Source organism: Typopeltis vanoorti, chromosome 16 (genome assembly GCF_054136105.1).
Source record: "Typopeltis vanoorti isolate ZY-2024b chromosome 16, IOZ_Tvanoo_1.0, whole genome shotgun sequence".
Taxonomy (NCBI): domain Eukaryota; kingdom Metazoa; phylum Arthropoda; class Arachnida; order Uropygi; family Thelyphonidae; genus Typopeltis; species Typopeltis vanoorti.
Window position 1 is genome coordinate 5,772,943 of NC_143564.1, and position 72,089 is coordinate 5,845,031.

Sequence of the window (72,089 nt, forward strand, 5' to 3'; positions counted from 1 at the left end):
TGTAACGTGTTTTTATATTATTCCATTCTGTTTCTAAGACTTCGCTTTTTTTTTCTTTCTATCTAAGCATCGGTTAATTCTTTGCTCGTATAGCCACTGTGTACAAATAGTATCGTTTAATAATCTTCTTTTATTATAGGATGGTTCATATTTTCGTTGCCACTTCATTAATTTTAGTATTTATTTGGAGATCTCAATTTTACCTTAAGAAGTAATCAGTCGCTCTCTCATATCGTCCATAATATCTAAAGAAACTTCGATGTCATTCCGTATTAAAGTTATTTATTTATTTTATTTATTTACGTTTTCCATATACTCCAATATTAATTTTTATTTCAATTCTTGATTTCTATCTTCTATGAAAATTAAATGCTACCTAAATATGGGACCAACTGCATTTAAAGAGGCAAACTGGATAAATTCTCTCTTCTTCATACTATTATGTGTACATTAACATTTAAGGAATCTTTGCAGATTTCGAGATCTCTCTATCTCTCTCTCTCTCTCTGCATACTCTTGCGCGCACAGTTTTACTGGATTCAGAATAATATAGGTAATACGCTATATTATTCTGATTAATCTATATTATTCTGCTATGGATGGAAATAACAGATCGGAATGTATTCGAGCATTCCTGCAGAAAAGGTACACAAAAATAATTTTCCCATATTCAAAAGTGTGTGTCAGTAATCATACAGAAAAGAGATTATCTTAAAATGTAGGAAGAAGGTGTGTGTATATGTGTGTGTGTGTGTGTGTGTGTGTGTGTGTGTGTGTGTGTGTGTGTGTGTGTGTGTGTGTGTGTGTGTGTGTGTGTGTGTGTGTGTGTGTGTGTGTGTGTGACATAAGCGAGATTTATGGGTAGCTGTGGAGTGAATCTTATTAATCGAGGATTCGTTCGCGGTTAGCTGTTTCTCGGAGATTTTCCGATGTTTTTCGAAAAAAAAAATTGCGAAAGCACGGGATTTGTAATTAGATAGTACAAGTTATCTCTTTTTTGAATACGCAAGTACGAACTAACTTCCAGGACACAGACCCGATGGAGATGGAGGGGAACAGTGATAAGCGTTAGCTGGTGAAGCATTGATTCAAGTAAAAAACATCTCAATGGAACCAGTTTTATAGCGAAAGGTTCCAAATTATAAAGATAATAATGCCAGGAATAAATCAAATTAGAGAGGAATTGTCAGGATTTATTTTGGTTATGTAAGTTCTTCTAGGGCTTTATAGTATTCGACTTATGATTTTCTGGTTCCCCGCTGATGGATATTAAGAGGAAGGAACAAGTCGAGATAATTATTTGGGCATCAGTATTCAAATTGGGCATTTAAGCAACGGGGTGCTTGACATACTCTTTATTAGGTCATAATATATTGAGTATTTTCGAGAATTCTCTGTGGTCATCAATCCATGTACAACTGTTGAACGCACTGCTGTGGTTTGCACCCAAAGCAGACACTACCAGTTTGTGCTTAATGACTTCTGTGGGTCAGAGATCACGAGGTGTACTCCAAAAACCTTGACTAATGATAAGCAGTTTTAGTAAATCCATAAATTCTGATTATTTGTTAACCTAATTTAAATCATTTTTTTTTAACTTTATGCATTAGTGTAAAGAAAAATGTTAAATCCCTCAAATCACATATTTTGCTGTTTTGTCTTATGTTTTCCTGACTAGACTCTGACATCTCTCTCTCTCTCACACACACACACACACACACACACACACACACACACACACACACACACACACACACACACACACACACACACACACACACACACACACACACACACACACACACGCACACACACACACACACACACACACACACACAGAGAGAGAGAGAGAGAGAGAGAGAGCGGAATGTGAAAGATAACCTAAAATAAGTTACAAACACACTTAGGAGAAATCAGCTGATCAACTAGTTTAGAAAAGAAATAAAGCCTGCTTTGCAGTGAAATATTTCGAGAATTGAAAAATGATCCAGGGTTAGCAAAATTCCCAAAATCCTTTGCATCCATTATAAATAGTGGAATTTATTAAAATAATATTTGAACTATAATCATGGCTGTCGAAACCCACTAAGCATCTAATCACAATTCCCCTGTGAGGCAAATTCGGAGGGAGGCAAAAATGGAGAAATTCTTCCCCAAAAATATTTTGTGTGTTTAATAGTAGACGCTTGAATGAATTTAAGGGCGGAAAAATAGTGCTCACCTCGCCTGATATTAAAATTTCTCAATAAACGGACGAAGTTCTTTTGAGAAATTTGTTGCCTTACAATTTAAATCTATTTACTAATTATCTTATAAAGCCACATTTGCTGCTTATAAATATATTACGCATGCAGTCAGCCAACTTGAGTTTAATAAGGGAATGCTATAATAATCGGTTCCATGAAAATTCATCGAAAAGGCAATTCACCGAAATTTTTAAATTTTCGAAAATGGTATGATAAAAGCGATTCATTTAGAACAAAAACTGAACCGTGCAGACAGCTTCTTGCACCGACAACGTCTACTAATTCCGATAGGTCAGAGAGTTATTGTAATAATTTCGGCACCTTATTTCTTTGTTGCCCTGAATATAGCCGAACTGAAAACTGGAAAGGTTCGACATTTTCTTGTAAAAGTTTCAAATAGCGAATCTGAGTAAAATTCATCAAATAATAATTGCTGTATTGAAGTCGCATATTACTACTAGCAACAATAATAATAATAATGGAGCCTGCGTAGTTTAGTCGGTATAAACGAAGCCGTTTAGTTAGAAAGACCAGAGTAGTTGGAATCCCTTTTACGACTCGCATAATTTCTATCAGTCCTGTTCAACTAAAGGTAAGTTAGCAGGCATAATACGGAGATGGCTGGGCTTTTCCTCCCGGAAACAGGCAAATCAGTCCCATGAATAGACATGAAACTATTATCGGACAAGAAAGAGTATAAGAAACCATATTGTTCTATAATTTGTTTCCTTATAAAATAGCATTGCTATCTCCCTATACACTGTTCGGTTTTTGTTCTAAATGGATCAATTTTTCATAACATTTTCGAAAATTTAAAATTTTCGGTGAATTGTTTTTTCGATGAATTGCATTTTCGATGAATTGTTCAGTCGAGGAATTGCCTTTTCGATGAACTCTCCGATACCATAATAATCCATTCGACAACAGTTACTCCGTACGTTGATGGGATTTCTTTCTTCTTGCATTCAAATATTTAATACCACCCGTCATCCTTAAGAAGCTAAGACTTACTTTCATAAAAATATCAGAAAAAGAAACCCCTGAATAACTTGCAAAATGACATATGCTGGTTGTTCTGGGGAAGGCAAAATACGCTCAGTATGTTAATTTACCTTACGGTGGTACATTGACATGCAAAATGGGTTCTATTTATATTCGCAGAAAATGGATGTTCTAAGCTTACTGAAAAGACTTACTAAGCTAACTATTAAAAAGCTTACTAAGAATTTCTAAATGTTTACATATTCTGCTATCTCCCGCTGTCCATTGTTGAAAGCAAATAAACCAAAGCAGTCATTTTGTGATATCATTCGTCAGCATGACGCATGTTAAATAAATATTTAATAAATAAATAAAACAATTCTTAGTCAAGAATTGTTTTATATATATATATATATATATATATATATTTTTTTTTTTATTCTACCACAAAGAAATAAAAAGGAATTCTTTCAAAGCTTGAACTTTTGTTTTCTGTTACCTTCATATGAAAATATTCTTGAACCAGAAGTTTTACGTTACTTTTACCTATATCTGGATTTTGTAGTGATATTTTAAAAATAATTTTATTTTAAATAAATATCAAGTTTACTAATCAAGAAAACGTCTAAACCAGTCACGAAACAGCCAAGTAAGTATATAATAAGAGAGAATTATATATAAAAAGCCGAACTTTAAGTAATACTTTCCCTGATTTCTGCTACGTGCAGATTGACACTGTTTAAGCATAGCAGATAAACACCTAAAGCAGTAGAAAAGTGGATCCTTTATCTATGAAAAATGATCAAAGGAATTGCAATGAACGTATCTGACTCGGGGAAACGCATGCGATAAACATTAATAATACACTTCCCTCGTAAGTCTTAGTTGCCTTCATTTCGTTTACTTACGAAGATGAAGAACTATTTTCAACTTCTACGAATGCAGGCTCCGTGGACTCAATGAGTGGTCTACCGGAAACCTTCATATCCATTTATTTTTACTTGGACAAACAGAGCGTTTCGTAATTACTAAAAAATATGCGATACGAGAAAGGTTTTGTTTGAGTGAACAGACGGAAGTAGAAGATGGTTTGCAAAGCCTCCCAGAGATAGTCTATACCATTTAATTTGGGGAAATCACAGGATAAATCTACATCGAGGAAACGGTGATATGAGTCAAGAATTTGCGACAAACCGATCTTTCATGGTACGACATCCGAATGAATTCCAGTTTGCACAAGATATTTAAGAATTATTGGACATTCCCTGAGTGAAACTTTCCGACGACAGACAAACAAAGAAAATTTCGACAACACGTAAACTCAGTTCTAACTAATGAAATAAGCACTGGGCATTGAATGAATCCATTTCTGATGCGCAAGACCAGGGTATATTCAAAACCTGGCGCAATCACTTAACTGATTTCATTAATTTTCATTATTTAAAAAAAAAAATTCTCAGTTTGTTGGCTTTACTCTTTTCGCACACGAGAAATTATGTCTAAGATAGTTGGAAAAGTATCAAAATTATCTGAAACGTATGCATTTTTAGGGAATATTTTTGCTTGTCAGATAACAAATCGGAGTTCAGAATAGAACATCGTCAGCTAATGGAAAATGTATCATCGCTGAAAGACAAGGTTGCAATGCGACTGGTCCTGAATGCGTTTCAATTATTCCGTGTTGAATGCAGTAAAATAAATTTTTACAGACATTTCATTATCGCACCTTAACTTTCACAAAATGGCGATTACTTACGAGTACTTTCTTCTGTTCCCAAAGCGTTCATCCGCTATGAATTCTCTCACATTCCACTAGGTTTAATGCGGTTGCTAATATCTTAATCGACAGTGATTTGTTCGTAATTCTCCCGCCCCACTAAGAAAATAAAATCATATAAATAGGTATGAGTCAGAAAAAAGGGACAGAAAACAACATCTTCGGGTGGGGAAGGGGATAACGGATAGGAGGACTGAACTATAGAAGCATTCACAGACAAAACTAGTGACCGAGAAAACAAATTTAAAGTTGACTTACATATAAAATTTTACTGTTTTTCTTTACATTTATTAAAGCAGATGGTTATTGTTTCCTTTTTATGCTTTCTTTGTTCATTCTTTATTATTTTGTGACATCTTCAAGGAGTCGTCTTATTGAATATTTCTAGTAGTAATGGAATATATCTGTAGTTCCTCCCCTCTGCCATCTGATGCAATTATTTGAAGTCTGAACTTTTAGGATATAAACACTGAAAATCCTTTTGCTTTTAACGATGGTTATGTTGGTGTCGTATTCCTAAGTGTTCGCAATTCAACTCTTGTGATGAATCATTGGATGAAACGTAATATGAGCAGAAGAAAGAGACATCCATCTCGGGCAACGTGTTTCTCATTATTGCTGGTTTGGAATCATCCGTTGTGCATTGTTCTCGAAATTGATCGCGCGAGTTCCACAGAAAGTCCCATTCACAGCAAATGATAAACGTAGCAGATTTATTGAAGATCAGCTTCAGTCTAATTTATATCCTGAGAGAAGTTTGTCTTTGCTAATTATATCTCATTAATAACTCTTTCGTCTGTCTGCTCCGAACATCCATAATGCAATATTCTCTTAACTTATAACGAAAGCCACGCGATGAGTCAACTGAAAAGCGACAAGCCATAAGCAAAGCGAAGAGCATTTATTCATTCATGCAAGTTGGTTATTTTATGATTATCCGCCATTAAGGCAAAAAGGTCCACTTAATAAAAATTCTACTCTTTAAGCAAAACATTGCATGACGGTTAATATTACGATTTTAAAATTATCTGGTTATAAGATTTTTCCTCTGCATCCGCTATGTCACTGTAATCACGATAGCACTTCTTTGACACTCCCAGTAATAGAATGTTGCTCCATTACTGGGAGTGTCAGTACTGATACTGTCAACACTTTTGCAGAGTCAATTTTTCACTAATAACTGAAATCAAGTAATCTTAGTTTGTTCCTTTTACCTGCTGAGAAGTTTCGTATAACTAAAATAAAAAATAATAATTTTCTTGAAAATTAATTGAAATGAATTCAAACATTGGGCATAAATTTGGTGCAAAAATCTTGAAAAATATAAAAATTCGTTTAATCAATTCAATAAGCACCCGAGCACAAACTGTTTATCTCAAGTATGTGTGAACATGCTTGACGTCATTCCGTTTTATAAAAATTAAATGACCATCGTCCAAATGAATTGGAGTCAGCCGATCTGATGTGGAGATTGCAGTGTTTTTCTCCCGCATACGGGCAAATCGCGAAGAGAACATACGCAGTCGCGAGAAACAAAAATGCTATTCGGGAGAAGTATTTGGCGGTGCAGTATGAGAATGGTGGACGATCTGTATCGATGGAGTTAACACTTTAGACGGTGAGTTGTGTGAAGTAGAGTGCTATCCTGTGATAAATCCATGTAATACTAATGTACACGATAATATGAGTACTAGGTTGTATTCTCTGAACGCAACTGAACCTGGGGTAACGTAAATTTCACTGAATGCGTCACTGTATACTAAATGGCCTTACAGATTGTTATCTCCTGGTGAATTATAATACGTTTTATAAATCGGCAGTACTTACATTTTCATCCTCTTAAAGCATGAATATTCTTTTGTCTACCATCTCTAGACAGTTGAAGTGTTATTGACAATTATGGTTTTCCATAAATTTCCGCAACACACTTTACCTGAGGTTGGTTTGGAAGAGCATTTTTCGGAACTGATTGAAATTTATTAGCTTTTCTCGGTATCTAATAAATAAAAGTTGCCTATTATTAATCTCAGGCGGCGAGTTCAGGTTTCTGTTCACCTCCGTATCTTTCTTGCTGGAAGTAGAAGAACGGTGAACTTTTTTTTCTTTTGCGCAAATCCATCATTACGGAGATGAGACCGTATAAATATTAATAAAAGGTCGCCACCCTCAGGATTATCTGAGGCTGCTCAGGTTCGCGGCTGTTATGTATGACAAGTTTATAATTCCGAAGTCAACCGCCATTTGTTATCTTTCGGGTGTACACAAAACGAACGATGCAAAATTCGTTGGGGGGGGGGCATATTTTATCGAAATATCGTTTCTCTAAACATATTTCAGTGTTCAAGGAATTCAAAGTATGCACCGTGTTTGGTTAATGTCTCATATTTCATAGAGCTTTTCATTAGAGTTGGAAAGATTTACAGGATCGAAAAACACAAAATTCTAGGATTGTTTCATGTAGGAAATAAATTACCTCCTGGGCGTGTTTCTATTGGGAGGAAAACGCAAAAACACTCCAACACACAATATGTCAACCTGTTTGCCAGTGCTCATATTGGTTTGAAGGATGCCTTCTGGCCAATATGAGCAGTTGCATTAGAAATTAATTTAAAGGTGAATACCTACAGGTGTCCTTACATTTCTATTGCATCAGCTCCGTTTTCTATTTGCAATTCAAATAGTTCTGTGGATCTGCTTACGTATTACTATTTGTAGAGCGTTCATTCTATTCAGAACATTGGCAGCAGAAGTAACCCCTCGGATTTTATGATTCGTCATGGATAAGCGCCTCCGTAGCGCAATTGGAAGAACGACGGTACATTGCGCCCTTCGATTGGAATAGGCTTAAGTTCGATTCTCGTCGCGACGGGAGGAATCTTTATTTGGACGATTTCAATCGAAGGTGAGTTAGCCAATCTCATACGGAGGTAGCAGGGTTTTTTCTCCCGGAAACTCGGGTTTTTCATCCCGCATACAGACAAATCGGCCCTTCAGAACACACGCAATTTACAGACAAAAAATACTAGTTGTGGTGGGCGGTAGATGGCGTTGATGGAGATGATTCGTAGTAGAGGTTCGGTGTAGTGGTTGAGAAAGTTGTAGGTATCCTCCCGCGATGAGTCTTTGGACTCCTTGGAGGTATCAGGAATAATAATAATAATAATAATAATAATAATAATAATCCGTTGTTCAAAGTTGATGATTTCTGTATTGACAACTGACTTGTCTGATTAAGCACCAATGATGAGAGCTTCGCTAATGAAATGCGAATTTTATTTAGAGAGCAGAGACTCTCGTAAGGACCCTCTTTTTTATGTGGTTTCCACTCACGAAAGATTAGTAGTAAACCTATAATAAATTTGTTCCGTGGATGGGCTATGGAATTTTTCCCCAAGCCACTTCAGGCCTCCAATAAGTTGGGCGATGGTCTCTCACCGGGCGAGAAAGTTCATCTCCCACTTAAAGCAAATCACTAGAATCCATGCTTACGCCGACATTTGAACCTACGACCTGTTGGTTGGAGAGCGGGCACACTATTCACTCTGCCAACCAGACCGTCAATATTGAGTTTATAACCCGGAAAATCCTCTAAAACCTTTTTATTCTACAAGGAGAACAGCATTGATTTAGTCCTACAAATCTGAAGGCAGCCAATCTCTGCCTTTCAACTTCACTGGACCTCAGAGCAACTTTGCCACTAACATTGGGATGAAGACAATGCTCTTAATCCTAACTACTATTTCTACGTGAATATTCGTGCACGTCTGGTCTACAGTCGAGGTAGCCTTTCAGAAGAAAGTAACTCCAAAGTCACCTGTAAGACTTTCTTCTGAAAGGCTACGATATGCACCATTTACAATCAGTTGAGTATAACAGAAGATCGAGTGCCGGTTCAATCGACAATGTTTTCAATAAACGTGTAGCAAGGCTGACGTATCATATACCTCACTCATTATCCGGTATTTTCTACTTATATTTATAAACGTTAGTTTTTGATTTCATATGCTGGTTAATCCCAGAAGGCGTTTTGTAAAATAAATCGATTGAATAAACCATAATTTACACAAAAATCAACGCGTCCTGGTGGCTCTTCATACATTTTTATTCAGCGTTCTGAATAGACTAAGGAAATCTTATATCGGTTAAGAAAACTTGGTATGTACAAAACCAAAGTAACTGAAGAGTTTAGCAATGCTACTATGACTAGAAATTTAAATGTTTTCTCGGAGGTTTGTTTTATAGAAGAAAATACGACGATAAATTGTCTTATCACAACGACTATCCTTAACACGAAAGTTTGTGATGAATGGTCTTTCTAACCGAAGGTCAAATGTTGCACGGTGTTCAGGACGCGTGGGAAGCAATTATTAAGTTGTTAATCACATTAGTTTTTGATATTCTCTATTATTCTTGAGTTGGAACTTCATTCTCTAATCACTGACACAATAATCATCATTAAAAATGTGGCTTATGTCAGTTATTCATTCTGTTCATTCATGTAAGAGTTAAAAGAGTACTTTAAAGATAGCCGAGGAATTTAAATGACGAAGTTCTTTCATATAATCCGGTTCACAACTCATAAGTGAAATTGGAGACTTGCATAATTTGCGTTCATAGTGAAAGAAGAAAAAAAAAAGGATTTCGATCCCATCATTGTTCTCTACCTCGCGCATGTTTTTCCCCTTGTTCGAGGTAAACACTACTGGAATAAAAAGAGGGGGTACAAAAGTTTAGTCGTGTAGCTTGTGTGAGGATCCTATTCAGGCATGACTACCTCGATCCCCTAATCCAAATTCCAGACATCAACAACCCGGGGAAGATAAGATGTTAATTACTGCTTGCACGTTTTTGTCCACAAGATAATTAAGAACTTTTATAGCGAAGAAGATAATTTACATTTTGGCACTTTTCATTAATTTTAAGGTTCGCTGCCACAGAATTAAAGTTCTCCGAGCGCTCTTGGTTCACAACGAGCAAAAACTATCTGCCATCGAAACCTGTTTCCCCTATTCGCATGGCCCTCAGGTTATTTCTTTTAAATGGGCTTGGGGATCAGTTTCAAAGCCGAACGTGCTATCGCTGGAAAATGTGAGAAATGTTCGAATTATATTACTGCGATGTTGTCAGCGCCAGGGAAGATCTCGCTCCCGTGAGTACGGGGACTTTAGTAGATTCCATACGTGGGGAAAACAATGCTCTTCTGGTACGCTATGAGTGCTTAATAATTTTGCACATTATGTTATGCCTTTCTCACCTAATTTTATTATATTCTGATTACATTAAGTGTGAGAAAGTGGGAGTTTGTCATATCAACAATTTTAAGATATTAATTACAAAAGTTAATTGAAGTGTGAAGGAAAGCATGAACACAAGTTCATTTAACTTTTAGTTAAATGAATTTGAATTAAAGGATAGCACAACAGGATTTTACTATTAGTTTCGCTCTACAGAAACACATCCGAGACAAAATGATTTATTTGCTTAAAATTTAAAGATTATTAATTAAAATATATCAGATTGGAGAATATGAAGTCGAATGCTAATGGTGAAAGTTCAATTTTAATACAAAAGTAAAACTCCACCGTAATAACAAACGTAAACTGATTTAGATTTGATTCGCGAAGAAAATCAATGAACATGCCGAACCCGTTTTCCTTTGCTATTCGTTGCAAACATTCGCTCATGAAACCTTTAACTCCCTGCACTTCGGTAGCATGGTGGGTGCTTCCTGCCAACGAGAGATCTGAATGTGAAAAGAGATTTTGACATTCAGATCTCTCGTTAGCATAAAGTTACTCCAGATGATGTGACTCAAAAATATCTCTTCAATATTTAAATTTAATTTTTTTTTCATTACAAACATTCATACTATGAAGGGACAAACTCAAAATTTTAATGACAAAGTAATCCATTATGAACGGAGTAACAGAATTGAAAAAAAAAAAAAAACCTCAGAAGCGATAATCTTTCCGTACACAAATGGAGATCAATCAAAAAGTTGTTAGGGATATTTCTTTTTTGCTATTGTTTTTTCACGTGGGTCAGCTCAAGTTTTCTTCATGTGGTACAGCTCCAACCATTTGATCTTTCAAGGGATGATTTCACAGGGCGATGGTTGCCATTTTTGTAAAAACTACTTTCTCAAAGTACAAACTACAAGTAAATTTAGCAATACAGAAATTGTGATACGTTAAAGCAAATATTCTTCTATGTAATATTTATTTCTGAATAAAGCAAAAAAAATTAAAAAGGAAATGTTTGATCAACCGTCCTTGTTGAGTAAGTCGAACTGCGGACCATGATGTTCTTATTATCCGATTTTTTAGGACGAGAGAAATATCGCAGTGCAATGCATAGTCATTTCAGGCAAACGCCTACATAATAAGGATTAAGAACATTTTTTTAAAATTTTAATCCCAGCTATGACAAGTTGAAAAGCTTTAGTACATTAATATCAGATTGAGAAGACTCATATAAATCATCAACCCCTCTCATGAAATTACAACAGAATTTTTTTGCTATTCACATCTCTAACAGACATGCAATTATTTATTTAGCGTACAGTCAGTTTTAAAGGTACATGGACACAACAGCTGAAGTAAAACAAGACAATTACACTTTCAATGAACAAAACACTTATAAGTTAAAAACTCCAGGAGGTAGAAATCATCTACTACATACAATTAAACTACTTTTAGTTTTGAACATTTTAACCTCATTAATTGTCCAAGGGAATAAAGTTTCCCACTTTCCCCACCCTCGCGCTCTAGGACTTTACTAGCATAAAACAAACTTCCAAAGATAACCCTGCACGTCCAAAATTCTCCAGATTTCAAGTACGTGTTTTGGAACGGTCCTTAAGTTGCTACTATGAGGGCAAATAAAACGACCTTGATGGTTATAATGAAGCTGATGTTCGCATAATTACTTCACAGGTCCTCAGGATGGAGCGAACCGAACACTAAACGGTAGATCCTCTTTCTCCACACCTTACTTCCAAGCTGACAGCCACGTTACGAAGGTGCAAGTAAACAAAACCTTAATTAAGCGATGCAAGAAAGTAATTTCTTCACGCCACATTTTCATTGTGGCTTTAATTAAGTAATGTCTCATGCAACAGCAGAGCGTTATTTCTACTCCATAAAGAGACCAATGACAGATGGTGTGTCAACAGCGCGGTTTATCAATTAACTGCGGTCTTTTCTCTCAACGAGATTAATTCTTGCAATAATAAATGAACTCAGTCAGCGGGATGCAACCGAGTGTGGCAAAGATTTTCCCTCATTCCAGTTAAAAACTCCCATTCATGACTTTACACCCTAGATTCTGCTCATTGAATAGCTCGGAGTTACAATTCGCTCTGTTTAAACCCGATATAGAAAATAAAATTGGTGGTCGGTTGAAAGTGAGTGTAAGACCATCCATATCGATGAAATTTCGTAAAGGAAATCATCTTGAACTTGATATCGTCAGAAATTAGGAGTGTGAGCGCAGGTAATTAGTTTAATCTCGTAAACAGACTCGAGGGGGGGGGGAAGGTTAGCTAAACAAGTCCTTTTGACAAGATGACAGGGAAATGACCCAATGCAAGATGAAGGTGCAGCGATACAGAAATAAGAGCCGTGTAAGATCTGTAATAGGGGGGGTCCTGACTGATTGATTTGGAGGAAAATCGTTGACAGGGATTAATGATATAACTTTTCACGTCGTACTATAATAATATCCTATTATTATAGGATATTATTATACAGGAAAACTGATGAATTACTCGAATACTAAGATTGTCTTCTTCGATTGCCAAACCTTTTTTTAAATACCGATCCTGTTATTTAAAGAATTAAGCTATTTTGAAATTTTGTTACATCAACAGTCGTTATCCTTACGATCTACCGGAAATTATCGATTTTATTTATTGCACGGTTCAACCTTGAGTGGCCTTCTTCGGTAATTCGGTTGTGCTCAGATGTATCTAAAATGCCCGGGATCGATTTGTCTTTCTTCCTCTCCTTTCGCAGATCTTCCCAATGGAAGAGGTGATTTTTGCGAATACCAAAAACCGGTGCATTCTTGCATAAGCCCCTCCCTTTCGTGATTTGCCCTAAGAAGATGTGTTCTTCCGAAATCGTACTCTGATAACTGAAAGGGGAGATGACGAAGCGTGAGTCTACGAGGAAGGAATGTTTTAGTTGTATCGGAAATCGAATTTTTTTCCGTCTTACTAATACAGACAGTCGATTTCCAGCAACAAAATAGAACGAATTTTGCAATCTACTGACAATGGGTTTTCCATAGCTAATCGTTTCACTGTTCCTTATGGTTACCTGACAATATCAGCAAGGTGTTTGTTGAACCAGGCCACACCTCAGCCTGCAAGCAATTTCATATTTTGCCATCATGTTTGCATCTAATTCACTTGACCGTGTAAAGTAAGTAGGAAAACCGCATTTTTTTTACTTTCCAACACTGTTTGATAAAATCTGAAACAAAAACAAACTTTTGAATTGGCTTTGCCATAGCTTGAACGGAGTTATTATGAAGGTAACGGAAATGACTGAAGACAAGAGAACGCTTTTGATGGAATTAAGATTAAAAATGCAAAATACTTAAACTCTTCTGTTATTTGGGGGGGGGAGGTGAAGGTTAAAAAGCTATTTCCGAAAGTAGCATCAGAATAATATAAGAAACTATTTTATTTGGAAATGAAAATCGCTATTAAATCTTTGAAAATCTAAGAATTGAACTTTCAACGATATTTTTCAACTCAAAAAAAGAAAGTGAGAGGTGGATAAAAAGACGCTTACTTGGTTTATAAAATGGAATTCATTTGGGATTTTCTAAGAACACTGTCAACACAATGGGATCAGGCATACCAAGAAAGAAACGGAGCAATGTTGCGCGTATTCGTTTGAAAATCGAAATCCCATTCAATTGTTATCAATATTTCTAAGTTCACACGCAAAGTTCCGATCATTTTTGGCCCTACCTCCAAATTAGTGCAAATAATCTTTCGAACAAATGTTCAGTTATTTAAATTTCAATTTAGACAATGTCATTATGGGAAGAATATTTGCAGATATTTCAAATTAAATCTTCTACTAATTGCGTTGATGTTATAACAGGCATACGTAATTCGTTTTGGTGTAATTAACATTCCAACAGAAACAAACTGGCCCTTCCCTTCGTATGCCTCGAGAACTATTAATTGCGTAATTATTAGTCTGGCGTGTAGGCATTCTAAATTAATTCTGATCTCGGTACTTTAATTGGCTTCTTTCCAAATGAATGGCTCACGATAGCCATTGGTAATAACAGTTGCCTCTACTTTTATCCAACCTGATTAATTTCTATTAATAATTTAGCAATATCTGTCCTTCAAAGACAGACGAAATATTGCAATTGTGGTACTGGTTATGCTGCCTGTGGAATCAGAACTCAGGGGATTAACTGAATATTTCAACTGTTTCTATGACTACACATCATTGAAGGCTTGTTTAGAGAAGGGACACCCCCTCTTCGTTATGCAAAAAGATCGTAAGAGGTCTTATATCAGTGATAACATTGCCGTCAATAAATCAAAAAGTTTTGATCTAGCTAATCGATATATCGGCCGAGCTGAAACTCTCTTAACAGCATATTAAAGGGTAAGCTTCTTGTATTCTATTGCAGATTCATTCATTTGAAGAAAATGTAATGCCTTCACATTTATCGAATGTCATTGTAACTAAATTACCGATGCAGTGTGGAATACGGAATGCTAAAACTTCAATCAAGAAGCCAGACAAATGTGAATGGTTCAGGACAGGTAGTAACATAAATCGGCACGCTCTAATTTCAGAAGAGAAATAAAGCTTTCAAGAGATTTCATTACTATAAAAATAAAAATAAACTGTATTGGTAATTTATTTCTCCAATATAATACAGAAGTTAGATACGTTCGTGTACATTACTTTTTAAGGGTGGGGATCTAAAATTCCTACTGACTATTCGTACGCACATATCTGCACAAGTATTTGGGAAGATTCCATCGTTTTTTGTGTTTATGCACAGTGGCTAGAAGCGGTTTCCAATAACTAATCTTGATATCATCTACGTCCAACAACTGGCGAATTAAGTTGTGCAAAAATGTGATTGACATCTGATGTTTTAAATAATTTACTGTGAAACTGGTGTCTTATTAGAGATGATCTTTCGTTATTTTTCCTAATAATTTAGTAGTGTCATTAAGCAAAAGAACTGAATTATTGGCTACTGGGAAGTAAGGTAATGAATTGTACTTTTTATGCAAGAGCAGTTTCCAATTTTCATTTATAAGAAACTTAAATTGTTGGTGACGTCAACTTTTAACGTTGAGATGTTCGTAAAGTGTTTTTTTTCATTAAAATGCGTAATGATTTTTGTGCAGGCATCTCGTGGGATTCAACTATCTGCTGGTGACTAGTGGAAAGTTTTCTTCGTGATCGTTACAGTTTGCGAAATTAAGCTGGTTTCAGATGAGCATCTGTAAACAACAACAACATTTATTTCAGGATCTCGTAGATCTTGACTCAAGAAAGAAAACAGCTGCATATAATAGCTCTTGCATGCTCACGATCTGCTAATCCATTATATGCACGTGATAAATGCGTCTTCATAACTAAGACTAATCGGTCTTCTTTGTTCACCTGATACCCCGTGATGTTTGCTACATCTATTGTAATATAGCCAGCAATGCTGTAACTGACTTGTTTGTGTGCAAAAATAAATGGCCTTCCCGGAAAGTCTAGTGAGTGTGTGAAGAGCTGGTTAAGAAGCTACTACATTCTCCAGTAGGCAAAGGATTCGCCTCAGTGAAAATCCTAATTCATTCTCCTTTCTGAAACACCAATCGATGAAAAATAATACCTCGATATCGAGCTCTCCTTTCATGCTTAGAGATCTGTAAAAGCAAGCTTCCTAATATTTTCCAAGCATAAACATTCCTCTGTTTTGAAGTAAAACTTTTGGACGGTGCCTATTTTTTTTAATAAGTCGCAGAATAGAAGTGAAAAGAAGAAGAATAAAAAGTTCGAAATTGCCAATATTTTTAAGTACGCGTTATTACGCATTGTATATTGTTTTTATAATTGTTATATATTTTATAGCCCGGATCAGCTTATGCTTTGGGTTATACACATTTGTCATTGTTAAATTGTACACAATGTTATTGAGTATTGCATTGTATTGAATGAGGACCCCCCCCCCCCTTAAGACATATATATATATATATATATATATATATATTTCATATTTCATATTTAGACTATCATGTCTAGGTGAACTATTTTCTCTGATTGCTTATGCAATGATAATACGATGAAGTAATTATTAATGTCAACAGCAAATTCCAAAAACATTTTTATAAAATTGGAGGGAAGGAGAATTAATAGCGGATATATCAAAGGAATACGTGTGTGTGTAAGAGATAAAAAGTGACAGCAGAAGGGAAGAGTTTCACTAATTATGACCTTCCAAGATTAAAAAAAAGAGTCTCAAAAATAATGAATTAAAAAAAAGCCAGTAAGTCATTGGTGTGCTTCTCACAAGAACTGCAGAATCTTTTAAACTTAAATTTATTGTGCACTTAGTGAACAAAAAACGTCGCAGGAAGAGATTACTTTTTCAACTTGATGAAATCGTCTGACACAAAAGTAAATCAGCTTTGAAAAAAGGTTCTTTTAACTCTCTCTCCCTATTTCTTTAGGAGACATACGTAGAGAGGATTTATTGGTAATGGCAGAGAGACTCTTCAAAAATTTTAAATTAATTTTTTTCAATGATTATTAAAGCAATATATATTACCATAAAGATAAAATGCCCATCAATATACCAAGAAATAAACTCAGAAGAGTTGGATGTGCAACAAAAAAATGACGGTTTCTCCGTCTATTCCTCGAAGGGAAATATTTCAAGAATCCATTTAAGGCAAGGAGGAAAGATTATCAACTTTCCTTCTTTCCTTTGATACAATAAAACGATTTGTGCTCGAATATTCAGATTGAGATGAATTAGTTAGTGAATACATGATTGTAACAGGTAATATTCTGTACTATCGCCTTTATTTCTAAATAACAATAACCACAATTGCATGCCTTCCTCTATTTTAAAATCAGAACGTGGAAATCAAACATCAGAAATAATACAAATAATTTGTGTTTTGCTTTACAAGACGAAGAATGATCCGTCTTGAAAAGAGGAAAGAAATTTAGACTTTATACGAAGGTCATCTGAAAGGTTCTCGGCCTAACAATGAAAAAACTAATTTATAATTTCTAAATTATTTTTAGTTTTCAACATAATCCCCCTTAAGCTAATACATTTATTCCATCGCCATTACCCCGTTCCTGTTGTGGTTCTCAGTAAGATCTGCAAAATACCCTCTACAGCTGAAGTCACCTCTTGATTCGAAGGAAACGCTGACCAGCGAGGAAGAGTTTAATTTTGGAAAGAGACAAAAGTCAGAGGGAGCCAAATCTAGGGAATCGGGTGGATGTTCCAACAATTCATAGTGCAGATCCCTTAATTTTCCCATTGACAAAACACCTTTGTGGGCAAGGCGCATTGTCCTGATGAAAGACGATTATTTTCTTCTTCACACCGGGTCTTTTCTCACGAATTTTTTCTTCTAGTCTGGTTAAAAGATCGGAACAATATTCCCCGGTTACTGTTTTACCCTTTTCAAGATAATTAATAAACGAAATGGCTTTAGCATCCCAAAACACCGATGCCATGACCTTTCCTGCTGATGGAAAGACTTTCTTCTTTGGCGCTGAACAACCGGCTTTTGTCTACTGTTTGTATTCTGGTGTGTAATGGTGAATCCACGTCTCATCCATAGTAATAAATCAACGCACAAAATCAGATTTATTCTTGTTAAAACGCTTCAAGCACTGTTCAGAGATTTTCATGCGAGTGCGTTTTGGATCTGCTGTGAGCAAGCGCGGCACCCATCATGCGCTAATCTTTTTCATTTGCAATTCTTTATACAAATTATATCCTACATGTTCTTTTGAAATTCCTATAGTCTCAGCAAGTTCACGCACTTTGACTCGCCGGTCATCCAATACCATATCGTGCACTTGATCAATGATATCTGGTGTTGTTACACTTTTTGGACCTCCTTCAAATCGATCATTTTCAAGGCTGGTACGTCCACGTTGAAACTCGGCAGCCCATTTCTTAATGGTCAAAAACGAAGCAGAAGTGTGCCCATGAACTTCGAATGAATTTCTCTTGCCGGTAAACCTTCTTTTACAAAGAATTCTATAACTGCACGATACTCAATTTTATCCATTTCAAGGGATACAGACAACACTTTTGCTTCAGACAGCTCTATCAAACAAACTAACTGATAGAATTACTTGCGCAATTTCACATGGATGCTTATGAGAGATGTAGCAACTTAAAAAAAAAAATCGTGCCGATAGTGTTGCCATCTATGGTCGAGGCCGAGAACTTTTCAGACCACACTCGTATTGCTCCACCTATAAAGGGTTGTAAACCTATAGAACATTATTCCATTGGTGTGCTAAGATGCGTCTTTTATTCACTCAGTCTAGAAAAATACCTCTAGAAACCAAACGTGCAACTTTTAAAACACTTCACGCCTCCTAAATAAACAGGGCGAAGTTTTCATGTTTCACGTGTGCAATCGAGAAATTCACTACAAGTATTCGCGAGGATTCGTTTTCTTTCTTTTTTTTTATTTCAAAATTAATCTACGCCTAAAGACAAACTTCAACACCTACTGCTGGATTCGAACCCACAGCAGGAGAGGGTACGCTAATCTTTCGAACTACGCTGCCATTTCTTGAATACGAAAGCCAACACAAAGAGACACTTCACCAGAACAAAGCATCTTTAAAGGATCAGTGTAAGTTGTATTGTATGTTTTCCCAATGATCGTATCCCACTAATATCCAACAGTGTTCGTTATTTCAGTGGTATCCTCAACCCATGAAAGAAAAAAAAACTGAGATACTGACATAGTTAAACAAAATAAGGTAATCTATTCTCACCACATCACTAAGATTTAGATATGAATAACAGTTTAAGTTCCGCGCTCATAAAAGAAGACGAATGCCAATATTGGTGGAGATAAACCTAAAAACCACTGAAGAAGAAAACGCAGATTATTATGACAATGGCAAGGAATTTTTTTTCTCTCTCTTACTTATGTAATTATACGTATGTAGTACTTCTAATCGTCCTAATTATCTTACTTATTTCTGTTATTCATTTCCAGTAACTTAGGAGGGTAAGTAGATTCTCTGGATGGGAAAGGGATAATTTTTTTTTAAAAATAATATAGAACACAAGGAACAACTATTTTATTCTGTCCTTTGAGTGAGAGTAATATCATTCTGCATTGTGTCCAACTGATGTATAAAGTGAAGCAAAATACGTGCATATGTCAAATGTCAGTTCTATTTTATTGTGCGAATCTCATTTTGGGACTATTTATCAACTTGTGTATCGTTCTCTAATTCCGAAATGATTCCAACCATCCAGTTGACCAACCTGCAAGTTGTAACACTCTGGTGGAACTCTCATCATTCTGGAATTTGACATTCCTTTTCATGAGTCAAAAGGTTATTTGACGGAACTATTCCAAAGACGGTTGGTGCTCATTCTTAATAAACTTGTTTTAAGAATAGGAGGCATTTGCTTACCGCAAAACTCATCACGTTACAACAAATCACCGTTGGATTGCTTAGATTCAAAGTTCAGCTTCACCTTACCGAATATTTCTGTGTTTTCCTTCGCCTTATTTAAAAGCATCGTCTAAATTACCTTCCTTTCAATATTCCGCTTCTTCTAAACATTATGTACACATCCACCGAGCGATGGAAGGGGACTGTAGGTATTCTTTCCTTCATCCGTCATTCTGATCGACAGGAAAGTCTTTACTTTCAACCTACCGCGTTCAGCGGAGGTCTGTTTTTAACGCGCAACAACCGTGACAAGAGCGTGCTGTTTATCTGCTCCGTCAACAATCGATATTTCACCTGTGTCAATATCCACCGCGCCAAGGAAAGAAAGAAGAAAAAAAGCTGCATTTGACATGGGGTTGCTGAACCGTTCTGTTTCTTGGTATTCGTTTACTTAAATTTAATAACTGGTATTACGGATTGCACGAAGTTTATAAAACGCGTCATTCGTATCGGTAAAGTTGTTCAGCAGAATTAAACCTGCCACCCAACCGTAACGAAGAAGTTAAAGAATGAAATGGAAGTGGCGAAACGTGAAAGATGCATGCAGAAAGGGAAACGGAGGCTCCCTTTTGCATAAATACTAAAAAAAAAAACACAACTGAAACCAAATTAATCCAATAATGTATTACTCAACTCAGTCCCCAACCCCTTATGAATATTGAGAAATCGTGTTTATGAATATTACAAAAAAAGAGTGAGAATGAATTTTTCTTCAAGCAATATTAACATCTCAGCGAAATGATCGAATACCTCACTGATCAGGTGCGAAGGCAGAGAGAACTGACAGCAATTTCATTGTTTATTGTATTTTGGTTGCATCTGTTTAATTCCTCTCTGGTGAATTCATGAAACTGATCATTTAAATTCAAAACGAAATGAATACTTCCACACTAGTCAATATTCAAAAAAAAAGCAGGGTCATGTTTTACTGGTTTCTTCTGTGTCCAAAAGTCTACATTTCAAATAAAGATTCAGAAATTTTTATTGACCAGAACCTCGGCGCGCGTCGCATGCTGCGTACATTTTTTTAAAGGTAAAAATGACAGGACAAAAACTAACTAGCATCAGATGATTCAAAAAATGATCAAACCGATACATGATATATGGCTGCACAGAAATAATACTTTATGTAATGCTTCTGTTCTACTAAAAAAAGGTTGAAAACCCATAGTTCATTGGTACCATTGTTCGGGTAAGGATTTTTAAAATAATTTTCATTCTAGGACCCCAAATATGGAACTCTTATATCCACTTCAGACCTCCAATAAACCAGCCGTTGGTTTCACAGGATGACATTCATTTCCTAACTAAAGACAATCATAAATATGAACGGCAAGTTTTGAACCTACACTCTGTTAGTTGATAAAGAGCGGTTACGTCAATCAACCACTCAGCCAGCAAGATAGGCTGTTAATGAACCACATTAAAATTTGGTTCATTAACTGCATTTATGCAGTTAATGAATATATAATGAATAAATAATATCCTTAATAAATTATAATTTATTAAGGAAATCTTGAATAACAAAAACCATCTTTTGGGCAATACCTAATCAATGAAATTTAACAGAATAACAAATACCCTCGATCTTTGATGACCAAATTAATAACATGTAGCTATTATTTTACAGCCACTTTGTATCTTTTGAAGAATCTAACAAGCAGAATTTTGGAGAAATCGGTGTGAGTCGTGTTCTTCGAGAAACAAGATTGAAGGTATCTGTCCTGGAAGAAAATATGTCTGTAGATTCTACAACACATTTCTACGGTTTTAGAGGTGTCGATAAGCAACTGTCGTGTTTGTAAACATTTCACTGGCAGCAGACACATCATCCTTTTCAAAAATCACTGCTGTTGACGATATCTTTTATCTAAGGAATCAAAATTCAATTCAAGAGGATCCCTATATAACTACGATAGGGATAAGTGTCAGAAGTACGTAGTTGTTAACTTATCTTGCAAAAAATATCTACTTGACTGAAAAGAGTGAAAAAATTTATTAACTAGTGCTGTTGTCTTGTGATCAATAACTTTTCCGTCGACTTCTAGTACATATGCATATAGGAATAATTTACAAGTTCCAGATACTCTCTTCAGTAAGAGGGGGTATTACAAAATAATTCCTCCGCCGTGCGCGATAAGTTCTAGGTTGAAAAGTAACAAAAGATGATCACTTAATGCTTAAAATCACGTGTGGTCTGGAAAAGAGATCGAGTTCTGACATCACTTCTGCATTAGTACTCGAAGGCATTGCGGTAGAGCTTACGTTTTTTTTTTTTTTTTTTTTTTTTTTCCCCACGGCCCTTTTGAACAATCGGCACTCCATTGGTGACATCATTCAATACGTTCTGGCCTGTTTGTAATGGTCGGGAGCAGTGAATTTTAAGAGCTGGTGGAACAATGGGGGAATAGAAAGGAAATGCACTTCTGAAAATGTTATCTAACCCATATCCTCTTTGCACGGGATAACCAGCAAAAACATTACTTCCTCGCCCTGTTCGCTAAAATAATGCAGATCATTACACATCTCTCACTTAGCGGAAATTCGATTCAATCGAAGGCTTCCCATTGCGGAAATACACAAATACCCACTTCAGTGCAAAATTTCAATGCATACATTATTCAAAGTTTGTTTCTGTAGAGGGTAGTAGCCTGGTCTTTCATAAACGAAGAAGAAATTATTGAAAATGGAAGAACACGTAATAGCGATGCGAGGGTTTCACCCACAATCTGATGTTTAATTAAGTCAGAATAAACGAAAAATCCTGCGATACCGTATTTTACATCAGCGGGAAAAATTGAAATCACCTTTCCCTCTAGTCTCTCTCTCTCTCCAATCTGAGTAAATCCATGCATCTCACCGAAAATCCGGGATTCTTTTTAATGGAAACTAAGAAGTAGTTTTCAGAGATCTCGAGAGTCACAGAATCATTGTTATTTTTAATCGTTTTAATCAAACGGTGTTCGTTATGTATAGTCTCTAGAAGTGAATACAAGGAATCATAGCGTCCATGTTGCACTGTGAGACTATTCAAGAAGAAGTTCAAACACAACACTTCGCGATTTCATATCTGAAAAGTTGTATCTGTCATTAGCAATTTTGGTGCAAACACCTTCAGTAACACCAGAAAACAACACAAAACGTCTTGAGTTTCTTCTGCAGACAACCCAAGGGCATCGGCTAAATGTTGTGGGAAATATACCTTACTTGCACCCTTAGTTTTTTAGAGAAAACGGGCATTCACCACTCTCTCTCGAGATACAGAAAACATTATTGTAGGGCGTATTAAGTTAAATTTTTCAATCAACTCTTCAGTATTGGCATTACCATAAAGAAGGGGGGGGGGGCTCGTAATGTGTTGAACTTCAGGGGTAAAAATTTTTTAAGTGAATCTCAGGTAATGCCACTTCCCATTTCCCTACAAGTTCGATTTCTCGTGGAAGAGAAATGTTAATTTTAGCTCCCTGGGTATTCTGGGGGAAAACGCGAAGACTGGAATTAATGGGTAAAGTGAAATAAAACATCGCTTTGGTTTATTCAAGAGTTTTATGATTGGAGATATCCAAGCCACTTCACAAACACCTGAGCCCTCCCTTGCACTACCCTTCGTTTAAGTACCTTTTGAATACGAAAAACATCACCTGGTAACATATAAAAGGTTATTTTGTAGTTGTAGATGATAGAACATTCTTTCAATTATTTCCTCATCTTTTCCTTTCCTTTGTAAACTACGGGGTGTCTCTTGAGAACCTGGTGTATGATAAATATTTTCCATACACCTCGATATCCTTTATGAAATTTAAAATCATTATCGCTAAGCATCGCCTTCTTGGTTTTCTGAGTTATACTTGGAGTGAATACTGATGTTTCCAAACTAGATTTTCATTATGAATTGTGACTTCTGGTTTGAAGTACCACAACATCTTCTGCTATCTAATTGAACGACGACATGACTGCATTCAAAACTGCAATTTCAAGGAGTTACTTTCACAGCATTCTACATCAGAATGGATGTACAGACTTATACATCAAAATTATCGATTATGTTTAATCTTCGAATCTCGTTTCCTAGAAAACAGTCTTTTTTCGTAATATTTTTCAATAAAATCAATATCGAAAAGCATTTTTATCCAATTCATCTCTAAAATATCCCGGAACACTATTTTTCTAGTGTAATACATCTTATAAATATAAGAAACCCTAAGCTACGTAATATAGAATGTGCTTTCTAGTATATTTGCTCAATTGAATTAGAAGCTAATTAATTTATCATTCATGGTCTTGAAAGATTCTAAGCATATATTAATGAAATCAGAAATTTTAATTTATGCTTATACATTTATTTGCTTTAACTGATCTTTACATATAAAGGAAAGACCTTGTGTGGAAGCAGTAATGGGCACCTCTGAACTCAATAATTTCCTTCCTCTTCAATTTAATAAAGGATGTGAATGAAGATTGAGCGAAATTTAAAAATCGTTGTAACACTTCTCCCTCAGAATAAAAGAACCAAACAATTCCAAGAAAGGTTAAGAAACTGTTAAAAGAGGAATATTCTTCTGAACGTAGAAGCGAAATTTTATTTTTCTGTCTTCCGAGAAGTGGGGGAGGTAAGTTTCGAGCCGCAGCTGTTACTCGATCTTTGTGTCTGACTGAAGATTTTTCCCTTTCGCCCTCTCCCAAACATTATGGAATCTCTCCCGTTATTCGCGAAGTTCGACCCTGATCACTGCTTTAAAATTTATGAACGTGCAATCTCGGAACACAATACATGTAAGAGCAAAGGCCATGTTTTTGGCGCGCAGCATGATTCACTCTCTCCAAGCAAAATAAGGAATAACACACTCCTCGAAGATCTCAAACGAACCAAAACTCTTGTTTTCATTCTAAGTTCTGCTTCCCCGCCTTCGTTCTCTTTTTATTAGAGAAAAAATCTCTCTCTTCAACGAACGCCGAGAAACAGCAATTGTGCTCAGATAATCAATGCGATGTTTGTGCAGTATCAGCTAGATGGTAACCTTACACTACTACGGGGTTACTTTGAAAAGTTTTATTTCTCCATATGAGGAGATGGGATTGAATAAATGTTCGACTAGTATGTCCAAAAGAACATTTTATTGTGCCTCTCCGTTCGGTGACAATCTGTCAGGAAAGTTGATCCATTTTTCGACATAATAAAAGAAAATGGCTCGTGCACTAAAAGGAACTTCTGCTACAGGTTTAGGTTTCAGAATCTTTCGCTGTACTCTATTTCATACAGAAATTACGCATTTCAGTCTGGGAGAAACTGGTAGAAGAGCCTTCAGTACATTGCGAATAAGGTTTAATGGTCGTATCAAAGTACATTTAAGTGATTATGGCATAAGACGGGATCTCTTCAGTTAGCACTCAAAATGATCACAAAGGAGGGCAAATATCATGGTATAGATATCCTGTAAAGTTGTACCCCACTCCATTTTTGTTATTGGAATAACAAGAAAAAACTCTAAGGGGAAAAGTTTATAACTATCGAATGATATTATTTCAAAATACGGGATGTTAGTAAGTTTTTTATATTACATTTTCTTCTTAAGAATTTATCATTGCAAAATAATATCGTACTATCAGATTGTCCTTGTTAACGCAAAACTATTCTCTTAACCATAGAAAACAGAAGTTCAAATATAATAACAATTGGCTCAACTAATTCTTTTTCTTGAATGAATATTTTAATGATGGGAGCGAATGTCTGCATCAAAAGTTCGATTCACTTTCTGAAACTCTTCACTTCCGTGACTCTTAACAAGAGGCAATTCATGGATACATTTTAATTATATATTCCGTCTTAAGGGCATTCATTAAATTTCGGAACATTATAGTTTCCTTGAAGGTTGTAATGCAAAAATTAATTAGACGTAATTTGCTTATTAAGGATGCAACACGGAAATGATATAATCGCGAGGGATGTGTGCCTCGTTTCATGGATTTGTCAAGCATAGATTGCTATCAACTGAACTTAGAAGATGCAGTTATCATCAAGATATGAATATATAGATATGTATTCATATCTGTTTTTACGGTTTAATTATTTAAGTGACACAATGCGATCCGCTACTACCCACTCGAGGAGCGACAGCAGTAGCTCTACATTCCTCCCTAACACGACAGGAAATGGTGAAGCAATACAGTTTTCCGAATGATATTTATTGGGCTTGTTTTAGAAAGCAAACAACCAGTTAACTATTTCTATGCAAATGAAATTTCTACGTAATATTTTTTCATGGTTCGCCACCACAACAATTAATGCTATCCTTTACGACAGTTAAGAGCAATGGAAGGATTCAAGGTGTGTTCAGTCTCACACCTGCATAGTCGGAATCCGTAATTCTCTAGAAATAATTTTAAGCAGATAAAAATAGGACATTTTTGTATTTACTTAAAGTAAATGTTCTTATTTTCTAGCGCACCATAGTGTTCTGAAAGAGTACTATGCACAATGAACATCGGAACAACTTTCTAATTTTTGTAGTGTTGTTATTTAATATCCTAGTAAAGTATTATTCTTCAAGAAAGTCTTGTTTACTTTAATTCAAGCAGGGGTACGGAATGTCTCTCCTAGGGACAACGGTTAATCTATTGGATATAAAGTTTAATAATTCATTCACAAAACAAAACTAGATTAAATCCAGACGCTGCATTTTTCTAAGCCCTTTCGGGTGAAGACGATTTATCCATTCTTGAAAAGGTAAAATAATTTTCTTTCCAAATCTTTTTGGAACTAAACCTAACGAACTAAATATAAGTTGACTATTACTAAGAGTTCTTTTGATGAAGGTCATACGCTATCACTTACCAACCTCTGACAAACGTTGGTTGGTTATCAAGAATTTCTGTAGTCGTGGAACAAAAAATAATTAAATAAGGAAACCGAGGACATTGTTCAAAGAAAATAAACAATTGAGAGGACAAAATTAATGCAAAGCCATTCACTGATTGGGATGAGCTTTTTCCTTGGAATGTTTGTTCTCTAGTGATAAATCCACAGGATTCGTAGGTTTATTCCTAACTCCTTGAAACTTAAAAATAGGGTGATGGATACCTTTATTTCAAATAAACAAAAAACATAATTCGAGTCTGGTTAGCAGTGTGGTTAGTTCCTCTGCTTTCCGACGATAAGCGTAAAATTCCAATTCCATCGTAGGCATTAAAATTGCTTTATGAATTCTTAAGGTGAAGCACGATTTTAACCACCCTGTGTGAAGCTTCATCCACCCTACTTGCTACAATACTTAAAAGTTGTGAAAAAAAATCCTTCTCCATCTAATCCATGAAATGAAAATGTTGCTGGGTGGAGTTGTCTAAGAAATTATTTCTTTGCTGATAAATATGGATCACTATTCAATACTAAAACAACAAATTCTGTAACTTTATTCCTTCTGTTCTTTTTGTTCATAGTTCTGCTGATCATTTCAGATCAGAGATCTATGCTGCAGTGTTATTAGCACAGCGCATATTTTAAAATAGAATATATAAATCCTGCTTACTCGTTTTTGAATCTATATGTAAGTAAATACCCTGAGAGATAATAATAAAGATTATTATTAAAATGTATCTAATAAAACAAGACAGTAAAAAGTTGGAGACATTTGAACTTTGGTGCTGGAGAAAGATGATGAAAATTATTTGGACAGAAAGGAAAAGTAATGAAGTTCTGAATATAGTTCATGAAGAGCACTCATTAATGAAACACATCAATAAGAGAAGAAAAAGCCTAATTGGACACCATTTGAGGCATAGGGGGCTGATTACAAAAATAATGAAGGGGGCTGTAGAAGGAAAGAGACCACGAGGCAGACAGACCAAGAATTTCATATATAAATAACATAATGATGTTAACGGGCGCTAAGAGTTATGAAGAGGTAAAAAGGATGTCAAAAGCCAGGATATTCTGATGTGCTGCTATAATTACCAATCTTCTGATTCATGTACCAAAGAAGAAGATTAAAATTTATTGTCAGACGTATTCACTTTAGCACTATTATTGACATCTAATGTCGATTTATTATTGAGAAGAGAACTAAATAGCTGACAGTTAATTGAAAAAATGAAATGGTCGCTGTTTTCACACAGTCTTCATGAATAGGAAAAATACCAAATTGGCTAAAATTATGCATAAAAGGAAAATTATGAATAAGCACCAACATATTATACAAGTACAAAAGGGAAAATTAAAGATTGTATCGGGTATGTCAGACCACAGTGAATAGTGTGTGGCTCACCTGTTGCAAATCTTTCTTTCCTCTCAACATACAGGACTCAGTTAGGTGGGATACAATGTTTGGTTTTCCTCCTGGTACTCCGGCATTTCTTTCAGAAACAAATTTGGCTTCTTTATCGTCTTAGCTTCAATTTACTTCAGCATACTCGTTGAGCTTCCACTTGTTACCATCCTAGAATAAAATAATAAGACAGCATTAAAATGTGAGAATGATTTGTGCACCTGCGTCTGTCATGTCAGCAACGGACACCGATTTGATGCATTTTCAGGACAAACAGTTTTAGGACTTGCTTTCATTTGACATCCTGAAATGAAACTTGATGAGTCTCTAATAAAGATAAAAGAAATAATTTAGTGAGCAATGGTAAACAAAGTTATGTATTCAACATAAATTTCATGTGTATTGTGAAATGCTAATTTATTTGTATTATACAAAAAAGTAACGATTTTTCTGAAAAGGATGAAGACAGAAACACTCAATTTAGAGTATTCACGACACCTTCTGACAGCTAAGATCCCCGAAGATGAATCTTCCCAAGGTTAGTAATTATTTCCAGATGGTGACTTCTTCCTAATTAAGACCGAAGTGAGGGCTAAATGCTCTAATTAAAGAAACACATGAAATATTCAGTTAAAACTGATAATCCATAAATGAGTGTTTTAAAATAATTCAAAACGTTTTCTAAAGCCAAAAACCAGAAATATATGCGACTAGTCGTCATTATGAAAAGGCAGGTACTGTGTTAGAAATAAGTAGGTTTTCTTTTTGATAGTGTAATAACATGTCTACTTGCGAGGAAATGTATCTTAGCTGGAATCCGCATTAAACAATTTCAGAATATAAATCTACTTCGACTCTATGACGCAGTTATTTAAAATATTCTGCTTTAATACTTCCTTTCCCAAAATGGCTTAAATTTGCGTTTTAAATTCAGAATTTCGTTTTCTAGTTGAGAATCTTGATTCCCTGCATTCTTTCAGTTCTTTTAATCATTCGTTTTTAGGCCTCCTAAAGTAAACGCTTCTATCCTTCATACATTGCATGACGGACATGGAACAGAGATCAGTTCAAGGAAATAATTCGAAATAATTAACCACCTTACCGGCATTATGGATCAAATACGCATCCTCATACGCTTCGTATCCATCATATATTTCAATGTAATATCAATGATATTACAATTTTAATATGCACTTCGCATCCATGGTAACTTGGACGTATATATACGTCCTGGCCGGTAGCGTGGTTTTAATGATCTTAATAATCCAAAATATATCAAGATATTTCTTCGCATCGGAAAGAAATTAACGTTGTATAAGCAAATGAATTGTACCCGGTAATATGCTAAATACTTCATCTCTGTTACCAACTAGGGAGGAAGGATTATCCCCAGTACACACTTATAAACTCTCTTTTTCAATTTTGTACGACAGCTGAGTAAAATAATTTCTCATTTGCAGGTGGTGAAAGGCATGGAATTAATAGATCGAAAAATTCTCTTTGTGTTTGGGAATTCTGTTAGAAATATAAATGATCCCTTTGGACTCCTAATGCGATTTTAGTTGCTATTGCTTCCCACCAGTTGTTTATGTTTATTTGGCACATTAATCTTCCTGCACCAGCATTGATTATTAATAAGGATACCAAACTACTTTCTTATTATCAGCCTCTGTCTTCTGAAGGTGATGAATGGTGGCTGTTATCACCGTTCTCCTACCCTTCAAACAAGATGGATGAACACCCTAAGGTTACGCTATTTGCAATACACGAGTATCGGAATATTTTAAGCATAAACCTAAAGGTTTCTTGCAAAAAAATAATGTCTTGTTACATCGATGTCGAAATTAAATCAAGGCCAATTTTTTTCCGGGAGCTTCCGACGGTCAGCGATACATTTTCTGTAAAATATGTAATCATAAATGATGTGTTGCTTACATGCACAGTATACGGCTTGCATATTCAAAGTATTAAAATAACACATTTAAAATTTTTCAGGATGCTAATGAAATATTAAAGCTATTGCTATATAAATAAAGCGCTGCAAATTATGTTCGGTATTTCGTATAATACAAACTGACATATGTATGCACATAAAAATTCAAAAATGTAATTTTCCTACAACAATTAATGTTATTCGGTATCTGGGCAGAAAGGAAAAATGAACAGGCACACTATCAGATAATAAAAGCCTTCTAGGTGTCTACTTTCTTCATAAATAACTGCTGGAGATGTGAGAGAAGTTTCGGAAAGCACCCACTATTAATTCCATAAGCTTTCTCACGATCGACTAAATGATGACCACCGACTCAATCTCTCGAAAAAGCTTTGGTCGATTTCATCCGATTCCTTAGCTGCTTACATAAGCAGTGAGAAGACAAACAAATTCATATGAGAATTTTGTCCATCAGAGACGAATCTGGGTATTAAATAAGTGATGCTTCAAGTAGCTTCTGTTGCTTACAGCAATCAAACGCTTTTTTGTTTTTAATTTCATGACCACAAAACGGTTTTCGTGGTTTTATGAAATTCGCTATTCAGATATAGTATATATGAATAGCGTATAAACAAAAATAAACAAAACAAAAATATACAGTATAAACAAAAATGGATAGAACATTTAAATCGAATGGGCAGCAGCAGACTACCAAAAATATTATACAGACACAAAATAAGTGGAAAAAGAAGAATCGGAAGACCAAGAAAGAGATGGCATGAGACCGGAACAGGCCACATAGCCTATATTCCATGATAGAAAGAAGAACAAGAAGAAGATGATGATGAAATTCGCTATTCAGATTGAAGTCTGTTTAGGATGTTACATTACATTGTCCTGTTTGTCTTACAAAAAGTTCTGTATTATCTTAAAGTATATAGTGATCAACAGATTCATGATTCAGTTACTATCAGCTTTTAAGAGTCATTCTACAACAGTTTCACTCTGTTGTAGAATGACCCCCCCCCGCCATTCCCAGATGACGAGCTAAACAGAATCTAGCAGATTCGGGTAGAATTCTACTGACAGTAAATTGCAACTTCGCAGCATTGCCACTTCAATCTCAATCCAGCAGAGTTAAGTTTGTGAACACTTTTAACACGTCCTACACTGTTTAACACTTTCATTGCCAAGCTGAAAATTGGAATTTCGTGTGGTGGCCAACTTTTTATTTTTATTTTTTTATTTAGTTAGCGACGTCCATGCGATAACGCGTGATCGGCCGTTTGGTGAGAACTCGCGTCGCGCGATATCGCGTGATTGGCAATGAACGTGTTAAAGCAATTACTTGCATCTAGAAATGCTCTTTACATTGAAATGTCGCGATCAGGATGGCCGAAGCCAAGAATACTTCTGAGCTTTTTACTTACACCGTAGCCACGCATTATGGACTTTGGTGATGTAGGTAGGTATCATCCACGCTTTTCCTCAAGTATTGTGATTTATTCAGTTCCTTAAATTTATATTGAATCTAATTTAAGTAATCGAAGTTATTTTAAGCTGTTCAAGTGTTTAAAGAATGTTTTGTTTGAAAGCAATTCTCTTTTCTTTCCTCCCGCTGGACAAAATTTAAGGGTAAAATGAAAACTGCGGATTAAATTGAAATCAAACTTCGTAAGCACATTTAATATCCGCAGTTACATCCATCAGCATCCATCACTCTTAAAGATATCAAATGGAATAAAATATAATAGCAATATGCGGATGACTCCAATGGGAAACAGGTGTCAAGATTTATCCAGTCATTCTGTAATTGAGTTTTTTCTGTAAAATAGTAATTGAGGTTTTCCATTTTCTGTAATAAATGTTGCAGAAAATAGTCTCACAGACTCAAGGAGATTTTACAGAATGTGAATACTAAAAAAATAAGCCCTTTCAATTAAAATGATTTCTGCAAATCCTATTAAATTATCAATATACCCCAAAACTCTTGGATTTCCAAATATTTTCGAATAAAACGAGAAAAATGCGCTTATAATTGAGTAGATTAGGCACACAAATAACTTTGGCAACTACAAATTATATTTCAAAAAATAATTATAACGTCATCTAAATTTCCGTTCTTTGATACGTTAGAGCGACGAACTACTGTTAGCACTAACCTTTTCAACGTATTTATAAATAAAAATAAAAGCAAGTAGAAGGGTAAAGTTTTACCATTTTTATTCTTCTGGCACAGAAGAGTAAAACTGGGGGGAATGAGATAAAACTATTTTAACCTGTTTTTTGAAATACTTTAGCAATTTAATCGGATTGGACATTTGAAATCTGTGTCTTGTTGAATACCTTTATCCAATAGAAGTGTAGCAATCAATTAGGATCCGAAATTACAGAACTTGAATCTTTATAATGATTATATTAATAAGAGTAATAATTAATTCGGTCTATAGCGAAACAGGGACTTATCTAGAAGGTACCTTTTGATTGATTACCAACTTCGTTTCACCAACTTTGAATGTTTACTGTAATACAAACCATTTGCATTAGCTCAAACCTGGAATAAGAGGTTAAGATCTTATTTTATATGCAACATTTTTTTTAATTATCAGCTATGTAAGATAGCAAGTTTTTGAAACCCTTGTGGTAGAAGAATCTACTCTTCGGGAATTAGGCATTTTTGGCTATTCCTGCTTCACTGGTCTTTTCCTTTGGTCTATCCACCTCTTCTAGTAGCCAGTATCTTTCCATCCTAAATAGACGTTCGTTTAATTACTCTCTATATTCCTTAATGTTTTCATTTGCATCTTAAACATCTACTTCTTTTCTGATGTCTTCATTTCTTATATGGGCGAAGAATATGCCTCAAAACTCTATAAAAGTCCTAAAAGATAAGGAAGCACTTTTGCTTCAAATTATTCACAGGATGTATCTCTCAAGACCGGATAAAATTTCCAAAAGGAATTGAAACTACTTTTAGTTTAATCTTATAAGCATTGTAATGACTTTAGATGGATCTAAGAGATTATCACGTATTATTTGCATCTTTTAAAAAGACTTCTGTTGTCATTTAAATTTTGATTGCTTCATGAAAATGAAAGGAACAGAATGGAATTACAAAACAACATTGAAGGACTGTCGATTACTCTTTTATATCAATGAAAGAGACGAGATTAGTGTAAAAGATCGATTAAGGCTTTTTATCCACGAGGAGAAGATAGCCCATGAGAACATTTAAAAAGTACTTCCTTCACAGTCCGTTCTAAGAAGTGCATTAAATATTCACTCATATAAAGAAAACAAATCTTGCTTAACAATAAATGTAAGAGATAAAAATGTTCCGTACATTATTTATAGCACTAATTCACTGGCAAATTCGAAATGGGGAAAAAACGATGCAGGGTATGCCATGAAGATGGTTATAAGATTTAAGTTTTACTAAAAGGATAACGTTACTGTTAGAGTACTCTTTAATCTAAATCCGCTTTGTAAAGGTGAAAACGTAGTGACATTTGTCGAATGAAATCCATTAAATGCAACGTCAAGCTGCATCATACTGCATCATCAACTGAAATAAAATTATGTATACAAAAATGCAATGGCACAAAATGTATTTTGTACTGTTGTAATTATTTTTGTATTTGAAATATTTTCATCTATCGGGAATTTTTGATTCCCCATTTTTCTATATCTCAATGGTTATTTTAATAACTGTTTCATTATACCATCATCATTATAACGCTAATTACGGGAATAGAACATACTGATTTGTTTCGGTCTCATTATCCATCCAATATCCTTTTTGTAGGTCTACCCTTCCCTGTTTCATTATATTTCAGTTTTATTTGTACTCAATTGTCCTTCCATTGAAGTTAGCTTATGGAGAACTCCTGTAGATTATTACAACGTGTCTCATATAGGAGATTTATTATACTTCTCTTCTGTAATTGCATGGGAGCGTATATATTCATCTTGCACTTCCGTTATCTTAAACTGTCATTTAATTTCTTTATGCATTAATTTCCTCGCACAGCTTACACTAAATCTTCTCTAACTCTATCCTACATCGGTGTTTATATTATCTCCCGAGTTTATTTTGAATCTGTACTTTGCTTAATCGCTCTTCCTCCTCCTACCCTCAGTACAATCAACAGGCCTATTTGGTGTGCTTCTTCCATCCCAAATCTTACTGAAATTTCTAAAATAGCAGCTTACAACTGAGTTGTTGATAAATGACCTAAGATGAAAAATCTTCCACATAAATAACCGACATGATTGATACGTGCCTAACTCCGAAGACACGAGTGTCTGATTTTTATAAATTAACGTCTGCACATGGAAATGTATGCTTATATTGAAATAATATCTGATGAACGAGTAAATTATCGTGTCTCTTGCAGGGCGAAATTTTTGGCAATTTATCGGACTATTATCTAACCCAAATAATTTATAATAATAATTTATAATAATCTTAATTTCGATAAATCTTACTGTGGTAAAAGATTTATCGAAATTACAGAATAAATAAATACCTTATCTTTTACAATAATAAAGGATTTATGTGATTTAACTTTTCTGGTTTTGTACCCATAAAGAATGATTTCTAACCCAGAATCACATCGAGATTCCATTTAGAATGGTAAAACAAAAATGCACTAACCTACTTTTTCCTTGCTGTTCGAAATTTATGCCGTTGTTTTCATAAAAGGAAACAGTTTGACAACCAACCATAATAAAATCAGTGGGAAAAAATCGTAACTTGATTTCTCCATCTGTGCTCTGCGTGGCATCCATATTTTCATACAGAGAGATCTCCTTCGAAAAGGAAATGTCATTTCGTTTGATGCACTTGAATAAATGCTTTGTTCATGAGTGCGCTCCTGACAAAAAGAACCATCAGTCACTTGATATCAAACACCACAGCTGCCTGATCGGGGCCTGCGTCTGTCGAAGTTGAAAGAAGAATAACTCGGTTTTGTACTAAAGAAAAGAAATTACAGAAAGAAAAAAAAAGTAGATGGCAAAGAAAACACTTCGCATACGACTGCAAAGATTCGTTACAGTTTAAAGTGCATCTTCATATAAAATGTTTTATTCATTTGTTAAGATATGTTGCTGAAGCGACTGCACTCCAAAACAAGATTTATTATGAACAAGAGTGCTGAGAGACTAATGGTTAACATGAGAATTGCTTAAGTTTATTACAATGAAACAAAGGTGGCGAAAGAGAAAATTGAACCTAACAATTTGCAGTACCTTAAATTTAGATATAAGTTCTTGATGTTTAATCTCTATAAACGAGGGGTGGTACAAAAGGAATTTTTCTTTCGATTCCAGCAAAGAAGATACCGCTACTGTGAGTACAGTTATATTCAGGTTCGGACACTTCAGAACCCAGGTCTGAGACGACGCGAGCCTCATAATCTTGAACCCAAAAGGTGCAGTTGTAACATTTGGCAGAGAGTATGATCTTCACCATAAAGCCAATATCCTGGCTGTGGTTTAGCCCTCTGAAGGAGATGCAATCCGAGGAAATCCTTCATCAGAGACAACAAGGAACTGGAACAAGCTGTTCGTAAAGAGTTCTGAAATAAAGACTTGAACGGAAATCTGCTGCAGTTTTTCACTTAGAATTAGCCGAAGTGTATGGAGACTCTTCAAGAATAAGGCAATACTTGCTAAAAATAGCCATTTAATACAGGGTAAATAAATTATCTGTTCTGATGAGGGGAATAAGGAGTATTACTTTCGTATCTCTCCTCATATACAGAACTAGAATAAGATTGAAAGCGGACTGCATAAGTATAACAATCAGCATAATCGAACATACCAGTTCTAGTCTTCTTTCAGTTAACCACCAGTTGAATCAGTGGTCAGATTAGGATCTTCGGCTCCAATAATTAAAAGAAATATTTAAAATCTTGATAGCTATGAAGTGTGTACTTGCTACTCTGGTTAGTAGAGGGGTTAGCTTATCCATTTCCCAACCAACAGCTGAGAGTTCGACTTACACTTAGACATAGATTTTTGTGATCGTCCTTAGGTGGGAGATGAGTTTCATTGGGTGGTTTAAGACGACAGCTAAGCTTCTTGGAAGAAGCCGTCTGGAATGGTGGAGAACGTTCCATGTTTGGTGTGTGGAGCAGGGTTTCCAGATTGATGGAAATGAATTTTTAAAAAATACAAAAACGAGTTGATTGATGACTTCCTTCGTCTTCCTACCATACTAATGTATCTATACAGAAGTAAAATATTTCTAGGGTGGGACACAAACGCTTAAGTACAGTAAATTGACAAATCCTAGCTCTGATGACAGCAGTTTCGATTCTCCTCCTAAACTCAAAGAAGACTTTCGAAATGAGAAAGATCTCTCAGTCCACAGCATACTGATGAGACCCCAAAATATGAAGTAAACAGTTATAAAAAATGAGAAGTTTCCTTTCCTAAAGAAAATTTGATTTTTTCCACCATTAAAAGTAATCTTTTCTCTTGTTGAACGTGAGACGTTAGTTTTCGATTTGAATTCGGTGCGATCAGTCGAGCATTGAATTCAGTAACAAATTGTTTCTTTAGAAATATAAATTTGGATTTTCCTCTTTTGTTCCATAAAATCAACATAACAGTATGATAAGGGAAAGAATTATAACTAGGTTAAATTATAAATGAACAGCTTATGTAAAATTGTGGAAATCTGTATGAAAATGCATTCAGCATAAAGCCGTTTAAATTTCAAAACAGTATATTAAGGAAGATCTCCATGGAGTCAGGAACTCAGCGAGGAAGGCCATACTATTTGTACCAGCTGCCTTACCTGTTCTCGAATTAATTCACGCTACTCGCAAACATAATATCCAACGGCAATCCATTCCAATTATGCACCAATGTATAATAGAAATATCTAGCTCTCATCCCCTTGTAGTATTCATTCTGAGCTTCCAAGAATGTCATCGCGTTCTTTCTCCACCCTCCATAAAATTAAAAATTCCATTTACTGAAATTCTGTACAACCCCTTCCATGGTTTGTCAAATATTTAATTTTGATAATTATTCAGTTTCTTGGAAGAATCTGTCTAAAGAAAAATCAGATGATGTCGCTTTATTTTTCTCGTTATACTTTAAGCGATAGATCCCCTCTCAAAGGGGGGGTCTGTAGTTTTACTGTAGGACAACTCACATGGCATTTATTTGGTCACCGCCTTTATCCATCTGTTGTTCCAACTAAAGCCAGTCTTTGACAGGGATTTCTAACTTCTCCCGATTTTTGATTTATATAGTAGTCGTTCTGTACGTCACGCAATGGACTTGAACCGCTAATGTTAGTGGTTCAAGTCCGTTGCAGTTCTCTGAAATCGCTTTCTTCCTCCAGTATTTCATTCAGAACCGTTTGTATTGAAGTTCCAATATTAATGATAATATTGAATTTCCAATATTGAATTTCCATTAATATTGAAGTTCCAATATTAATGATTTTCTTTAAAACTTTTAAAACACAGCCATGATAAAAACCCGTTGTATTTGTATCAATTAACTGCAAAGTTCCTTGTCTTTAGAAACTATGAAAAAGTTGCTAATTTATACAAATTATCAGGTTTTCTTTCGATCATTTAAAACAACCAGGACTGAATTTTCTTCATACATTGACTTATTGGAAGAATTAACATCCTTTGAAATCTGGAATGTGCTTGAGAAAATTGTACTCGAGGTCCATCTGGAATTAATGTTTACGTAATTCTTAAAGCTGGCATAAAGATATGTTCGTTAGTATGATGGGTTAATATTTAAGTTTCCTCTTTGAGCACAATTCAAACAGAATTATAATCAGTCTGTTATGCGTTATGTGTAATTAATATTTGCATAATTACCATTTTAAATCCTTTGATGATCAAAGTGTACAAGAAGTTTTTTTTTTTTTTTTTCAAAAAAAAAAAGCTATTTAAAGGCTGCTCAGAAATAGAGGTGGTTCTTATTCATTGAATTTGGTTATTACAATTTTCATCATTTATTATTAATAGAGAAAGTCCAAAGTAACAATTCTGATATGTTTTTCCTGCCTCCGTTTTGAATGGATTGCTTCCAAGGGAGTTTAGGTTTTATTTATTCTTCTTATAGCCTTGGGTCGCTAACTGTACTATTACGACAATTAGTAAAGTCATTCTGGTATTTCGAATGACATCAAGAAATTAGCGATTAATTGCCATATTTCAAAGAGAGAAAAATAATAAAAATAAAAATATTCTACCGAATCAATGTAATGTGCTTAAAGCATAAACGAAACCAAACTTACAAATCAACTGCAACAAATACGATATTTGCAGAGCAACTGCGTATAAGTCATCTCACTTTCCTCAAGCACTTAAGCTATTCCAGTCTTATATATCTTGAATGCGCTTCTTAGCCGATAATATATACTCTCAAAGAAACTTTTATGTGAAGGGTTATATCTTTGAAAAGATAACTACTTTGCCTTTATAACCTTTCTACGAACTAAGATTTCTTTTCTAGTGGATTGCTCTACTGTGTAAATATCTCTCTTAAAACTAGTTTGAACTTCACTTATGGAGCCCATCTTCTCGTTCACATGGAAGACTTTGGACGCTATTTTTGTTTTCTTTTATGAGGAGCTATATCCGAACTGCTGTGAACTGTTTATCTTTTCTTTCGGAAGATTATTAGAAAGTGAGTTTTCTAGTTCTTCCGACTTTTGGCGAAACTTTTAAATAGGCTTAAAGTTGTTGCCTTCAGTGGCCTACTCTAAAAGACCATTACGCTAAAATATAGCGGTGTTACGGACATCCCCCGATGGATAGAATCCAATTCGACCAAATTTATACGAGTTAACTCGCGTCACGTTCGTGTACTCACATCAAATGCTTCCTTCCTCTCCTGACAAGTACCACATCCACTGTCTTTGTTAGTCAAAATATGTGAATCCACTCAGATCGCGATATCCGTCATCCAGGTAAGAATAAGCTATTCGAAAGGATTACACATACTTCTATTAGAAAAAAACCTTATTTTTTTTCCTAGAAAAATTTACTAATCATCGAAAGTGTGTACACCAGTGACGTTAAAACGAATTTTCTGAGAAGTGCACTGTCGAGTTCATTAACTGAACATTCTGCCTCATGAGTAGCTTATTGGGTAAAGATTTTCACGTTTTGATTCCATTTTATAGAGGGTTGCGCAATACACAGAAAATAAAATTGCTTTTCATATTTGGATTTTATTTCAAAAACTTGTACAAATGGAAATTGAGCTAGGACTTGTGTTTTCAAAAGAAGGAGTTTGCGAAATATAAGTTTTGATGAACAGGTTGATAAATAGTCGGGCGATTTAGCCTTTCTTCAACCATCGCAGCTGTTCAGTGCGAAGTTTTGATATTCACCTCACCATTAACAACAATTTTCGTTTACTGGTTCCTGACTTTAACGCTTAACGATATTGTACTGGAAGACAAATCTATACAGGATAGCAACATTCAATCCTTCCTGAGTTAAATGTTGCACTGCTCCGGTACGTATGCTATTGAATTGAACGTTAATGCACTCGGTCCTATAGGAATAGCGAAGTGGATACCTGGATTTGAAGAAAAGAATCAAAGTCTACACATAAAGTTTCAGACTTGGATTAAATACAATGAGCTGGTTATTCCCCTGAAATCAAAAGATAATAGATAATTGCCAATTTGATGTAACGCTATCCGCAAGAGTAGAGGAAGACGTTTGGCATTAAATACTGATACGGATATTGTCTTCACAGGTTGACAACAGAACCGTTTTCTATACGAGTGATTCGGAATGACTGACTTGTCAACACAATCCAATAAGGTCTTAAAGGTTGAAGATCCGACAGCACTGAGAACAACATAAACAGAAAACTATAAAAACAGAGCCTAAAAGGTTCAGGATTAAGGATATTATGGTTACAGCCTTATTTTATAGAAAAATATAAAAACGAAAAATTTAAGTTTTCGAAGATCTACTAGAGCTTGCAATTTAACAGAGAAAATATAAACTTCGGCGCCTGTGTTATTTTTGTTTGCACCACTTGAAGTATACTCTATTTCTAAGCTCTGTTTCTGGTGAGTCTTCTCCACTGCTTTCTATTGTGGAATGCATCTTTGTGCAGGTTTCTTTCCTTCAGATCTTCTTCCTCCTTTTATTGCCATCACCATGATACTTCGTCCATTACATGTTTCATTTCGCCTCATTACATGTTCATAACATCTTAATCGTACTTCTTATATGTTGTTTGTAGCTGCAGTCACCTTTACATACGAAGGTGGTTTGAGAAGCTCTCGACCTTTTCAATGAAACAATGAAAAACAATGAAAAAACGAATTTATAATTTCTAAATTATTTTTATTTTAGTTTTCACCATAATCCCCTTTAAGACGAATATATTTATTCCAGCGATGCTCCAGTGCCATTATTCAGTCCCTGTTGCGGTTCTCAGTGAGATTTGTAAAATATCCCTCTACAGCTGCAATCCCCTCTTGATTCGAAGAAATATGCTGATCAGCGAGGAAGAATTTTAGTTTTGGGAAGAGATAGAAGTCAGAGGGAGCCAAATCTGGGGAATAGGGCGGATATTCAGTCACTTCATAGTGCAGATCCCTTAATTTTCCCATTGCCAAAACACTTTTGTGGACAGGTGCATTGTCCTGATGAGAGATGAATTTTTTCTTCTGCAGACCGGGTCTTTTCTCACAAATTTTTTCGTGTAGTCTGGTTAAAGGATGGGAATAATATTCCCGAGTTATTGTTTTATCCTTTTCAAGATAATTAATAAACAATAAATAAAATGCTTTTAGCATCCCAAAACACCAATGCCATGACCTTTCCTGCTGATGGAACAGACTTTGTCTTCTTTATATTCTGTCCACTGCTTTGACTGCTGTTTGGATTCTGGTGTGTACTCGTGAATCCAAGTCTCATTTATAGTAATAAATTGACGCACAAAATCAGTTTTATTCTTGTTAAAACGTTCCAAGCACTGTTCAGAAATTTTCATGAGAGTGTGTTTTTGATCTGCTGTGAGCAAGCGCGGCACCCATCTTGCGCAAAGATTTTTCATATGCAATTTTTCATGCAAAATATATCCTACACGTTCTTTTGAAATGCCTATAGTCTCAGCAATTTCACGCACTTTGACTCGCCAGTCATGCAATATCATATAGTGCACTAGATGAATGATTTCTGGTGTTCTTACACTTTTTGGAGGTCCTTCACGTGGATCATCTTCAAGACTGGTACGGCCACGTTTAAACTCGGAAGCCCATTTATTAATTGTTGAAAACGAAGGAGAAGAGTGCCCATAAACCTTTATGAACTTCGAATAAATTTCTTTTGGCGTTAAACCTTATTTTATAAAGAATTTTATAACCGCACGATACTCAATTTTATCCATTTCAAGGGACATCACTTTTGCTTCAGACAGCTGTGTAAAACAAACTACTTGAGAGAATGACTCGTGCAATTTCACATGGATGCTTATGAGAGATGTGCCAACTTAGAAAAAAAATCGTGCAGATAGTGTTGCCATCTATGGTCGAGGCCGAGAAGATTTCAGATACCCTCGTACATCTGATGTGTTCATTCCTCACTTGATCTTTCCTTGTTACTCCACACAGCCATCGAAGCCATTTCTTTAGCACTAATCTTGCTTTCAATGGACTTCTTCTTCTTAGTCAGTGTCTCCATTCCATATAACATTGTGGATCTCACTACTGTTCTGTATATTTTCCCTTTCAATTGCACTGGAACTTTTCTTTCACAAAATTCCTGACATTTCCTTCCACTTCTTCCATCTTGCCTAAATTGTATTATTGACTTCCCTTAACACGTTACCTTTACTATACACCACTGAACCCAGATATTTCAATTTATCTATTTTCTTGATGACCTCTCCATTGAGCACATCATCTTCAGCGTCAACATTTTGATTACACACCAGATATTGCTTTTCTTCTACTAACTCTTATTCCTCTTTTTTCTAATACTCTGTTCCACCTTTTGAGCTTTTGTTCCACTTTTTCTCTTGTTTCCGCGCATAGCACAATGTCACCTGCATATGACATACTCCAAGGTCCTCTCTCTCTCTCTCTCTCTCTCTGACTTGATCTGTCAAAGATATCTAAAGATGTAGTGATCTATTCCTACATTAAACAGAAAAGGACTGAGTGATGATCCATGATGTAAACCAATTGTCACCTCAAAATTCTTATTCCCAAACAGCTCCTAACTGTTGCTTGCACATTTCTGTAGACTTCCTGATGAGTCAAATATTCGATATCGAACAGGCTAGTCTTTTATTAGCAATTAAATGAGGTTCCACTGGCCTGATAGCTCCTTCGCATCATTGGTTCTCATCAGAGAATAGGAAGAATCCTAGTGGCAAAAACTCTCTCAGTACCTCCATAAGACTAAATCAAAAAATTAAATTCATACGTGAACTCGCCGTCGAATTCGGATTTATTGAACGCTAAATTAAACGTACAGTATATATTCTGTCACAAATACTAATGTACATTCTATGTTTGTCACTCCAGTAAGTACCAAGTTAGTACAACGTAAGAAATTACAGCGCCATAACATCATTAAGGATCTGGAATGTTATGAGACGAGTTTGTATTACATTAAAATATGCGCCGATTGAACTTATATTAAAAGGTAATATTTATTTATTAAACTGTATACTGCTGTGTGAAACACTGGATAACTATAAAAGACTAAGATTATGAATATAAATAAAACAAAGAAAATTTACATTTTTTTTTAATTTAAATTTCGACCATGTATCATCATCAACAATGCAACTGTGTTGTAAAACACTGATTCCTCTCCGTAATTTAAATACAAGTGACTGCCTCATATTTTTATATTTTTGGAACGTATACCTTATCTGTGTGGTTATTTCTGAATTTCCGACATTTCTGCTAACAAATTAATTATAGTTTTGGCTTTCGGTCTACTAGTAGGCATTTTAAGTTCTTGTGTGTGAGTTGCATTTCACTTGGTAGAATGATGTTACCTATAAAAAATCTGTTAGGTTTTTCCATAAGCATTGATTTTTAAAAAAAAATTTTTTTTGTAAAACGTTTCTTCGTGTTATATGGGAAATGTACTTCCTCCCGAACATGGCATTAATATTAACATTTTATTAATATGATTGGTGATTTTTCACATCACAAAAATACACGAATAAATTGTGTTAGAGAGTACAAATGGCAGATGGATTGTACAATCGGTAAAATTTTATTAAGCTCTATAAACAAGCGAATATTTTCAAGCCGCAGTGTGTTTGAAATTTTCGCAGTTTTTTTTTTTTGTTTGTTTTTAATCTCACCTCAAATATTACAATTTAAAGATAGTGAATTTTAAAACAGCGAAAATATCTCCTGCTAGTTGAAGTGCAAGATTTCAGTGATATGAATACTATAAATGCGCTCTCCTTTCATTTGAAAAGAACTAAAGGATCAGCTAGCATTGTATGATTACAAGATTCAACAACATAAACGATTTTCAACTATTCAAAATTACTTTAATTTACAAGCTGGAATTAGTGAGTTTCAATAATAGTATCCCTTATATGAATAATATTATATTATCCAATTATCGTACTAAAATTAGAATATTCGCCAAAATTACTCTGAAATACATGCTTAGTAGTAAAGTAGAAAATTCTCTTTTCAAATTGTTTATTCTTGGCACTTGTTGTTTCTGAAAACCTGGAAAATTAACTGAGTTCGCATGGATGTGCCGCTTGAAAATGTATTTAATAGTGAACGAATTAAACGTAAATACAATTAAATTTAAGACTGCTGACTGAGGTTTTCCTTTATTCAGTATTATATGGAAGAGCGCTATTATTTTCAATTCATAAATGTGCATCTGTTGTAAAAAAAAAAAAAAAACACCTCCAGTCTCTGCATTTTCGTACTTTCGCTACTTTTAGGCAGCAAGCAACAATATTTAAGTGTCTGAAAACTTTTCTGGGCTCTTTAAGAGCTCTTTGGTATTGAGGACACTGTTTTGCTTACAAGAATGATCTCGATTCTCCTAATACCGCGATTTCATTTAATTCTTCTGTTCCCTTTCTGACTAGTTCACAATAAGTAAGACACTTTAAACAAACAATCGAGCTGTCTCTGGTGTTAGCGAACAGCGTGCACATTCTCGCATCCGTGTATTTAGTTACGTCGATACCCTGAGACTGCTTCGCTGGTATTAAAATTTATCTTTGTATGACAGATTAATTTGTTTGGGTATTACTTGCGCGTGTGAAGTGATCTCCTCGAAATCCTAAGAAGTGTTTGGTCGTCAAGACGTTCACAAACGGAATTTTGAATGCATTCAGTATGGAATAAGATACTAATTTTAAATAAAATATCGACGAATGTCTTACTTTTCTTAAAAATTAATCTACACACACGGTTGATTTGCTACTTCTTGCTTCCTTTTTTGAAGATTTTGCAAACAATGCCCTTCACCTATTGCACTGAATGCGGGATAACATTCGAGTTTTAAAGGTTCAAAGTCACAATGAATAACAACACTAGCAGTGCCGATTGGAATTATTCTTAGGGGAAATAAATTTCTTCAAATCAGAAGGACCTCCTAGTCCGAAATTTATATCTTTCCACTCCAATACACTTGAAATGTGTAAATGAAATAAATCAATTGATGAATCATTAAAACCTCATTACTTACACAGCAAATCGAGAAATCAATATTAATATTAATATTGATTATCCAAAAGAAATAACTTCCTCTTACATGGTTCACTGATGTAAGACTTTCTTACATTAGCAGCGAAGATCGCATATTGAAAATTAAGATTAACTCTCTGTAATATTGTTTCTTGCTCAGAAATTTGTGAATATAGCTTAATGACCAAGTAAAAAAAAACTATTATTTCTAGTGATTTCGTGGATCTAAAATATTCATGTGAAAGTGATTAACATCACCTTCCTTTTTCAATTGGTTACTTATTCCTGTTGTGCTCACTTGACCTTCCGGAGATTGCCATTTTCCAATATTGACTTCACTGGACTGAGTCCAGACAACTGAATAACTTTCACTGGACTGAGTCCAGACAACTGAATAACTTTCGACAAACAAGATTCCCAAACTTTTCCATATAACTGTTGAGATTTTAGGGACATACAAATTGGTATGTGAAGGCTACTCAAATATTGCTATCCTGTGATCTGTATAATTCGCTGATCAGTTAACTTTCTGGTCACTGAATGAGTAAAATGAGGCGCAGCTTTCCCCACAATGCTGGAGTGTTCCAGGGCTGTTCTTTGTTTATCATTTCTTCTATACATAATTGACGCTTTTTCTGACCGTAAATACAGTTCAGCTTTGTTCATAGCGCACTTCATTATTGTTTGACAAAACCATCAGTGTTAAAGTACTTCAAGTAAATTAAAAATGAAAAACGGTCTCCAAGAAAACACCTAATGATAAAATTACATTCCAATGATATTCTTTAATTAAGGGAGAACAGCCTTATCGTCTTGAATCCTACCAACAAAAAGTCCTATATTCTCTCTTACAAGAAAAATATTAACACACTTCCTTTGATGCCAAGATTGTTAGACAAGATCAGATGTCTGCCCTCCTGGAATAATACTTCTTCAGCCTATCCTAGTAGACACACTTGACTACATCCACAGTTTCTCTTAATAAAATCTTGATATTTATGATCACAATGTCATTATGCAGATTCCCATCACCATAGTTCTCAACTCTGCCAACCATTAGTACACTGTGCTCGCATTTGTTGTGGTACACTGAAAATCTCCCTTAGTTATCTGGAGCTGAACACAAAAGGACAGTTCTAATTTTCTTCTGTTTCTGATTTACTCTCAGCATTATGCCGCAAACAGTTTTTTTGCCTGTATAGTGTTTTTGCTTGTACAGATTTCCATCAAAATATCACCAAAATTATTCTTCGAATTAAACCAATAATAATAACAAGGCATAATTTGCTGAGAATCCATTCACAATACTGCAGCAGTATATCATCAGCGAAGCTGCTTCTCTTCTGTTCTCTGTGGAACAGCCTTCATCATGTTTGCCAACGACAACAATTCAAGAATATATTTAGCCTACAAAATCTTTGCTGTGCTATACACGTTCACACCCCTAACGTGTAAGATTGATAAATATATCTGCTTATCATCCGTTATATTATATTAGTCCTCATAATGAACTGTGTTCCTACTACAAGACCGCTACGTCAAAAGATGGCTGGGGTTGGGAGGCTAGTGAGCATTTAGTTTTCTCTGGACACAGGAATTTAAGTGCTCTTCCATGAATGCTTTATTCATCCTAAAACATTTAATGAGAATTAGACTTCTCCCAGTATCAATGCTTAATTGAATAGATCTCTGTTTTTTTTTTTTTTAGAGGAATTGTTCTCAAATCTAAAATGAAGCCAAAATTACAATCGTTACTGACGCTTAACACAACGTGACAGACAGTAATAGAATGGTCGTAGACGTATAAAATGTATTGCTTGAATGCGGTGTTTTAGATACTGTAGAGTTACTAGGTCACATATACTTATCAACGAGTATCCAAACACAGAACAAATTTTGTAGACATTAAATACTTTATGACTTAAATTTGGGGAAACATTTTCACTCTCTAATCCCCAATATTTAAAACAGACATTGCTATATAAGTCACCACATCAAACTTCATTCACAATATCCTATATCCTTAACAATTCCCTTTCACATGACCACTACGCACGCTCAGTTCAATAAAAACTGACGTAATAAATTTGCAACCAATAGTACGCAAATTGTTTAAATGTATTAACTGCACATCCAAACTTACTCGTTCACATTAAGTAAATTAGGAACCCAATTAAAATCATCCATTCACAATTATTTCTTCTCTGGCAACCTGAAATGTTAATTTTGCTCTAAGATTTCATCAACCCCAAAGGTCCCTGAAATTTAGGAATGTGTTATTTTGGAAGTAACAGCCAAAGTAACTAAGATTATGAAGCCGGTGCTTTAATTTGTCCCGTGCTGTTTGGGCAATCTGTTTTGCTGGATAAAAAACTTCCACCTCCAGGTGTGGTCAAATAGCTCAACTTCCTGAAAATCATTCGTTTCTTGAGGTAAGATTGCGAAGAATGTTACGAAATGAGTTAAAATTAGGGGATGAAAGTTCTTAATTGGGAGATAACACAAAAATATACTAAATACACGATTTACGCGAGTATCCATTTCTACCTTTAATATTTTACCAGGAATGTTGAAGGTATCTGCATGATATTTCGATCCGTTTATATCTTCCACCAACTGTCGTTTTTTCTTCTTTCCTTAGCCGTTCTTTTTTTTCCCATGTGACGAATGAATTTGGCTACTTATTTTATGTCTATGTGTCTTTAATTTTTTTGTTTATTTTATTCTTAATTCTGTCTTTAATATTTTAATTCCCTATTTTTGTGTGTTGTTCTGGGCATGTCATTTAAAGCAACGTGATATAAATTGATAGACACACAGCGCATGTCACTAAGAAACCTTGCTAGTGATAAACACTCTATAGAGAAAGGAATAAGTAAATAGAATGAAAGAAACAGATTTAGAAGAAAAAAGCCATTGATATAGAAAGGAGTACGTTCGATGAACTAGTTTCCCCACTGGCCGCGTTGTTTCGTGAGGAAAAGCTTATCTGAAAGCACGACCAATGAAACCACAGTAAGTTGAAGGTGACAAGTGAATGACCTACGTTGTACTTCTCTGCTTCTTACGTTGTTTCCTATCAAAGGAGATAAGGTGTCTCTCAAAAGAAATTACGTTCTCCTGTCCTGGGCCGCTCTTTCTCTTTCCAGCACCGTCTTCATCGATCAATAGAGTCGGAAAACCGTCAATAAATCGCGCTGTGAAATGCATTAACCCCCTTTCGACTTGTGTAAGCATCTCCAATTCTGCAGAAAGATAAAGAAGATATAAATTTAAAATATCGTTACCTGAATGTGGAGCAGCGAGCTCGTTTAGAGGTTGCATTTATAGACTTGGTTGCCAAGAGATAACGAAACTGCTGTAATTCAGTTGAAGTCGTTTCTTCCAATAAACGAAAGAATTTCACTCGAGTGAGAAGTTTCTACGAGTGAAGAGCATCAGATCAAGACGGTAAACTAGTGATTTATATAAAACGATACTTTAAATTTTATTTCATTGCCAACACTTATAAAGATGGCAACGAACATGTGAATCATTTTTACTGAATATTAGTGCCACTTTTTTGCTATATTTAAAAAGAATTCACAAGTATCGTAGCAGTGGTGCGTTCATTTGTTTGAATTGATTCTTTTGCTGTCAAATTAGAAGAATGAGTTTAGTATAGGGAATTCATCTTTTCCTCGTTTCATGGTATGTTTCTGACTGAATTATAATATTAGATTAGTTAATCATTAAGTATACATAGCTGAATAATGGTTTCATTTTTTTCATAATTTTCTCCGTTTATTCTAAGTGCAAAAGGCTGTTTTGAATGGCATGGTCTACTGGACCTTAACACAGTTGACATACTAGTTCTTTTAGTCATAAATGGCGAATGGAGGAAAGGTCGTCTTCACCTTCACCGATAGCTGGGTACAAGGTCAGATAATTGGTATCGGTTAAAGGAACAAGGCAAACCATCTTACTGTCTACAAAATACAGGATAAGTAACTTTTTTTTAAATATCGGACAATATCTGCGATCGCAAGCGCATTGAGAGCAATCATAAAATGCGACGTATATACTTGTGCATGTATGTACATCGGATTTCTGTGTATAAAATGTGCAAACGAATTCTGAGAAAAAAAGGCCCATCTTGATAGTTATTACATTTTGTTTAGAAATATAAATCCCCACTTCATAAGAGAAAGGGAAGTGAATAATGAACGAAGTGGCTAAAATCAACTGAAATTTTAGCTACTTTTAAAAATTAACTTTATCACATATCTATAAAGTTCAATGCAGAGTTAAAATTGTCAAATGAAATTTCTTAAAAACAGAAAATTTAAGATTTTGTTTTCCTTTATAAAATAACTGAAGCAATCAATTGTAATACGAGCGAGTACATCAGAGGTGGCAAACCGTAGAATGTTCTACTTTTAGGTCAGACAGTTAAAACTGTATGGGTTAACTATGAAACTTGATAAAACGAAAGTATTTCAGTTTATGTTTTAATTATAATTAATCATAATTAAATAATTTAATTAATTATAATTAATTATTTAAACGTTGAGAGAGAAAATAAATTGGCTCTCATTTCTAGTTGTTTTATTAATCGCAAAAAATGGTTTTCTACTTTCTGTAGTGTCTTATGAAAAATAAAACCACTTGTCTTCTTCTCGTAAAGAATGAGATGGGTAAACTCATTCATTTACCTGGAATTACAAGTTCGCAATGAAAAGTAGCACAGGCAACCCAGGAAGATAACTTATCAAGGATATCATCATCGGCACATCCCAGTGACAAGTAAATGATCTCCGTGCAGTTATGCACTTTGTTTCTCCTCGCAGCAATGAGATTATTAAACTTTCCAGCAGGTGAAATTAAGCGTTACTGGCAATCTTCCATTCGATTAACACACCCCATCATCCATCATGGGACATTTTCTAGCTCTAATAAATGGACTGTGCAAGAATTAAACTTTCAGGATTCCGAGAGCATTGGTTGGCATTTGATGACCAGCGTAGCGTTTAAATTTACGACGTCACCCTCGCGACCTCCAAATAATGACAATTTCTTCCTCAAAACTAATGGTAATATTTCTTCACTGTGAGCCATTTTGCAGATGACAAGGTATACGACGATGAGGACACTCTTACGAAATCCTATAAATAATGGAAAGAGATTTATAGTTTATATGTTTGGAACAACCAATTTAAAATTATTTTTATTGTGAGACGAATCAATGCATTACGAAGAGTACATATTTTCAAGACAGAGAAACATTCGCTTCATTGAAACTACACCAGATGTTGCTTCCACAGCCATCACTCACAGGAAATGTGTCCTGCCGAACAAGTGCTCTGCAATCTTTGTATTTTTCCTGCTGTACTAGTCATCAGAAATAATTGCACAAGATACCGTAATTTCTTCAATCATGCATCTCCTATAATTTTCAGGGAAAAGCCTTTAATCACTGTTGTTAAAAAAGTAACCTTGATTAAATATTGTTACCAACTCCATCTTAAATATACTTAAGCGTTTTTTGCATCCCGTTTGCTGGACGCAGAAATGCGCTTTGAATGCAGGTGCATCAAATGCATTTGCTGTTGTAGCAATCACTTTACAGCGTAGATAGTTATTTCTCTTATCATTTCATTATATAATGTCATATAAACTGCCGACTCACACATGAATTTTATTTTCTTTACATCTTACTTCGTTTTTCATGGAAGTAATTTGCGTCATTCATCTAGCATAAATGGTTATTTTAAGAGAATTTGGATCTCTGTAAAGTGGAATTGCTTTGAAAGATCGACCTGTAATCGAGGTATTTGCGGATCCATTTTTAAACTGCTTTCCATGCTGACATTATAAAGTGCTACTATAAATCGCATATTTGGTAAACATCTGCTTTTAAAACAGGCCTTCCGCACGCGTAATGTCCTTATTGGCAATATCGCTATTTCTTCATGACGCTAAGTCATTTGCTGACCATGTCCTGTCCATGACACTACAATTATGCACTGGCTATTCTGACGCCTGGTTGAGCTAAACAGACCTTATAGAAGAAACCTTCTTCTATAGACAAATTTTTAAAAATGCAAAATATAAAAGTATGAATACAAAACGTTATAAGCATTGCGTATGCACAAAGCAATCTATATGACTGAAGGGGAAAATCACTTTTGTGATATAATATTCGTCGTTGCAATGATGACAATGGCTCGCACACAGATTTCGCTTTAAATCTCCTGAAGCGTCAACGCCTATGCACGGAATGAGATTTCGTATTTATCCTTAGGGTACTAGGGTTCGTTTTTCAAATGAAAACCATCTTTAAGCACATCCCAGCAGTAGAGTACATTTATATCGGTGCAGTATAAAGGGGGTAACGCATAGAAATATGCCGTTCAAACAGTTTCCTATTTCCTATTGTCATATTCCTCTATTATTTTGTTCATGTTTTAACTGTTTTATACTCGTCTCCGCCGTAACTATTAACTTTTGACAAATTTTTAAAAAATAGATAATGCAATGTGTGTGCTCTACGATGTTGCAGCAAACTAAATTGATTAGTGTTTGCAGCTTATGCATGCGCAACATGGTCAAAATAACAAAACTGAATGAAAAATCAAGTATTTCAAATGTAAAAACTTAGATTACCCCCTCCGAATTATCTCCTGTAATGGAAATTAATATTAACAAACCAAAAACACGAACACGTTCCATACAATTCTTATTCATGGTTCAAGTGAGTGTGCAGGTTGAGAGCATTTTGTTGTCGTACAACCAGAAGGAAAAACAATGTCAATAAAAAGAAGCACTGCTGAAGTGCACTTCAACATACTTCATTAATGTTCATACAAAATAAAAGCAAATGTTTTATTATAGCCAAGAGTACTACTTGAAGATGTTACTTTTGCGACTACATGAATTTGGATTCTAATCTTATCCTGGTCAAAATTATTTTCGTTGGGAATTTAAAGCAGCACGTTCAAACTCAAATGTTAGCAATTGCTCAATTACTACGAAATCATTGAATGCAGTTTTCAACCAACTTGATATCTCTACTACATTTTAAGATTCTGACCTTTATTTTCTAATTAATGTTACAACATACACGCTATTATTGTGGATTTTCAATTTAAATTACAAGTGTTTGTATTAATATTAACGACGACTTCGTGATGGAACTCTCAATCGCATGTGAACTGAAGTCAGTTTTGTCTGTCAATTTTTACAGCATATAAAAATGTGACGATACATTTCTATACTTACGATAATTACAAGCAAACAACAGATGAGGAAATGTTCGTTGGGTGCATGCTAGGTAAACGATTACTGAAATTTACACTATAATAACGGTATTGAGCCGATCATAATGTACCAGTCAACTTTTGAATATACTAATAACGAAATGAACCATTTCTTTAGCCATTTTATACTCAACAGCTGTAGACCAACAGCATCCTTTGGATGCTGTACGTACACTAGACATTTTTGAAATCCTGGAAAGCCCATTAAAATACGTCACTTAACAATATAAGACGAAGTACTATTCCCTCGACATACGTCGTACGGAGCTACCCAATTTGCACTTTTTTCCATTTTAACCGTTACTCCTAGTGTGAAGCTCGTGCCAACTTTTGTGGTTGTAACTTGTGGAGGAGAAGCTTGGAGAAGAACACACTAGTTTCAAGCCAAACAGAGGTTGTCGAGATCAGATTTTCACTTTAAGACAAATAGTTCAGAAATCGTGAGAATATGATAAGGATCTGTATTTAATTTTTGTAGATCTGGAAAAGGCATATGATATGGTGCCAAGAGGAACGCTGTTCCAAACGCTGAAGTTATATGGTGTAAATGAGACATTATATAGAGCTATGCGTAGTCCTCCATTTGAGTTGCAAATCAGCAGTTAAATTTGAAGAAGGTCCAAAAAGATGGTTTGATGGTGCAGATAATGTGCACCACACAGTAGTGCACACTAACTGTACTGTTATTCATTACCTCTATGGATAACATTATGAAAAAAAGCGGTATTAAACCTGATATCAAAATTGGAGACGTTAATCTGAGTTCTTTACTTTATGCAGATGTTATAATTTTAAATAAATCCATGACAAGTTTGCAGAATTTCCACCAAATTGAATAACTGCTGTAATAAATCTAGTATGAAAATCAGCATGAAAACCACGAAGAGAATGAAAATAGGCAGGAATATTCTTCTTTTTTCTTTCAGTGCCATCTCCTATCGGAAGGTCGGTGACCACCTTGGCAAAGCGATTCTCAGTCACTCTGAGCAGTCTCTCAGAAATACTGAATATTGAAAACATTCAATTGCATCCTGAATGGAGAACCAACAGAACAAAGAAAACATTTCAGTTATTTAGGCACCGTTTTTAGTGAAGATGGCAGGTGAAATTTGGAAATAAACAGAATTACAAAGCTAGTATGGTAGGAAGTCAGCTGAATAAAGTTATATGGAATAAGATAGAAATTAGCTGTATACAAGACGGTGTTCAAACGAGTTTTAAGTTATGGATCTGAGAGCTGGGTTAGAAATAAAAACGCTTGAACAACGACTAAAGACCACATATGAGAGTTCTGAGAAAGATTAGTGCGTGAACAGATGGAATCAATGGCAATATCATATTAAAAACAAGGATATTAGAAAAGAACTTGGCATAGTTTGCAATCAAGAATGTGTCAGCGGAGCTAACCTAAGGTGGTATAGTGACTTAAAGCGAAAGATTTGTTAAACAATTGTTCTTTGTTAGTAAGGTAAGAAAGAAATAGATAATCTGGAGGAAATTTTTTGATAGGAAGTTTGTAATGATGTAATTTTTAATCTATAATAACTATCATAAGATCCTGTACACCCCCTGAGGATATATTTCAGGAATATGATGATTATGAGTTAGAAGCGAAGGATATGAAGGAAGATGGTGTCATGTAAAATCAGGAGTAATACAAGGATGCAGATTCTCTGCACGCTTATTCACATCATCCATATCAAATTATGAAAGATAGTGGCATCAGGCCTAATATTAGATTTCGAAATTTCTAGTACAAGCCTCCAGGATTCACTGACTAAACTGAATAACAGCTGTAGAAAATTTGGCAGGAATCAGCAATAATAACACCTCTTCCTCCTCCCCTCCCCAAGTTAAATCTGGGAATTGATAAAAGAATAACAAAGCGGGTATGATGGGTAGCCAGCTGAATATATTTGTATGGAATAAGAGAGAAATTAGCCAAAACACCAAATTAGCATAATAGAAGACAGTGTTTAAAGCAGTTATGGTGTGAGAGTTCGGTAAGAAATAAAACACTTGACCAAAGACTAGAAATCACAGATTGAGAGTTCGGAGAAAAATTAGGGGAGTGAATAGATGTCATTAATGGAAGAATCTTATGAAAATGAGATATTTGAAAGGCACTTGGCATAGGTAGCATTCAAGAATGTGTAAACAGAGCTAACCTAAGGTGATATATAGCCATTTAAATAGATTGGGTGAGGAAAGATTAGCAAAGCAGGTATTTGATGACAAGATGGCAGGAAAGAGACCCAGAGAAAGACCAGGGTCTAGCTCGATTGATTCAGTCAGGAGTGCCTAAGAAGCACGAAATGTGACAATATTGAGTGTTTACAAGTAATAGACTAATTTGGAGGAAAATTGTGAATGAAGGATTAATAATAATGTAAAGTATTAATGCAGTTGTGATTGTAACCTGAACACGCATTGAGGATACATATCAGAAAATTGATGATTACACTGCTAAGGTTTTTCCAGTAAACGGTTGCTATTTCTTACCTCAAGACCTACTATTTATCGCGAAAGTTTCCAGTCTGTCCACAATACGTTGCGCTCGTATTTTGGGTACACACGCGTTGGGTACCCAAAATTACTGTGCTCATTAACTTAATGTACGGGCTAATATACAGAAAATGGTGGCCACCTGCAGGCGTAATTTGTCCCCACACTTGAGTACATGATGAGGCGACCAACACCATTAACAATCCGCCATTGGTGGAAGGCTATAAAATCTTCGAGCTATAAAAATTCCTCTTGAACTACGTTTGATCGCTCCGCCCTTCTGATAAATCTGCTGAAATCTAATTTAATGAGTTGGAAATTAAAGTAAACTTCCCATGCAGGTTTTAAGAAACATGCTGACGATAAGCAGATTGCGCTAGTTTCTTACATTACAGTATGCCTTCGCTAAAGGAAGACAGACATCAACAAATGAATGGCGGCAATGATAACGATATCTCATTTCATAATGATTTTTTTTGGATCATTTAATTCTTTAGATTGATAAGGAAAATGCCACGACTTACTACGAATAAAATAGATTTCTTGCGGTAAGGTTTTTTTTTATCTTTTATCTTTTATTTTTTATTTTTTTTGTTACCATGATTTTGTTTTAACAGGAAGTATAGGAAATAATACCGGACAACTCGTATTTTATTATACGAGTTGTCTGGTATTATTAGTATATCTGATATATCTAGTAGAAAATGGCCAATATTTTATTAAGCATTTCTTACAAACACACTCTGACAATTTAAAAATTGTGAACTTATGAACATTGTCTAAGTTACAAGCAACATTAGAAGTTTGCTATGTCGTGAATATTGGAGGAGAACGAAATTAGTTTTTGGAGATCCCAACTTTTCAAATTTAATTCAAACCATTCTGTCAAATGGTCAGCAGCTTCTGACAGTTACGTTTGTCGAAGGAAACATTCAGTGAATCAGGAAAATAGGGAAAAAGATCCACAATATGAACATCTGAAAGATACAAATGCAACAGTCTCTGAATGATAACGTTTCTCTTACAGTGTTAAACGTATCCAATCGATATCCACGAGAATTAACGCTTTAATTTTGCAAATAAAAGTTTTGTATTTCGGATTGCAAGAGCATCAGGTTAACCTGTTTTAAGCAGAAATAAGTTCAAAAGAATTGAAATTCACTAAATACAAACACGAAGATATTCGTAGTTGCACGCTTTCAAAAATGCCGGTTAGACTAGGGGGTTAACGCATCCACACTTCATCCAGGAAGCATTGGGTTCAAATCCCACTGTCATGGAGCAATAATGTTTATTAATATCTATTATTAGTGATGTTAAATAATGTCCAAGTAGTCGATTCATTTAGCGCGCATTGAGAAAATATTGAAGCAGTTTCGTTCCACTAGGAAGCATGATAATCTTATCTACAATGCAGAAAATCTAAAACTTCAAAGTATGCAACAGATCAGTCCGTTTAGACCAGATGCCATCCAACAAGTACTTATTGAAATTACTTGTTAGATACAGTGCGTAGCAAGTTCGTTTTGAGCTAGTTATTCAGTTGAGTGGCTCTGAGATGAAAGTTTGTAAACCGATGTGGGGGTTAAAGAGTTTATTATTTTAGTGGTTTACTTTTTATATAATCTGGAAATCCAACTCTATGGTAGGAAATCCTACCTAGCAAACAGAAATTTTCCGAGTCATTTCAGGCCTCCCAGAAAAGTAGTGCAGTGGTCTCACAACGATGAAAATCATCTCCCACGTGAAGACGATCACAAAATTTCATGTCCAAGGGGATTCGAGCTCCCAACACGGTCATTCACGATAAATATGAGTATAGGTTTTTTAAGTGTACTGTTCGCACTTTTCCTTACTTGAATTAATTATATTTTAAAATTTAGAATGTCTTGTGAAGCTCTCTGCTAAATATTTAAATTTAAAAACAAAATAAACAGCAGTCAATTATATTTTCAAGTTATCTAAAATTATTTTAAAATATTTCGTTTCCAAGATTATTTTTAAATAAAATCTTGGTTTTTAGTTCCGAAGAACAGCGAATGGTTTTGTCCTTTAGTTTCCGTAATAAAAACAAGATTTACTCCAGTATAGTCAGGCAGTAAGAAATTCTCTTGCTATGCTATTCATGGAGGCCACGCTAAATCATGCAGGCATTCAGCGCCTTTCGCAGCAACTGTTTTATGCTTGGGAGGAAAAAACAGAAAGTTTGTTCCAAATCTAGGGAAGCTGTCAATGAAATTGTCTGCTGGGAAGATGGTGGGCAACGTGTACTACTAAACATCAACGCAGCCAAACCGAAATTCTAATGATTTTTTCTATAGCGTGGTGTTTATTCAATTTAGGAGCGGATACTGGAGATGATGGATGGCTCGGTTTGTCATTTGAATGACAACAGTCGAAAATAACCGTTAACGTAGACAGAATAACAGATGATGAGCATTAAAGTTTGAAAAAACAATGAGAGGAGAGTATACCGGAATATATGTTGTACAAACTAGCTTTCGTACGGTGTCTGATATGCCACTTTTGAATGTAAGAATAAAGTGTGAATGACAAAAGATGGAGAAGATAAAGAAGAAATTTCGACTGGGAAATTTGCTTAGAATATTGACGCGATCAGTATACTATCAGAACAGGTGCTTACTCATCAGTTAACTTAAAAAATATTGAGACATTTAAAGGTTTTAAACGCCTTCGTTTATGCTTTCATTAGTTGTGTTAGGGTCAGCGTCACTAATTGGGTACAGACGATGCGCTTTGGTTGCAAAGATCTTGGTTCAAATCAGGTCTAGGATGCGAAGAACCTTTCTCACTACATTTCAAATTATTAGCTGAAGTTGAAATTATGAAACGAAATTCGCATTTCGATTAATTTGTTCACAAATCGTTCAAACCTACTTCCTATTGCGTTCTAAAGATATCCTCGCGTTTCTTACTCTGGCTCCATTCTCCGCATGGATTTCTTGTCATTATCCATTCTATCGCAACTGCTATGCATTTGGTTGCCAATTATTTCTGAACACTTTTTAGCACTTTTTCTAAAAATCAGGTTTTAGTTCTCCATTCAACAGTTTCGTAAATTTTAGTTCCTCATGCTCTTCTGTGGCTTGTAAACACATAAACGCACCTGATGACTTTGTATCGCCAACGTCCACTTTATGAACTTTAAATACCTTTAAACCATTTAGCGCTGTTACAATCTCCATTGCATTCATTCGATTACGATTGTATTCAACAATCGTTGGTTTGAAAGAAGTAATTGAGAACGTTGTCCATTATTTCTTCACCAATTGAGGATATTTTCTGACCACTAAGTAACCCAATTATCTTAGATACCAAGAAATAAGATAGTGTAGATTGTAGATACTCTGAAATAAAGTTCTTCACAGAATTCTAAAGACATTAGACCTTAACTGGAGATGCTATATCTAGTTTTATGAGGGAAAATGAGAATACAGTCATGATTTTAAAGAAGCAAGCCAATCCTTTTAAATAATTATTTTAAATATTGGCTGGATTCTTTAAAATCACAGATGTTACTCAATATTCCATGTGGTTTAATCTTTTCAGAATATAATTCTATTTTTATGATATCCGAATTACATTTTATTACAATTTATTGTATTTTACTTTCCACACAATTCCATGAAGTACGTGACCTAAAAACAGGAAACATCGCAAGCCCATAAAAGTGTTTTCTCTAACGGAACTGCAACTGGATTGAAACGAATACGTCTTTATAGCTGGAATTAACACCCAAACTATTTTCTTTCATCTGCCGAATTTGCTGATTCATATATATGATAACATAGGTGAGAGGAATATATATCAAGTGAGACTGAGTAATCCAGCTGAAGATCAGGAAGTTAATGTATTTATTAAAAGCCGATATACTCATATTTGCCGCACACGTTTGCATATTTTAATTAGTGTGATGCTGACATATCGCTCGTGTAAAAATATATGTTCTACTCATTGCATCACAGCCATTATGCTGTCAGTTACGTATTGCCAGATGGAATGGATGCAAAGCAAACATCAATACGATATTTGGCGAAACTCAGCTCCTTTCTAACTATTGAAATCCGATTAAATAAAATAGCGAAAAATGCACTGCTATAAAATAGGTTAGTCGAGCCGTGAGAATTCGTATTTCTCATGTAACTGTTGCATTTCTTCCGCATTTCTTTACGGCGAAAGAGAAAGACAGCTAATGAGCCCATCTTGGCTGGTGTGAGCAAGGAGAAATTTTGCTGTCGTCACATGATCCGTGTAGTGCCTATTGAACGCAGTCGTACAGAAAATCAAGCAGTCCCAAAGAGCGTGCTGACATGAAATATTTGCCGCCCCTCCATACACACAACGTCTGCGGATGTGCTGCAAGCTTCGACGCACGTGATAGCATTTAATTCGATAAAAGCTATCGAGTTAAATTTTCGTGTTCCGGGTAAGTAACAACTTCCCATCCCCAACTGCGACCTTCCTGGAGTCGTATCGCTTTTTCTTGAAACGAATAAAAGGACGACAGTTACGTTCGCCCATCGAGATTAATATCTATATCAAGTCTAGTCATCCCATGTTTTCTAGTGGCAGCTCTTTGCTCGCGAGAATTAAATATCTTTATCGCGCAGGTCGATAACAAGCGGAAATTATATTGAATTTGTAGAAATGCTTTTGATGGTGGTTGGAAATGCCCGTGCTCTTGTTGCTTTGAATATCCACTGCGATATACAATAAGCCCTTTATTGAAATGATTGCGTTTCCGTTGCTGACGTTTCCAACTGATAAACCTCGCCTAAGACAGGCATTCCAACAAATCAGATAAGAATAATTAAGGCGAACAGAAATCCATTCACAGAATAAGAAATTATGTCAAAGGTTTCGGATGTGAGATGCATTCATAAAGGTGAAATACAATGTTGCACTTAAAGAGTGAGAAAAATAATGGAAGAAATGCATGCCGACTTCTTATGTTCTGCTTATTAAGCTCATGTAGGTGACAGAACGGGCTGCCTTCTCTTTTCTAAGTTAAACCAAGCACATTTAAAGATCAACAATTTTAAGCCGGTAGAAGTAGTTAAAATCAATCCAAGGTGATAGAAATCTAACCTCAAAAGAAAAAAAAAAACTGATGGCGCTGCAGGTCAATGTTTGTTTGTAGGTGGTGATATCTTATATTGCATTATGTTACTTCCCTTCCGCTTCCAATGTCCTGAGCTCCCAGTCTCCCTGCCCCTCCCCAGAAAAATGTGCACCATTAAGGATGACCCACTAATATCTATCTGACTTAACAGATGCCAAAATAAAAGTAACACGAGAATTATACTCTAACTTTAGTTATTTCAGATGCGTGACATCTCTTTCTCAGGTCTGGATGTTTCCAAATGCCTTTAAGTGACAGATGATTTACACCCTCAGGTGAGAAACATCTGTTTCTTAGAGATTTGAATTGCCTTGTAAAGACTATACTTTGTTTTTCATATTAGTAGTTTCCGGATTGTTTCACACTTTAAATTATATTTGATAAGCATCTCTATTCCAACCAATGTGAGAAAAAAAATGTGTCGCATTTGTCTCTTCAGATGCAAACGTAGCAACAGAATTATGGGATAAAGAGCAAACTGAAGTTTATTCTGTATCCCACAATCCTTGTTCAACATGTACGAGTATAATAACAAGGTGGAATAAAGTGTACACAGGAAACTAAATGGCAGAAATCATTTTCCTAATAAAACTTGGAAACAGCATTGAAATACGATTTTGTCATCAAGTTAGATCTCAGTATCGCCAATGGTTTCCAGCTGCCATTGATGATACCTTAATGAAGATCGAAACGGATCTCGATAGTGGCTTTCTGTAATACAAGGTACTGCATATACATGCCTGAGAATAGAATGGACTGCATTGTGGAAGGGAAAGAGCAGCCTTGACGTAGTCGTCCGCTCTTTATAAAAAAGTTCTTGTCTTGAGAGTACCTCATGACGCTTGGGTGAAAGATCGAAACAAGAATGTACTTTTTTATCGATTACAATAACCCTTTGTGCTAAAATGTGTACTTTCAGGGGCTGCATTTCCTTCATATTTCTTTGAGTATCAAGCATTAAAGGGAAACCGAAACCTTTGCCAAGCAGATTTCTATTACGTTTTAAAGCTACAGCAAAAAGTAAAGTATCAACACATGAACATGTTAAAAGTCGATGCGATCACGTCATTGTGGCATGCATCGGTATTAAAAACCCTCTGTGCTATTCACCCCTTATCTGTGGAGCGCTTCAGTGTTTTATCTCTAGAAATAAGAATGCTGAAGTGACTGAAAGTAGCAACCAAGAACGTTTAGAGATATAATGACTTAGAAATGTTGATGAATGCGAAATCTGGACTGGAATAAGTTTAAGGTGCATCTCTAATCATTTCATTGGTGAATTTCTTCGGTTGCACTTTTGCAGTTATGATTGACAACAAAACGATGGTTTCACCATAACATATATTGCAGAGGAAGGATAAAAGAGAAAAAATTGCATTTCTATCTACTTTCCTCGAGCGAAGAACCTACCTAATGTTATAGAGAAGCCGAAATCAACAATCGCAACAGTTCAATTGTTGCTTGCAAGAATTACTATACAGGCATTTAGGTTTATTATCATTAAGTATAAAGCAATCAGCTAACGAGCATCCGAGACTTACTAGATAGAATTCCGCATGGAACGTGATGAACCTTTGAACTGAAGGTGAGTTAGCCGGTCTTATAGGGGGAAAGGAAGTTTTTCATTCTCAATATATGCAATCCGACGTGAGAATGCGCGCAATTATCATACATTCTATGCTGATGGTATTAACCCCCTCACATAATAGCATTTAAGGAGGTTTACATGCAGTCGAGTTTGCCCATAGTTAAGCAAAGGGAACAGAAAGAGTTCGTAATGATATAGTGTTTGAACTGTATGGAAACAAGAGGATCTTCGTTGTCATTACTTGTTATATTCGCATTACATCATAACCTTTGAAAAGCATTTTACTCAATGAAACGAGAGACGTAGTCCTCTCTGCATTTAGTAACAAAAAAAAAAAAAAGATGTGCCATGCAGTCGGAGTATTTCAAAATGCATATATAAAAAGAAGTGTCGTTTTCAGGTGCGTCCATTTTATTCTGGCAGACAATATACATACGCGGTATTCACAGTGTACAATTTAAAGAATTCTATATTAACACAGCTAATAAAACGCCGAAGGGAATCGAGAAAATATTCACCACGAAAATCTATTTGTAGCTGCTAGCAAAGATAGAATTCCTGTATTGAAAAACGTGTGGTCTCGTCTCCGTACCGGAACTGACAAGAACGAGATCACCCATTTTTCAACAAGGAGTGACTTTACTAGAATAAGAAAAGCTGATGACAAACAGCTTTTAGCTGGGTTTGACCAGCTCATATGGCAAGCTTTCAGCCCGATTCTGATTCTTGTTTGTCCATCAGTCGTTGGACTAAGTCAAACGATTGATCGACAAATAAGAATCATATTTCCAGTTAAGAATCTCATATTATCATTAATTTATATTAACCACTTGGTTTGACATATTTAGCGGCATATGAATTTTCTTTGTATTCAGTTAATATGCTGAATTATTTCTGAAGTAAATTTTAGAATTATTTTATGCCAATAAAGAATGCCAACCCTCCAGAACACCAAGAGAAATCACTCCGCTTTCAATTTATGTATTCGGTTTTTTTATTGTGATCTTGGCGGCAGCTGTATAATATCACACGATTTGGAAGTATAATATATTCCAAATGTTATCTTTCTCTTAAATATCAAGAAAGTCAACTTTTTCAAGACGAAAGGGTGGACTGCGATAGCGATTGTGTTATCAATCATTCCTTAGCTGTAAAGGCCAAACCCATTCCTTGCCTTAAATTTTTAATGCAGACCTCAATGAAAAAAAAAAAAATATATATATATAAATATTGCTCTCACCGAGTTACATTATACTGTGTATCAAGGCAGATGCAGTGGAAATGTAATTTTAAAGAAAAGCCGAAAACCGCCTCATGCTTCTTTGCTATTTTAAAGACATTTTTTGCGGGAAAGATTTATTTTCTTTAAGATTTGATACTTAAGGCACACTTCTTTAGAAACTTCGAAAACGTATGAAGCAAAAATGTGCTCTTTCAAATTTTAAATACCGTTTATGCAGTTGGCATCCTTTATTACACTTTAGTACTGCCTTCAAGGTCTACACGTTTACGGAGAAATGGTGACTGTTCTTTTTTGAAACGAAATATCTTTATTAACACTTACGATCTGCCTAAAATTGACAAGTTAAGCTTTCATTTCCTGCGTGATCAAAATTAGCCAGCAATAGGAAGAATTGTCTATTTCATTCTTGATTAGAAGTGACTAATACTTTATGGCAGAGGTCACTCGCGTTTCAGAAGTGTATTGTTCCCGCGAAATATTTAATACCAAAATTATTACCTCGTGCAAGTGCTTTCCTTTCAAAAGTAAAGCTTTTGAAACCACGCTAAATTTTTCCTTTTAAAGAAATTCAGTTTCTTCTATCTTATTATAATTAGGTAGTAAAAGTATTTTAAAATGCGTGAAATTCATCTACGCCAAGAACTCGTCTGATGCAGCCAATTTCGTGGCGCTGATTGATTGGTTTTTTGGGGAGGAGCTTCCGGAGAAGAGCTTAATAAAATTTATGATGGGATGATGGCTAATTAGACTACGTACTTTTACAGCGGCACTACAGCTATCGCAACAGCAAAGTGACGATGTGTAAATAAATTTTCTCTTTCTCTCTCTCAAAGCCTGTAACAAGGGAAAATAGCTTCTTTTCTGCAAACAAGTGGCGATCACGTACTGATGTTGAAAACATATAATCAATAAAATAAAACAAAATGATATTTTGCGAAAGGCTATGGACAGAAGCAGATTCCTGGATATTTTTCAAACTACTATTCACAAAAAAATAGAACTACTGCTGATATCAAATTGATCAAAAATATATACGCGTAAAGTAATGAGTAATAAAATATCACAGGGCTCAGCAAAAGGCACAAAACGAAAGAATCAGAGAAGGATATTTTTCGAAGCATCCTTAACATAATTATGGAGGTAATTATAAAATAACTTTTAAATAAAACTTCATAAATAAATTAAGTGAAATAATAATAAAAAAAATAAATTTCGTTGGATTTGCGAATAATGTAATATTACTTAAATAAAAACGTCCAAATAATCTTTTAGATTCGTACTGATACATAATAATTTTAATATAATTATAATTATATAATTTTAAACCACATTCCTCACATCCTACGTATTCTTGATTTCAGACTTTCCAAACAACACACACACACACACACACACACACACACACACACACACGCACACCTCACGACTATTAGCTTTAGTTAATAGACTTTTGCCATTTCGTATTGGATAGTAGCAAAAGCAAGTCACTTTTTAACTTTACCCTTAGTTGGAAAAAAATAAAAATTCAAACCATCATTTTTCAAATATTTTAGCAGTCATTAACACAGCTGAGAATTATAAAAGGCAATGTTCTTTGTGCTAAATGACTGTAGTTACTTCCTATACTTGTAATGCAATAGGATTTATGGTATTCAGATTTTTAAAAAATGGACACCGATAGAACACGAGTGCTGAGTAGCGAATGGTTTATTTTTTGAATCAATGGAAGAACCTGAGCTTTTAAATCCAATGGCACACTTTTGCAAAGCTGGCTTCCATTGTAGGGGAGAGGGCAGTAATCTTGCATTGGTGGCTGAATTTCATCTACTATCTGAAGGACATTCACAAACATCCATATCGAAGACAGAATTAGAACGCGCAGCCTGTTGATGACCGGATATGCTAATTACTTGGGCGACCATGCCAGTACATTTACAAAACACAGAGATCCAGATATGGCCATTAAAACATGGAAACCTAATGATGAAAAGAAACCCTAGAAAGAAACAGAGGCAAGCCAAAAACAGGGGGAAAGGTTTGAAGAGCAAGCACCATCCAGATCAATACACTATATAGAGTTCTCCACTTAAATTATATTTAGGATCCACAAAACATCTACAATCTTTCTAGGATTAATTTTCCGTTATATTGGGTTATAAAATTAATAATTAGAAATATATACACGTTAGCACAAGAATAATGTTTAATTTGCGAAATATTTCGGTCTGAATATAAAAGACCATCTTCAGTGGCTACATAGGATTTAATTTTAAGAAAACAAAGTGGAATACGAACAACTGTAATATTCAGACCGAAATATTTGGCAAATGAAACATTATTCTTGTGCTGACGTGTATATATTTCTAATCAGTATGTCGCAAGTATCGTTAAAAAATCAAAATTAATAATTATCAAGGGCTTCGTTAAACCAAATAAAAAATATAACTGAATAGCGATCGTTAGCTAAACTGAAAGGGAAACTGAAGATATATCACCAAACCCTTTAAATTGGTACATTGAAATGTAATAATTAAAGCATTGAGAGAAGTGAGAAACAAATACCATGCCATCTTGGTTGACTGGATCGAAAATTTATAGTCTCCTCCAACCTCTCCAAAAAACATTAACTTCAGGTAGTTGTGAAAAACTTTCTCTTCAACTTTGTTTTAGTGCTATGGAATTTGGCAGATGGAAAGACTGAAAATGCTGACATAGCACTTATTTCCCACTTCTAATAATAAGATATGAAAACATTCGAGAACTAAGTAAAATGAAATAAAATCATGTACAGATATCACATAGCAGAAGAAGACTGAAATAACATTACGGACGTAGTTTCGTTCAAAGAAATGAAGTGTAAAAAATTAATCAGTTTTAAATATTTAAAATATGGGAAAATATAATGTTCCGTGATTTAATTGGCTACAAACAAAGAATGGTACTTGAATCAAACGTCGTATTTTTCTTACTTCTCAAGCTTTCTCGTCCCGATGCAACTAAACACTGCAATGTTCAGATTTTATTATTAAATCACCAATCCAGCCATTGAATATCATTAAACAAAATAACAGACTTGTCAACCTTCAGGGTAATGTTCTTGACAATAACACTTTATTATTGTAAATTTGGTGTTTCAGGTACTAAATTTGTGCCTGCTAAACCAAGCTAAATGATTCCGTAATTTTCAGTGATAAATTCTTGAATGAATTTCATGCGAATTATTTACACAATGAATGACGTGCTGTCTTCAATAAGCAGTGGATAAAGGGACAGTGCTCCGGGATTGGTTGCGAAATAATCCAGACTCATCCATATTAAAAATACCGTTGAACCTCAAATAAAGACAGGAAATGCAGATTTCGTATAAATTGATGCATCATTGTTTTTAAACTCATGTATCAGTTTATTTTAATAATTTAAATAAACGCATTTCTCTATGCTGGGAATAATGTTACATAAATAAAGAAATATACTTGAAGGAGACGCTTCATCATTTCTAATGATTTAAGGCAAAACAAATTAATCAGAGAGACTTTTGTGAAAGGTAGTTGTACATTAATGAAATAACGAGCCAAAATGCTTCACTTCAGAGATGTAAAAATTATTTAAATTAAGGGAATATTTAATCCCACATTATTTCAAAGCCGAATAAGAAACCCTAAGATAGAAATCATCAAAGAGTTTTATGCCGAATATAGCAAACTATAAAAGTTCGGTGAGAGCAAACGTAAATACTAAGACCAGTGATTGTAGCTTTATCCACCTTTACTGCGAGTTACCTAGTATTGCACTACCAGGTGTTTGCTTACGCTTGGTCTCGTTGAACTTTTATAGTTTGCTATATTCGGCATGAAATTCTTTGATGATTTCTATCTTAGAGTTACTTATTCCGCTTTGAAATAATGTGGGATTAAATATTCCCTTAATTTAAGTAGTTGTACATGTTTAATTGAATTACTATTGGTCGTTATTGTTCTAGAGTTTTAGTTCCCAATCACACGAAAGGCACACTGTGATTAACCGAACATGAATAACTACATGCTAAAACGTACTTTCTTTCACTATCTTTCACTCTCCCGTCCACAGCTAACAATTCAATTATTATCTTTTCATAACGGAGTGGAGAAATTCTAAATTTGCTGATGGCGAGTGATTTTATTGACAGACCATGAACAGTATATCTTACACTGCCTGTGTTTCCTTTCTCTATGTTGGAAATAAGTTACATAAATAAAGAAATGTGCGTGAAGGAGAGTCAACGATTCTGGTTCGATTCTGGCCATTAGAGGGAACTCAGGTTTTTCAGCCAGTACACGAGTTAGTCGATGTTTGCTTTAAGCAATTTGTTTTTGCCCTTTCCCGGACACTAATATATCATTTAAAAAATCGACTGTGAAATTCATGATTTTAGAAAATAATATCAGTTAGGATTTAGGAACGCAAGATGTTCTTGTTCGTGCCCAACGTTCCCCTATTTAATGGTTTCACTCTAACATTCGTAATGCTGAAATGTGTGAAAAGTGATTTCACAAGCCGATCTTCCTAAGATTTTCAAAAAGTAGGTTATTTAAAAAACCTTTTTTTCAAAATGTCCTTCAACCTACGCTACTCATGCCAATGTTTTGTCTTTTCATTGCGCACAATAGTGTAAGTGGAAGAACTAACCGGCACTGACTTTTGAAATCAGTAGGCGACTGCATGCTATTCTTTAGTCATTACCATTAGTTTGGTGCGAAAGCATCAAGAGCATGCTTAGACGCAATCGAGTCTATGATAGGCACTACATACACAATGTTTGACACAATGATGTGACAGAGCAACAGATCCTTAGATATCATCCCGTCTTATTTAGAATATCTGATATATAACTATTCAAAACTCAGATGAAATTAAAGAATCCCATTTTTCAATAGTGAGCTAATTACTATTAAAGCGAAATTATAACTTTGCTATATTATTTTAACCGATATAACTTCGTCCTTTTCTTTTATATAATTCTAATATATGAATATTTTTATTACGACCATAACGAATTTCATCTGCACTTATAAGTTCATTTTCTATCACATTATTTGGTTTTAGTCAAATTGTTTCAGTTCAAATAACTACCGATCACTTCATTACATTTTATTCGATGTAAGTCTCCTTATGTCCATTCTTTTCTCTTTATTCTCCCATGTTTCTCTTTATGATTATGCGTCATGGCATTTTGTGTAAGAATTACCTGCAGACTGCAAAGTGACAGCTGACTCATGTCGCGTGAATCTCATTTGTATTTCATGTTGATTTCCAATAAGGTTCCGAAACTAAAATTCGTTACGAAGAAAAGAGAAAATCCGTGTACCTACTAACACTTTCCAAACTTTCTTGCTGAATCTCCTAGATTTTCCCACATACAATTTTAATCCGTACTTTTATGATTTAGTACTTTGACTGCGAGTTTTACTTCAACAACAAAACGAGTTGTTCCTGACGGCAATGACAAAGAGAACCAGAAGCAATGATCACAAGACATCATCGCTGTTAATTTGGCATGTTCTGGCCAGTCGATAATGAATTAATCGCCAAAATAGCGAGGTTTAAGCAGATAATGAGAGAGAGACAATTTCTTCACTAACTTTTTTCCTCTCTAACTCTCTAATTATAACTGCAGACTGACACAGTTAGAAAACTGTGTCAGTCTGCAGTTATAATAATGTCTCTACATGAACTGTGTTCGTGTACAGACATTATTATGTCTGCAAACGAACGCTAGGAGTATCAGAAACAAAGGGGTAGAGTTTGTTGCCTTAATCAATATGTTGTGACCTCAGATTGTAGGAATAAGTGAGACCTGGTTATCACAATTAGACCTATTAACTGGTATCAGTGTCATGGGTACAGAATTTTTAGGAAGGATAGTGTGGACAGGAGAGGAGAGAGCTTGCTGCTAATGATATTGGATGACTTAAATCCAGTTACAGTTGAGACCTATGAAGGTAGTAATACTACTAACAACATTTCGTGTAGCAGTGAGTTTTAAGTCATCTGGTGTGAGATGGAATCTAAAAAGACTGATTACATAGTAGGGTGTTGTTACAAGCCTGGTGGATCGGTTGCTAGACATGAAGAATGCATCATCAAACAGAAAAGTGAGCACAAAAAGAGTAATCATAATGGGAGACGTTAATTATCCAAATATTGATTGGGTCGAAGTAGAATCTCATGAGAAGCATGACAATGCATTTATTGAACTGTTGCGGGACAACTTCCTCAAGCAGCATGTGACAGAAGGAACTCGAGGTCAAAGAGTGTTAGATTTGATTATAGTGTCAGAGGGCGTTTCAGTTAAAGATGTAACCATTCTGGCTCCAGTTGGTAACAGTGATCATTCGGTACTCACTTTGGAAGTGACTATGTTTATGAATGTTCCATTTAGAAAAGGTTACATGTTGAATTACAAAACAGAAAATTATAACCAACCGAGGAGTATACTAAGTTCAGTGGAATGAGATCGGTTGCTGGATGAAAAGCATATCGACAGTGCATGGGAAGCATTTAAACAATACTTAAATGATGCGATATCAGAATGTGTTCAGAGAGTTCGAAGAATAAATAGAGTAGGAGTCCGATGGATATGTAATCTTATTAAGCAAGTGATTCGTAAGAAAAGGACAATGTGGAAGGAATGGATATGTAATCTTATTAAGCAAGTGATTCGTAAGAAAAGGACAATGTGGAAGGAATGGATATGTAATCTTATTAAGCAAGTGATTCGTAAGAAAAGGACAATGTGGAAGGAATACCGTTTCCATCACGATGACGTCCATTATGAATGTTGCAGGCTAGAATAGTCACAACTGCTGTGCGGAAAGAAAAGTCTGATTATGAAAAGAAACTTGCATTGCGTGCTAAAGACAATCCACAAGAATTCTATCGATATGATGCAAGTAAAGAAAGAATGAATATGAAAGAATAACTCCTCTAAATCCAGATGGCGTGAGGGTGGGTTACAGATGAAGAAGAGGTTGTTCGTTAATGAGTGCCCATTTCGTTAAAAGTTATCAACCTGGTGAACGCAACATTAGGCTGACTGTAACCTCTTCACTAGATGAAGAAACGCAGGTGTGTGAGACCCGGGTATTAGAGCTCTTGCACAAACTGAATAAGAATTCATCAATAGGGCTGATGGAATATAAGCACGTGTGCTAAAAGAGTGTTCAGCTGAACTGGCCTTTCCTTAGACCAGGATGTTTAATATGAATCTCACAACGGGGAAGATTCCGCAGGAATGGAAGGAATGTATGGTAATTCCATTGCACAAGGTTGGTGCAAAGACCGATCTATCCAACTATCGACCAATTAGTAACTCAGGAATGGTGTCTAAGATTTTGAAAAAATTGGTCAGGGCCCGCATTCAGAAATTGGTTGAGAGTGAATATCTACTTTGCAATGAACAACATGGGTTTACTAAGGGAAGGTCATATTTTAGTAACTTGTTAACATTCTGTAACAATGTTACCATTGAACTAGACAAGAGGAATGGATTCACCATGATACTTTTGGAATTTGCTGACATTTGACAGAATACAGCATGGCAGACTGCTGCATAAATTTGAGAAAATGGGTTTGAGTTATACGATCTTAGCATGGATAAGAGAATGGCTGACTCTCAGATATCAAAATATAGTATACGGGGGATCTGACTCTGCAAGGTTAAGGGTTACAAGTGGTGTACCACAAGGATCACTGCTTGGTCCACTGTTATTCAATCTGTACATTAATGATATCAGAAAGGATTTGACAAATGACATACAGTTATTTGCTGATGATGACGAGAGGTAGGGTAATTAGGAATGCTGCTGATATGCAGTCTTTGCAGAGTAATTTGAATAGGCTGGAATTGTGGACATGGGAAATGGGTGTCAGTTCAACGTCAGTAAATGTAAAGTCATTCACTTCGGTATGATTAGATATCCAATGCTGTATTATATTGGTGGTATTAGGCTAGAAGAAACTGATTAGGCGAGGGATCTTGGAGTGCCAATTGATAGGAAGTTGAATTTAGGGCAATGTGGCATAGGCTGCAAATACAACTCAAAAGGTAATTGGAATGCTGAAACTGACATTCACATGTAAAGATAAGGATGTTATTTTTCCTCTTTACAAGGCCTTGATAAACAACCAGGAGACCAGACTTATTGGTCTGGTCTCCTGGTTTTCGCTGTGATTCTGGTATATTGGAGAGAGTACAAAGTCAAGTATTAAAAATGATACTAGGATTGTGGAATACTGATTATGAAGAGAGATTGAGAATTTGTAGACTGCAGACATTATCAAACAGGAGAAAGAGGTGTGATATGATTGAGACTTACAAACTTCTGAAAGTTTGTAAGTCTCAATTGATGGAATTTTTCAATTTATGGAGAGTGTGGAATGGACGAGATGCATCCTCGGAAGCAGAGAATGCAGGCCATCATGAAGGGTCTGAGGGCTAGATTTTTCTCTCCGAGTGTGGTGCGTGATTGGAAGGTATTGCCATTGGATGTTGTGAGTGCAAGCAGTGTGAATGAATTCACGAATAAGTATGATAGCTGGTGTGTGTAGTATGCCTCCCTCGATGAGTCTCTGACTCCCTGGAGGTCTCTTTTAATAATAATAATAATAATAACAATTATAATTTTCTTTCTTTCTTTTCTTTGGAGGCATTTCGGATTTCTTCCTCGAAGTTTTGTAGAACAAATCTGAGGAAGATAATAGATGACGGTGGTTTTGTGGTTGTGTGTCTATACCAGTCGCAATCCATGTGACGATTTTACTGTGTCTTGGTACATGTTTGGAAGACTTCAAACTGCTATTTCGCAGTTTAACTTTTTTTGTAAGTACGGAAGGATTTGTGTCCTTGTAGTAGGTTTTTTGAGTGGGATTTGTCATAGGTTTTTGTGTGTTTTGTGTGAGAGAGAGAGAGAGAGTGTAACAGGAATTTCTCTAATTTTCATTCTTGCCATAATATTTATATAGTGCCTGTTCCAGGCTTCTGTCGTACAAACGGCAGTTTTTTTAACATGTCAGATATGTAGAAGTTTTGGGTGGCTTTGCCGTGTTGATTATTGTACTTATATGTTATGTAGTTTGTTGACTTTGGCCTTGTTATCTGATATATTGTTCTGGTTACTCTATAGGTTGGTTTGTAGTAATGTTTTAACATGACTGTGTAGTGGCATAAGTGTTTCACCTTAAATATTTTGTGTTGTGTCCGTGCTACCTGTTTAGTGTAGGATGTTCCCAGAATATCAGTTTTACCATTTAATCTTGCAACCATTGTAACCTGTGGAATCTGTGGGCTGCACAAAATGCATATGATGTGATTGTGTATCTTAAAATGTTTTCACATAATGCTTTATAGATTAATAAATTTATAGATTAATTTGCTTTTAATACATAATATATAGAGCCTGTGTAGCTCAGTGGATGTGGCGGTTGCATACCACTGCGCTTGGCTGCACGAAGGAAGGCTTGGTTTCGAGTCTAGTCGGCAACTAGAGGAAATTTTTTTAAGCCTTTTTTCGACCGGTTCCCGAGTTAGTCGATCTCTGGCACGGGCAAGCAGGTTTTTCCTCCCGGAAACTCGGGTTTTTCGTCCTGTACACTCAAGAAAATCGACCGTAGAACCCACATTATTTTAGACATTAAATATATTGT